The sequence below is a fragment of the Arachis ipaensis genome, chromosome B10 (genome assembly GCF_059453495.1).
Source record: "Arachis ipaensis isolate K30076 ecotype BB chromosome B10, ASM5945349v1, whole genome shotgun sequence".
Taxonomy (NCBI): domain Eukaryota; kingdom Viridiplantae; phylum Streptophyta; class Magnoliopsida; order Fabales; family Fabaceae; genus Arachis; species Arachis ipaensis.
The window spans coordinates 3,339,412-3,400,359 of NC_142435.1; the positions used below are offsets into that span (position 1 = coordinate 3,339,412).

At 36.2% G+C, this 60,948-nt stretch overlaps 4 protein-coding genes and 1 non-coding gene across 9 annotated transcripts; 4 read left to right on the forward strand and 1 right to left on the reverse strand.

Moving 5' to 3' along the window:
• The first annotated feature begins 23,797 nt into the window (after positions 1 to 23,797).
• On the forward strand, positions 23,798 to 23,871 carry TRNAI-AAU (transfer RNA isoleucine (anticodon AAU)). The gene has a single exon. It is a non-coding gene; the product is annotated as a tRNA-Ile (tRNA).
• Positions 23,872 to 25,657: 1,786 nt separating this feature from the next.
• On the reverse strand, positions 25,658 to 27,346 carry LOC148578968 (protein GRAVITROPIC IN THE LIGHT 1-like). Its single transcript, XM_088494976.1, has one exon. The coding sequence runs from the start codon at positions 27,232 to 27,234 to the stop codon at positions 25,852 to 25,854; it is 1,383 nt and encodes a 460-aa protein (XP_088351102.1). The 5' UTR covers positions 27,235 to 27,346; the 3' UTR covers positions 25,658 to 25,851.
• A 12,126-nt stretch (positions 27,347 to 39,472) lies between these two features.
• On the forward strand, positions 39,473 to 44,388 carry LOC107623839 (glycosyltransferase BC10). 2 transcript variants are annotated; one of them, XM_016326226.3, is made up of 11 exons: positions 39,473 to 39,611; positions 39,697 to 40,023; positions 40,147 to 40,263; positions 41,193 to 41,293; positions 41,466 to 41,537; positions 41,665 to 41,746; positions 42,366 to 42,446; positions 42,660 to 42,701; positions 43,353 to 43,412; positions 43,556 to 43,702; positions 43,941 to 44,388. In XM_016326226.3, exons 2-11 carry the CDS (start codon positions 39,709 to 39,711, stop codon positions 44,118 to 44,120), a joined length of 1,197 nt encoding a protein of 398 aa, XP_016181712.1. In that variant the 5' UTR covers positions 39,473 to 39,611; positions 39,697 to 39,708; the 3' UTR covers positions 44,121 to 44,388. The 2 variants fall into 2 exon arrangements, with proteins under 2 accessions (XP_016181712.1, XP_088359510.1); XM_088503384.1 differs by having other exon boundaries at positions 39,483 to 39,611; positions 39,703 to 40,023.
• Positions 44,389 to 45,038: 650 nt separating this feature from the next.
• LOC107623599 (uncharacterized) lies at positions 45,039 to 48,895 on the forward strand. 3 transcript variants are annotated; one of them, XM_088503382.1, is made up of 5 exons: positions 45,039 to 45,734; positions 46,789 to 47,846; positions 47,971 to 48,135; positions 48,210 to 48,389; positions 48,568 to 48,895. In XM_088503382.1, the coding sequence occupies exons 1-5, from the start codon at positions 45,284 to 45,286 to the stop codon at positions 48,580 to 48,582; spliced, it is 1,869 nt and encodes a 622-aa protein (XP_088359508.1). In that variant the 5' UTR covers positions 45,039 to 45,283; the 3' UTR covers positions 48,583 to 48,895. The 3 variants fall into 3 exon arrangements, with proteins under 3 accessions (XP_088359508.1, XP_020968580.1, XP_016181414.1); XM_021112921.2 differs by having other exon boundaries at positions 45,051 to 45,734; positions 48,216 to 48,389; XM_016325928.3 differs by having other exon boundaries at positions 45,051 to 45,734; positions 48,028 to 48,135.
• A 527-nt stretch (positions 48,896 to 49,422) lies between these two features.
• Positions 49,423 to 60,647, forward strand: IRX1 (cellulose synthase family protein). Of its 2 annotated transcripts, XM_088503381.1 has the most exons (13): positions 49,469 to 49,866; positions 49,977 to 50,108; positions 50,197 to 50,347; positions 50,708 to 50,980; positions 51,098 to 51,443; positions 51,519 to 51,656; positions 51,790 to 51,915; positions 52,016 to 52,228; positions 52,342 to 52,582; positions 52,680 to 52,879; positions 52,961 to 53,314; positions 53,473 to 53,679; positions 60,062 to 60,647. In XM_088503381.1, the coding sequence occupies exons 1-13, from the start codon at positions 49,689 to 49,691 to the stop codon at positions 60,110 to 60,112; spliced, it is 2,610 nt and encodes an 869-aa protein (XP_088359507.1). In that variant the 5' UTR covers positions 49,469 to 49,688; the 3' UTR covers positions 60,113 to 60,647. The 2 variants fall into 2 exon arrangements, with proteins under 2 accessions (XP_016180605.1, XP_088359507.1); XM_016325119.3 differs by lacking the exon at positions 60,062 to 60,647 and having other exon boundaries at positions 49,423 to 49,866; positions 53,473 to 54,196.
• The last annotated feature ends 301 nt before the right edge of the window (positions 60,648 to 60,948 follow it).

The window sequence follows — 60,948 nt, forward strand, 5'->3', positions numbered from 1 at the left end:
ACCACTTCCTTTACCAACACCACCACCACCAACCGTTAGCCTCACTTTTCTCTTTCTCCAGAGCCATAAACAACAACGACAGTGATGATCCTTTGTTTCTTGCAACCTTTACTTCTTGTAACTGTTCCTCTGCTCTACGCCTTGCGTTCTTCTCCTCTGCTAGCTTCGATGTGAGACGACACACCTCTTTGCGGCTTATTTCAATCTCCAATTCCATGAAATCAGCTCATGCCCCGATTCGGAAGTCGTTGACCTTCACAAACTGGGCAATGGAGGAGTTGCCGGTGCGCGAAAGAAGAAGATGAGGCTGATTGTTGGTGATGGTGGCGGTGATGATGGTGTTGGTGAAAGAGATGGTAAAATTGATGAAAAGAATAAAGAGAGGGTTGAAATTTGAGAGAGGGATATTAAGATTAGAATTAGAAAAAGGGTAATTTGAGATTTTTAGATTATTTTTTAATGGTTGGACAATTTTATTATATAAAATCCATCTTTTATGAGTACAATTATAATTTTATTTTTTTTTGTGAATAGATTTGTCAACGTATAAAACTTTCATGACTAAAAATAATAGTTTACTTGACATATATTACTTTTTATTGATGTTTAAATGATTATGTGATATTTAATATTTTTATAAAACGTAATACTAATTTAGTGACTATTTATATAAAGTTGTCTTTACTTATGATTTCTATACGAAATAGGGATGTCAATGGGGTGGGGGATGCCTCCCTGCTCCCCGTCCCCGTCCCCGTCCCCGCCCCATTCCCCATGTTCCCCGTGTTTCCCGCGGATCCCCATTCCCCATCTGCTTATATTGAACATTTATATGAAAATTACCATAAAAAATAAAAAAAAAAACATAGAAAAAACCACAAAATGAAAATTACAACACAAAAGGGTGACGATGCGGAAGAGGGCGAACGGAAGATGGCACACGGGGCAATGCGGTGACGATGGTGGTCGGAGGCCGTGACAATGGTGGTCGGAGGTGGGTGGCTGGGACGAGGAAGAGAACGCAGAGGAAGGACGCAGAGAGAAAGGGTTTCGCAAGGAGCACTAGAGCAGGGTGAGGGAGCTGGAATGCGGCGTTCTATGCCTCTATGTGGGAACTGGGATTATGGGAAGAGAAGTTAGGGTTTTCACTATTCAATATATATATATATATGCAAAGTGAAATGACTAAAAAACCAAAATAAAAACTAAATTCTTAAAGATATTTAAGTAATTTAATATATTCGGGGATTGTGGGGAATACGGGGACGGGGACGGGGATCCTTGCTCGGGTCCCCGCATTTGCTTCGGGGGAATTTTGTCCCCCATCTCCATTCCCGCAGAAAAAATTTCCCGCCAGCGGGACCTCATTCGGGGCGGTCTCCGTGGGGATCCCCGCTGCCTGGGGATTTTTGACACCCCTAATACGAAGATAACTCAAATATAATAATTTAATCGTTCTCACTTATAATTTTTACACGAAGACAATTCATTAAATATATAATTGATTCCGTACTAAAAAAAAAGTCAATAATTTTCTTTCAATAAAAGTCTGCAATAAAATGCAGAACTCTAATTAGAACACGAATGAGCATCAAATGGCAAGTTGGGGTTAGGAACGGAACAAAGTGAAGATTCAGTCTGCTTTTTTTTTGTGGACTTTGAGTTTGATTTTCGCAGATGTGTCAACTTGCTAGAGCTTGCACACATAAAAACCCTCAACTAAGGCCAAGCATGAGATTAATTGTGGTACCATTAATGACACTTTTCATCAGCAACTGAGGATTGGGATGTTGGCTCTTTTTATGAAAACCAAACTTTGGTGCATCTAATGGCTGGAAGGTAGCCTTAGCTTAATGGGGTTACTCATAGTATTTATATACATGTTTGATGTTTCTCTTCACTCTCAAGCTACATAGAATTCTCAATTTTCTTAACACTAACAATCTAGCATTATTCAAGACATTAATCTAATCTCCACTTGAATCTGTAAATAAAAACAATATTATATATAAATATATCTTTAGATTTATATAATCTTTTATTTGCCTTCAAAGATGCATTACAATGAGGTTCTTATAATGTTCAATTCTTATGATTCTACATTTAGTGTTTTACTGTTGTATATTTTCACTTTATATGTACTTTTAGATTGCGTACGACACATGATCTATTAGGCTTAACATTTTTTTTTTCAATTTAGAAATCAGACATAAAGAGAAAATTATGCAGCGAAGTACGAAAAAAAGACCCATCAAATCATTATTAAGTAAAAAATATCTCCTTAGGAGCATTAAAATAAACATTATTTATTAAGCTTAGCGAAATTTTAAACATGTTTGTATTTTGTGTCCAAATTAAACAAAAATGATGTCCTTTAATGATTGTGAGCAAAGTAATAAATTCATAGTTTATATCTTGACTTGTAAGACTGTTGTAGTATCCTAATTCTCAAAATCGTAAAATGAAACATATATATGATTCGTAAATTAAGAAAATATAAACATATGAAGGTTTAAAAATATAAAAATAAATTCAAATTTTTACATATCTATCAATTATCAATTTTTTTGTTTTAATTATTTGTGTAGTATATTAATATACATCAATAACTAGTAGAATATATTCTTTTTGTTCCAAAGAAAGATAATTTTATAATATGTAAATAAAATTACAAGTGTCTATAGATAGGACTATCATTAGAAACAAAAAAAAAGGGGTCTCCCACACTCAAGACAAATGAGTAAAGTAGCAACGAAAATAAACTAAAGAAGAAGAGGAAATTGCAGAAAGAATAGAGAGAAATAAAAACTACTATTCAAAATATAACAAAACAAATTCAACGCTAATTCTAACTTTTTGTTTAATTTCAAAATTCAAACACTAGAATTTTTCTATTCCTATTTCTATATTTTTCTTCTATTTGTGTGATTCAAATATTTTATTCTCTTCTTCTTAACAATAAATTAATGAGTAAATGCCCAAAATGGTCCTTGAATTTCAAATCGTTATTCAATTTAGTTATCGACTTTTTAAAATGACCAATTAAGTCCCTGAAATTCAAAAAAGTGCATCTCTGTTAGACCTTTGCAGAATTATCATCTAAACGTTGATGATGTGGCATTCCAGTTGTATACTGATGTGTACCAAACTTGAATTTGATTTAAATTGGTACCTGAAATTGCTTAATAATATCCAAATTAGTCCATTTACAATTATAAAACCCTAATTCCTAAATTATTGTCTTCTCTTCTTCGATCTCTTTGATGTCTTCTTCTCTTCTTCGTCCTCTCCGCCATCTTCTAGTTTATATTTATCCTGAACTACAACATCAGTACACTTACCTAAAAACTATTTTAATTACAAGTTAATGCGGTTGGATTAATTTTAAGTTCAACACAGATTTAAATTATATGTATCCTTGCAGGTTCGTCCATTAAGCTAAAATATATTTTCCACTTTTAAAAAGGTAACCATTGTCATCATCTTCAAGGTCTTAACATCATTATCTAAGTTTGTCATTTTTCAATTGAACTCATGCAAAATTTTTTGTGAAATGGGTGTTGCACAAACTGGTTCTTCACCTCCATCAACCTAACAGAAAAAATTATAATGGATTCCATACTGCAAAGTAAAAAACGCAGGTGAATCCAAACTTAAAGTGAAACTATCTTAACATTTTCTTTAGAGCCATAATCTTACCTCATAGTTTGGACAACCATAAAATAGTCTACCAGGATTCTCTGTCGTCATTGAGTACTTCATCACTATCCGAAGTCTGCAATTACAGAAAATGGCGTTCTTACCTCCCCTGTTGCACATTCTTTTGCTGCCATAAGGTCTCTCTACAGAGTTATTCCTACTTGAGCTACTTTGACTTCTCTCCCACCACCCATCATCACTCATGCAAATGAGAAAACAAGATGAACTGGAAGATAGTGGAGAGGTCGAAGAAGAGAAGAAGATAGCGGAGAGGTCAAAGAAGAGAAGAAGACAGCAGGGAGATCAAAGAAGAGAAGACAATAATTTGGGATTAGGGTTTTATAATTGAAATTAGACTAATTTGGATATTATTAAGCAATTTCAGATACCAATTTGAATCAAATTCAAGTTTGGTACACATCAGCATACAGCTGGAATACCACATCGTCAACGTTTAGATGGCACTTCTGCAATGGACTAACGGAGATGCACTTTTCCGAATTTCAGGGATTTAATTGGTCATTTTAAAAGGTCGAAAATTAAATTGAATAGCGATTTGAAATTCATGGACCATTTTGGGCATTTACTCATAAATTAATAATACCTTTGCTCCACTAATCTAGTTTATTTATATACCAAATCAACTAATAAATCAGAATAAAAAAGAGAGTAAAATAGATAGAGCACCAATGTTAAAAGGGTTGAGGGGAAGAAATGGGAGAAGCAGAAGAACAAAGATAATGATCAATATTGATAAAAAAAAAAAGAGGAGAGAGACCGAGTGACAGAGGTGATGGTGGTGGAAGAAGAAAGAAGAGAGATTTAGCCGAGAATCAAAGGCAACACAACGACTTCAACAACAGAGACTATGGAGACGGTGAAAATGAAACAAGACTAGGATTTTGAGCACTTTTATCAGAAGCGCAATTCAACGATTTTGAGTGTTTTCCTGGTGATTCTGCATGAATGCCATTCCTCTTACTCGACGAATTGAGGGAGTAAAATCGCAAACTCGTGCAATTTCATAAGTGGGCTCGCGACTCTAACTACCTTGATTGTGAGCCTATAAAATAATTTGCACATATATTTGATTAGGTACTAAAAGCAAACAACAAGGTTTTATCAGTGTCTAATATGATAAAAGAGTGTCAACTTATCATTCTATCAAATTCGAAGGGCTACTGTAGTATCAGGAGCTCAATATCAGAGACAACAATAGTACAATTAGTACAATTAAAACCTCAGTAACCAAATCGATAACGACCATTATAAGATTTAGTGATATACGTAGAATTTTTAACTTAAACTATTTTTAATTATTTAAAGGTTAACTAATAAATAGTCTTGTTACTACAACAATACAGTTAGTAAATAAATAAAGAGTGGAAGAGCTACCATAGTATCAGGAACTCAATATCAGAGACTATAACAGTACAATTAGTATAATTAAAAATCTCAGTAACCAAATCGATACACGTCGTGAATCTCAGTAACCGTTATAGGATTTAATCACATACGCTAGATTTTTACCTTAAACTATTTTTAATTATTCAAGAATTAACTAATAAATGATCCTATTATTTTCTTACAAATAAATAAATAAAATAACTGTCTTTTAGAAAAAAATGAAATTAAAAAAATGATATGAAATTGAAAAATTTAACATGTTCTTAATCAAATGTATAAAAATATGTTGTTGTAAAACGTTTTTGTTTATTAATTAGTTGACTTAATTTAATTTTGTCTGGCTTTATTTTGGGAAGAATTCTATCATGCATCTTTTATAGAGTATAAAATTTTCATTCCATATTTAGTTACAATCGCTCATTCATCTTTTTTTATTATACCTTCTTGTTCATCTTTGATAATTTTGTGAGAATCAGTCGATGTTTTTCCACGATGTTATATCAAAATTTTTCTTATTTTAAAATATCAAAAGGAATTGGATTATTGGATATTACAGAAACTTAAATTTTTTTTTGAAATTTAGGATAGTATGTATCAGTTGATACTTTTAAATTTCAAGAAACACTTTTTATTCACCAGTCTCTACAGCTGTATTGTTTATATTAATCATCATGCAACTTCACATTGTGCTTTATCTTATAGTAATTGTGAGTTTTTCTTCTTTTTTTCATTGTGCAATGAAAATGCATTTTGCTATTCTAAGATAAGAAAATAAAACCCAAATTCAAAAAGAAACAATGAATAAAAGGCCAAAAAGATGTGGTTACATCGAACAAGAAAAGAAAAATTGAAGAATCTAAAGACACTGGTTAAATCTTGAAGATACGTCATTAGTGTTTGAGAAAAGATAAAGTAACATTTTTACCTTGCACTACATGTAGAAAAATGTATTGTATGCAGTGCATCCATCAATGGTATGGTAGTTTATTATATCTAAGCATGTATTATTATGAAAGGTCTATGCACATTTGTTTATGTCATTTATAATGCCTTTTCATAATATAACTATGATAAATCTCAGGGTCCTTGCATTTTCATGTTGAAGTTGTCCAATATTTTCTCATATATAATTTTTTTGGAAAAAAATTGTCAATATATCCTCCATTCGATTGTAATATGCAGAACTTGTTATGTTTCTTTGAACAATTTAGATAAATAACACTTATAACTAATTCTCATTTTTTTTCTTATAGGTATCCTAATATGATAATTATAGATATTTCATTGAGGTGTTTCTTATGCTGTAACAACTGTAATTATAATGTTTGCTTGCCTTCAAAGAGAATCTTAAAATTTTTTTTATAAACTCTTTTATTAACACATTGATTTTGTATCTACTATCAGACATCTACAAGGAGCATCACATATAAATTGACAAAAGATATTTACATGATCAAATTAGTCCTTTCATTTATAAGACAAATTTGTGAAGAACAAATTCAAGAATAAGAGATTAAAGCTAAAATACAAGGAATTTTAGTATTTTTATCTTAAGCTGACTTTTTTTTTCATGCATTTTTTAACAAAATTACTAACAAGAAGCTCTGATACTATGTTAGAAAAATTATATTTTGAGCTTAAGATACCACAATCTCCTTGTAGTAATGATGAGCGTATTTATTGGGACATATCCTCCTCTAGCTTTATATACTATAATAATTCATAACATTCTTATGTTATGTTTTTTATTTTATGTATTTTTGTTTTTAAAGCAATGATCATTGTGTTACTTTAATTGTTGATCTTCATAGAAGTTGTCCCAAGTGTTCATTTGAAATCTGCCTTTATTGTTGCAAAGAAATTCGCAAAGGAAGCATTTCAGTCCGATCTGAAATGAAATTTCAATATGTGATCAGGGGCTTTGATTATATGCATGGTGGTGACTATTTAACAGTGTCTAGTGATTTAGAGTCTCCAAAGGATCATCACATTAAGGTATCTACCAAATAGAATGCCAACAGTGATGAAAGTGTTAGATGTCCTCCTAAAGAATTCAGAGGTTGCGGCCACTCATCGATGGTGTTGAAGCGTGTTCTTCCACATGATTGGATATCTGAATTGGAAGCCAAAGCTAATAAAATCTTAAATTTGTTTTGCAAAATTGAACATGAAGAACCTGGAGGAGGAAGGAAGCAATTTCATACAGCAATTATATGCTGAGAGCAGCTTCTAGAGATGGCACCGAAGACAACAACATATAATGTCCAAAGTCTAGTGAGATATCAAAGGAAGGTTTAGGTCTCTTCCGGAAGCATTGGACTAATGGTAAACCAGTTATAGTTTGCGATGTTAAGTAAAGGAGAAGTCTGAGTTGGGAGCCAATGGTTATCTTGAGGGTACTATCTGAAAGCTCAGGTTACAAGATCAACTCAGATATGTCAGTGAAGGCTATTGATTGCTTGGCTATTTGTGAGGTTTGGTCTACTATTCCTTTTGGTGCTTTCATAATTAGTTTTACCAACATTTTGCTACTATTGTCATCATATGAATTAGTTAAATTTGGTGGTCGAGAGCTCTGATACCAGTATGAAAGAGCCCAACAGTGGAAATAACACAAATATCCAACACAAGAATAATATGGAAGCACTCAAAAAATTTTATGGCAGCAACTATTAATAAAATTGTGAAAGAAGGTGGAAGAATGGTTTAATAATTATGAGCAAACAAATATATCAAGTAGAGCAACCACAAGAACATACCGATATTTTAACATGAAAAACCCCCCCTCAATGTGAGAGGTAAAAACTATGAGTCATCAAAATCAATGAAATAGCTCTACTATAATCAAATATGAGGTACAAGAGAGTCTCAAACAAAGCATAAATTGTGCATACAATTAGCCAAAACACCAAAGTACCAAAGCTTACAAATGAGTAACAAGAAGAAAAATACCAAAAAATTAGAGCTTCTGTGCGAAGCATATTTCTCCATATGTGGACCTCCAATCCATATCTCCACCATCCAAAATGAAGAATAAGATGAGATGAATCTGCAGTTTCAGGCCGATCTAACGATGAACAAATGAAAAACTGCTGTTTGAAATTCGCTGCTCTGCATAAAAATGAAAATTCTGTTTTTCCTCTTCTCTCTCACTTTGTGGTTGCTCTCTCTCACTCTCAATAAGTCCCAAAAATCTGATTAGGGTAGTGACACATGGGTACAAGGAGACACCCAAAAAATTGGACTTGAGCCTCACAAAGGAGAGAAAAAATCCAACAAATCTCTCCCTTCTCGACTAGGTGGAGGCTCTCGCCTCCCGGCGATCAAACAATATCTTTCAAGCTTATATATTGATAATGTTTTTGTCATCATATTAGCACCATTATCATCAATATGAACTTTCTCAAGTTCTAACAACTTGAAATTTAACACATCCCATATCCAATGATACATAACATCGACATGTTCAGATCTTGCATGAAAATTAGAATTCTTAACAAGATGAATAGCACTTTGACTATCACATAAAAACACATAACGATCTTGCTTAAAACTAAGATTTCTAAGAAATTTATTCATCCACAACAACTCTTTACATGCTTCAATTGCTACAGCCTACAGTAAATTCTGTCTCTGTGGTACAAAGTACAATACACTTTTGTAGCCTTAACTATCATGAAATAGCTTTCCCTGCAAACTTGACCAAATAACCTGAAGTAGACTTTCAAGAATCAACACATTGTTATCAGTAATTACTATTAATTGTAATTAATTGTTAATTAGGTGCCGGCATATGAGCACCACTTTCAGGTCCCGGCATATGAGCACCAGGTTCAGATGCCGACATATGCCCAGCAGTTTCAGAATCCGGCATATGCCCAGCAGTTTCAGGATCCGGCATATGTCCAGCAGTGGCCGACATATCAGCAGCAGGCACCATATATACCGGAACCACAGCCTCCTCAGGCACCTGAGCCCTACATACCACAGCTGGTAATTCCAGCCGAGGGTCACTTTAGTCCGTTGGGTGGATCTAACACCATCAGCTTTTCTCAGGTCTTGAGAGATACAGATTATCTATTTTCGACGCCACCACAGGAAAGGCCTGCTGCATCTCAGCAGTATGGTGGTCGTCGTGCCACTTCAGGTCATGCCAGTGACTTCGACTTTGATCAGTCGATGGGTCATGTAGATCCGCCCGGTCCTTTCGCACCACCACGTGGCCAGTTGTTTGATTTGAATGAGTATCCGCAGCAGGAAGAGAGAGACTTGGTATACGACTTGCAGCACTGGTATGATCTTGTTGGAGCGAGTGCTTCGGGGATGAATGACTCCGGTTTGTATGACATTGGTGGTGCGAGCATGACAGATGTCGATGGTCCTCGCGTTGGCAGTGGGCTGGATGCCGGTGTGTCTCAGGGTCATCCGTATAACTTACGGACACAGATTGCGCCTCCGGACAAATACACCCCATCCTTGTATTCGAATAAGACGCCGAGGAAGTAGTCTATTGTAGTTGATCTTGTATTCAGTGTTGTATTTAGATTTGTATTCAGGGTCGTATTTTATATTTAGATGATTCTGTTCAGTATTATTATTATGACATATTTAGCTTTGTTCTCGTATAACTCTATTTGGATCTAAATGTTTGTTCTCTAAAAAATTAAATAACAAAGTTAAAAACTTTATTTATTATAAATTGTTAACTAGGTTAAAGTAAATGACGAGGTTACAAAAAAGTAACATATAATTGTGAAGTAGGTCATAACAAAGTTACATTGAAAAGTTTAACCACTAATAACCTCCAGCGAAGCTTGGACCTGCGCGCTGAGGACATCGGCTGCGGCTATGTCCCTCGCGTCCACATATAGTGCACCGGCGACGACCACGCATATCCCGCGAATCCATCTCATTCAAGTAGCGGGTTGACTTCGGTCTTCCTTTTGTCGCGCGCCTCAATGTTTAGTTGGCGATCACCTTTGCTCCTTCGTATCTATCCCACGTAGATGGGTCACCCATCGGAACAAACTCGCCTCTGTACACCTTGCAAATTTTAGACATCTTGTACACATCGTGCACGTACACTTGCCAGTCAAGACGCTGGTTGGCGCAACATGCAAGCACGTGGCGATATGGAAGTCACTCGACCTAGAAATGGCCACAGTCGCAGTGTCATTGCGCAAGGTTAACAGTGTAAATGGTACCATCTTGCATTTCGTGAACCTAAAACATATCGTTGCGCCTGTCAAATCGGTTGACCACAATATTTCCTGTACGTCGGAAGCTTTCTTCAACTCTCTTCGTTGCAAATTCTGAATACGTGAATCCGTTGTGGAGATGCTCATGAGCCTCGATACTCTTCCGAGTGAACAATTCATTCAGCCGATAGAAAGTTGACCGGACAAGGGCAGTCATAGGAAGGTTGCGTGCACCCTTCAAGACAGAATTTATGCACTCTACCAAGTTTGTCATCATATGTCCCCAACGATAACCACCATCGAATGCCAACACCCATCTCTCAACACCGATCTCATCGCACCATTGAGTGTATGCCTCACCCCGCTCTTTAAGCTTTTAGTAGTTTTTGTTGTACTCCTGCTCCGTCCTAGAATATCCTGTTGAACAAACCATTTAATCATAAGCAGATGCCACAAATTTACTATGAATAGAACCATAACAGCGAGTTGAAATACATGTGTTCACCACGAGTTTATGCAAATATGGAGCCTTGAACCTCCTTAAGAAGTTAGACCCGATGTGCCTGATGCAGTACATGTGCCACGCCCTTGGTGGTGACCATGCACCGTTACTGCGAGCTATTGCAGCGTCGATGGAGGTATGGTGGTCAGAAATAATACCCACACCATCAATGGTAACAACATATCTCCGCAAATTGGTGAGAAAAAACTCCCATGCGTCTGCTGTCTCGCCCTCGGCAATCGCAAATGCAATAGGCACAATGTTTTGATTCCTATCTTGTGCAACCGCTACTAGAAGTGCACCTTTATATTTTCCGTACAGATGCGTGCCATCAACCTGCACCAGTGGCTTGCAGTGTCTGAATGCTACAATATACGGATAGAAGCTCCAAAAAATGCGGTGCATAACCCTTACACCTTGAACATCCTCACTCTCACGTTAAACGGGGAGCATTTTAATTTGAATACAAGACTTTGGCATCTTCACTGTCATTGCTTTCAACCATACTGGCAGAGTCTGGTAAGAAACTTCCCAATCACCGAAAACTTTTGTGATAGCTTTCTGCTTTGCCAACCAAGCCTTGCGGTAACTCACAGTGTAGTTGAACTTGCCTTGAACTTCTGCAATAATAGACTTCACCTTTATTGAGGGGTCTGCTTCGACCAACGGCCTGATGGCATCTGCAATTGTGCCTGAGTCCAACTTGGCATGATCTTATGAAATCGTGCCCATGGTGCATGTATGCTTGCCATTGTATCTCCTGATCTCCCAACAAGCTTTTTTTCGAATCAAGCTAGCTCGGATAAGCTAGTCGCACCCTGCACCATATCCCTTGCACTCCTCTAGAGATGGTGTAGCTTTTGATTGCAGATATCACTGACTCTCTCGAACCAAATTCTATTCCGACACTAAACTCGCCATCTTCTGCCGCAACGTTGCCTTCACCTACGACATGCGCACCACCATCAGTCAAACAAGGCAAATAAAAGAAGCACTATAGGAAACTTGAGTTAATAATCATAACATACCCGTATTCACATACTCAGGAAATTCCGGCATGCATGGCTTCGAGATCTAGAGTCCGCATAAAAGATGGAACACCAAACGGGTGTTGGCTTACAATCGCATTTGCTTCATTTTCCACCGCCGGATTGCCTGCCAAGTCTCCGTCATCGTTTTCGTCATCGACTTTATAGTTAGCTTCGAATTCCTCTTCGCTGTCATTATTATCTTCTTCCCAATCTATATCCCCGAGCTCATCAACATTGACCTCGTCACCGACCGAACCCATCCCTGACTGCTGTTCAAACTCAACGTACAGCTCTATAATCGGCACGTGAGATCGGGTTTGTTGATAAATATACAACATCTGCCGTATACTGGCATCGTCAGTGATGGGCATTATTTAAAACTGTATTAGCCCACCAAATACTTGCACAGAACTTCTGTATAAAAGATTTGCTCACCCTTTTCAAAATGTGACTTTGAATGTTATTACAAAGACCATTTTGCAACTCGACAAAACTCATGGTACATGAAATAGCAAATGACAACGTACATTCACAAACAAAAGTCACTCCTTCATGTGTGTTTGGTATAACCTCTCCGTTATAATATACTCGCAAATTCGCAACACCTTCCATAACTTCAGCCTCAACTAACTCTTTTTTTTTGACACAGTTATCTGCTAGAAAAGCACACCACTGAGAATTTTATGCAAGAAAGAGTAAGAAGACAAGTGAAGATGAAGACGAATAAAACTGGACTTTGTATTTATAGGCAAAGCTGTGGATTTAAATATTATTTTGTGTACAAAACGTAACCTGCGTTTTGGGGCTTCCAAGAAAAAGTTTCTGACACTAACAAAATGCAACCTGCATTTGTGGGCTTCAAAAAAATTTTGAATTTTCTGGGTTAAAAAATGCAACATGCGTTTAGCCTAAAACAAAATAAAAAAATTGGAAATGCCAAAACGTAACCTACGTTTAGTGTGTTTCAAAATTAAAAAAATAATAAACAAGTACAAAACGCAACTTGCGTTTTATAACTGACCCATAGCAGTGCAATTTTTTTTATTCCCTCCATTTCATGGTGTTACAAATTAACACTTTTCATAACAAAGAAAAACAGCCTAAAACAAATTCGTTACAACTGGCAGGTCATGGAGGTGCTGCTTATCAGTTTTGGCAAGAAAACTAAGTAAAACTATTTTGAATCAGAAAGATAGAAAGCAATAAACTATAAAAAAAAAAGGGAATTAAGTTTTGTAATTTGTTATTGATCATAAAAGAAGAAATCATAATCATAGCTTTCTCTCTACAATGAGTTACACTATACATCAAGTGGCCTCTCTCTATTATATACTCTTCACAAAAACCTATGGTCCTATTATACAGTGTTAAAACTTACAATATAGGCACGGATAAAAAGAAAGAAAGAAAGCACATGTAGGAACAGAGAATGAGACTTAAATAATTAAGTCTAAGTCGGTTAACATCAACGGAAATTTTTCAAGCACAAGGACCCTAGTTTGTTCAAAGGAATTATATTAGTATATTTATGCATTAGTCTAAAATCTTAAACATTTTAAATATAAAACATTAATTTATAGTCTTATAATAACTAATAACACAAAATATTAAGGTTTATAATACTTAAATTCCACATAAGAATAGCCATCATCCATTACTAATAACACAAAATATTAATTGTGTATGATGACCGGGGCCGAGTTCGAGTGACCCGAGCCATGACTTGGAACCGACCCAAAATAATGACCGAGTCTATTTTTAAGACCCTTACCCGACCCTAAACCCGGTGAAATCACAACAAATTAGCCCCTAAAGTGTTCGGGACCAGGCCGGGCCATGCACACCCCTACTATTAATAACTTCCATAGCTTGTGTTTTTTGACTTCTGAAAATTTTGTTGTTCCTTTCCATTCATATATGCCAAATGACAGAAAAAACTAATTAGCCACCTACTATGCTTCTCTTTTTTTATTGCCATTCCTCTCAAACTCTCAAAATATTGCTTAATTATTTTTGAAATACCCCACAATTTACCATAGTCAAACAACTACACACATTTGTAACACCCTCACCGGCAAGAACGGGACCTGATAGAAATAATGGAAAGTGAAGGTGATGCAGAATAGCTATGGTGGTTAATCCAATCAGCACCGAGGGCGGCGTTCGTAATTCCAGCAATAGTGACCATTGTTACAGGAAAATAGAGAATTCAAACTCAATGGAATCGAAAACATAAATGAATTCAATGGAACTGGAAACAGAGACCACTTACGATGAAAGAACGAAGCAGCAGCAATAGGAGAGGCAGCCCCTTCTCTCCAATCCGTGATTCCAGCGAACAGAGGCACGGCGGTCGTTCCCCAGTGACAATCGACGACAGCGGCTGAAGCTTCTTCGACGGTGACTAAAACCAACACGCAGAGACAATAAGGTTTTTGGAATCTCAAATGAAGGTAAACCAAACTAAAAAATCCTTACCGATGGTGAATCTCAGTGGCGGCAGCGGAGTTTCTCGGCAGCAAAGGCGCAGCGGTGGCTGAGCACGGGTCTCCTCTCTCTCCTCTGCTCCCGAGCTCTCTCTCTCTCTCTCTTTCCCTCTTTGCCAACGGCAACGGCGCGGACTGAAGGTGACAGCGCAAACGGCGGCAACGGAACTGGAAGCTCCTGTGACGCAACGACGGCGAGCCCAGTCACGGCGTCATCCCTTCCTCTTCTCCCCGTCGTTCCCCTTCTCCTCCTCTTGTGCGTGACGACGACACGGCTGCGACGGCAAGGACGGCACTGAGCGCCGCGCGGCAGCGAGCGGGACACGGTCCTGAGCAGCGCAGCAGTAGTGCGGCGGTGGCTCCTCTCCGACGCTCTCTTCCTTCCTCTCTGATTTTCCCCTTCCCCATTTCCCTTTTTCTTTCCTTTGTTTCTTTATTTATTTATTTCTTTCTTTCTTTTTCTAAAGGATGGAGCTGAGTTGGAGTTAGGGAGTGGTGGTGGTTAGGTTAGATTAGGATGGGGTTATAGTTTAATTTGATTAAAATTAGGGTTTTATTTGGGAATTTAGTGTTAGGATAAAATTCATATGAGTAATATAACAATTTTATAAAATTAAGAGTAATAGGATAATTGAAAACCTATTTTAATCCAACACTAATATTTATTAAAAATAATATTTAATTATCAATTTACAAATTATTCTCAAATAAATAATTCTAATTCGATAACTATAGATAATATACTCAATTTTCTTTATTCATAAAAAATTAAAGTATTAATTTCTAGAATTACAATTATTTAAATAAAATCATATAAATTCTTATTATTTTATGATTCCTAAACTTTATAATTTAAATATAAAAATTACCCAATAATTATAAAATTAGATAAAATTTCTAATTTAATTATCAAAAATTGATTTAGTTAGCTTTAATAAAATAATTTCAGAAATTAAAATCTTTAATAAATAAATAAATTAAAATTAGCTCATAATAAGATTTTTCGAAAATTCTGAGTCTTACACCCTACCCACCTTATAAAAATTTTCGTCCTTGAAAATTAGCGTATTACAGAAAACGTTACATGGTTTAACACTTTGTGTAAAAAGCAAAGAATTTTAGTATTCATATTTATATAGTTTTAAATACTTTGATTACCACATAACATAAAGATATAAGGGTAGGAGTGCAATTGCAAGACAGAAATTACAAGGCAAGCTTGATGCAAATGATGACATAGTTCAAACATGTAGTGGTAAAGCAAGGCGGTAAAAGGTTATAAACCAGGCTGGAGTTAAAACGACGTGCTTAACATTCGCACACTAATCTCGCACCAACTCAGATATTCAACTATTCAAATTTCAACATAACTTATTTTCACCATTCTCAATCGTACTTCATCGATCAATTCAACCGAGGGTTTCTCAACCTCATCAAACACTTTGCAAATCTTAGTAGTAACAAACTTAACATCAATAAAATTCTTTCACATGAAACAAGGTTCCACAACTTCCTGCTATGTCGTATGTTTACAAATTTCACCTTTTGTGTTCATCAAACGTGTCCTAAAGGACCAATGTGTCGTTTACTAAGTCTAACGGTCGCACAAGACATCAAAACTAATCTCGAGTATACTCAGAAGGATAATAGACCATAGAAAAGAAAGAACACTGACAAGGACCGTGTTTGCGAGAATTTGAAAGAATTGTGGAAATCACAAGTAGACAAGGATGAACAAGCAATAAAGAGTGCTGGAAAGAGAATCAACTGATAACTTCAAGGGTAACTCTTGAATCGAAGGAATTTGATAAGACCAATAAGATGAAAAACAATACAGTATTTTGAAACGAATTCAAGCTAAGTCAAGCAAATATGAGGTTTACAAAGAAGATTATCCAAAACTAAAGGCAAAGCTCTCAGAACTCGAGTATGATTTAAAAATATTTTTGAATACATTGTCCTTAAAGAATAGAAATCTTAAGGGAAGATCATTTCACGTTCTGTAAGATAAGTAACAAACATCTTTCAACAGAATAATAAAAGCATGAATGTAACATTATTTCAACATAAATTCAAGTCGAAATAGATTATATAAAGTTTGAAAAAGGAAGGGTTAATTTGGCTAAGAGCAAAATTCTATTTTTTCTCGTTTTTATGTTAAGCATGCATGAAAACTACGATCTTGTTGGAAAAAAAAACATGAAATAAAGTTTTGCTTATAAAAGAAAAAGGAGATGCATTACAATAAAATAGATTTAAATCACATACAAAAAATTTCAAAGTAAGGGAGTGTAAGCTAAGTTAAAAGCGATTTTATTAAAACTTCAAAAGATGGTTGTGTCACTCCAAAACAAATTCAAGTTACAGCAAAGAGAGGCACTGCCCAAGTAAAGGAATGCGGAGTCAAAAACAACTTTGCATAAAAATAAATCAAACCTTGTTTAAAAAGGCTTAAAACAATCCAAGAATATACTAGAAGTCACACCTTATAAGGATATTCAATAATATTAAAATGCATTAAGTACGTTCAAAGAGATACAAATCGCAGAAAGAGAAGAATAAGTGACAAGGGTAAGATTCACATGAATTCGGAAGGAGGTGTAGGATTACAACTAAGCAACAATGTATGGACATGAGAAAATATTTTAGAAAGAGTCATTTCGCATCTTAACAGGAAATATTGAATCTAGGAACTCCAAAGAAAACAAGAAAAGGGTAATGGTAAATTGGATCAAAACAAACTGAAACCAAATTAGAGAAGCGCAAAGTTTACAAAAATATGAAGGAATGGTTCTAGTCACCAACAAACTAGGATGGTTAAAAATCGTGAAGTATGTCAAAAGAAAGAATTGAAATACACATAGGAAAGAATTTTGATTTCAAAGAATTTCAATAGAAATACTAAAAGAGAACAGGGCAATTATTTACAAAATTCAAGAGAATTGGTAAAACCATAAATATTGTGTCATATTAAAACAATTTCAAGTCGAACTAGATTATGCAAGATTTGTGAAATAAAAATTAGTTAGGCTAAGGATAAAATATTTTCTCGAAAATCTTAAAAGATATTTTACATAATCAAATAAGAATTTGCATAAAAATAAATGCGAGGTTGGTAGGAAATCAAGTTGTAATCCTAAGAAGGAATTTGAATCTAAGAATTTTGAAAGGAACAATCAAAAGGAAGAACTGTGCACTCTTTTGAACTGAATCTAAGCTGAGTTGAAAAGAATACTAAAAATCAATGGTAACGTCCACAAGGAATGGATAAACTCAAAAAGGAATGAATTCACTTTTTCAAAAGAAATATAAAAGGTATTGCATCAAAACAACTCAAATTAAAATTAGATAAGCAAAATTTATAAAATAGAACTTAATCAAGCTATGAGTAGAAATATTTTTTCAAAAATCTTGAAAAAATACTTAGATGCAAAATCTCATAAGAATATGTATAAAAATTGTGATAAAATTGAAAGTAAATCAAGTTCTAGTCAATAAAGAAAATCCAAAATAGAAATTATTTTCACATGTCTATAGAAAAATAGATGGAGTATTGCAGATAAACAGATTTAAACCATATAAAATTCTTTAATCCATATAGGAAAGTATATGCTAAATTAAGAGTGATCTCATCAAATATTCGAAGGGTGGTTGTGAAACAGAATTAAGTAGGGAAAGAGTCAATTCAAAACTTTTTCAATCTAAAACAAGAACCCTAGAAATAGACTGTAAGGGATGATGCATCTCACCAACACAACTCAGTTTACGTCAAGAAGATACACAGATCACGAAGAAGAAGTCAAGGTTAGGAACTATGATGTCGAAAATTTAAGAGATAATCAAGAATATGATCAAATCAAAGTATACATTAAGTATGATGCAAAAGAATCAAGTTACATAATTAACTTAATTCGAACCATAACTTTCAAGGTTTAAATCGCTCAAGACTTAGGAATCATACATTATGCCAAAACAAGTTTAAGATCAGATCAATGAGAACAAGATTTCATGAAGAGGAGCATAGTCAATAATAAAAATGGATATGCTTTGAAAGTCTTAAGCAATTTCTCAGGAATACAATCAAACAAGATTATGGATAAATAATAAAATATGGCCAGAGAATGGTCAAATCATGGTTCAAGAAAGAAATTCGAGTCAAGGAATTTCAATGAGGATAGTAAAAAAAACGATTCGCCAACCTAAGCGACGTAAACAAGAATCATAAGTCGAAACCAAGCACGAAAAGTGGACTCTAACATCTGCAAACCACGTGACTCGCATTACCCATTACTTATCAATTCCAATTTGCCTATAATAACCTATCAACTTCCCCGTACACATAAGCCATCAACATTAAGTTGGCCAGACTTAACATCAACAGATATGCAACGGTAAGCAAACAGTGTTAATTAATAGGCAGTCATGTGCTTAAAATTCTAATTCTCGCTATCTGAACGAGACCTATAACATGACAGACGCTCAGAGTATGCAATTGAAGCATAGTTGGTCCATTCCTCAGGCTCTACAGGAAGGACCGCTCTGATACCATAATGTAACACCCTCACCGGCAAGAACGGGACCTGACAGAAATAATGGAAAGTGAAGGTGATGCAGAATAGCTATGGTGGTTAATCCAATCAGCACAGAGGGCGGCGTTCGTAATTCCAGCAACAGTGACCATGGTTACAGCAAAATAGAGAATTCAAACTCAATGGAATCGAAAACAGAAAGGAATTCAATGGAACTGGAAACAGAGACCGCTTACGATGAAAGAACGAAGCAACAGCAATAGGAGAGGCAGCCCCCTTCTCTCCAGTCCGTGATTCCGGCGACAAGAGGCACGGCGGTCGTTCCCTAGTGACAATCGACGACGGCGGCTGAAGCTTCTTCGACGGTGACTAAAACCAACACGCAGAGACAATAAGGATTTTGGAATCTCAAATGAAGGTAAACCAAACTCAAAAATCGTTACCGATGGTGAATCTCAATGGCGGAAGTGGAGTTTCTCGACAGCAGAGGCGCAGCGGTGGCTGAGCACGGGTCTCCTCTCTCTCTCCTCTGCTCCCGAGCTCTCTCTCTCTCTCTTTCCCTCTTCGCGAACGGCGGCAACGGAACTGGAAGCTCCTGGGACGCAATGGCGGCGAGCCCAGTCACGGCGTCATCCATTCCTCTTCTCCCCGTCGCTCCCCTTCTCCTCCTCTTGTGCGTGACGACGACACGGCTGCGACGACAAGGACGGCACTGAGCGCCGTGCGGCAGCGAGCGGGACACGGTCCTGAGCAGCGCGGTAGTAGTACGGCGGTGGCTCCTCTTCGACGCTCTCTTCCTTCCTCTCTGATTTTTCCCTTCCCCGTTTCCCTTTTTCTTTCTTTCTTTCTTTCTTTCTTTCTTTCTTTTTCTGAAGGGATGGAGCCGAGTTTGAGTTAGGGAGTGGCGGTGGTTAGGTTAGATTAGGAGGGGAGTTATAGTTTAATTTGATAAAAATTAAGGTTTTATTTAGGAATTTAGTGTTAGGATAAAATTCATATGATTAATATAACAATTTTATAAAATTAAGAGTAATAGGATAATTGAAAACCTGTTTTAATCCAACACTAATATTTATTAAAAATACTATTTAATTATCAATTTATAAATTATTCTCAAATAAATAATTCTAATTCGATAACTATAGATAATATAATCAATTTTCTTTATTCATAAAAAATTAAAATATTAATTTCTAGAATCACAATTATTTAAATCAAATCATATAAATTCTTATTATTTTACGATTCCTAAACTTTATAATTTAAATATGAAAATTACCCAATAATTATAAAATTAGATAAAATTTTTAATTTAATTATCAAAAATTGATTTAGTTAGCTTTAATAAAATAATTTTCGAAATTAAAATTTTTAATAAATAAATAAATTAAAATTAACTTATAATAAGATTTTTCGAAAATTCTGAGTCTTACAATCACCTCATTTGTCAAGAAATTAGTGAAAGTTCTTTTATTAATTTTTAATTACTAAAAGTTAATTTTTGCTTTAAATAAACATGAAAGAGACCTATTATTGTTTTGGTCATAATTTTCTTTCATGTTCATATAGAAATTGAATAAATTATGATTCTGTAATAACTAGTTGCCCACACTATGCAAATTGCCAAACTTGGGTGGGCCTGAATGTACCAAAGTCAAATTTCACGCTCGATCCACAACACAACACCCCACTCTCCTCACTTTCCCTTCCCCTCAAACCCTAAGTTCCCAAATCGACCGAATCCACCATTTCCGAAGCCAAACATGGCTTCTCGAAACCAGAACAGGCTTCCTCGCAGCCCCTCTGACGTAAGACCATCTCCAGTGGGGAACTCATCTCAGTTCCTGTTTATGGCCCACCTGTCATAAAAAGTAACTCCACATCAGCTTTTGCGTCATAAACAATAAATAGGAACTCAAAGCATCTCTCTCTTCCCCATTAGGAGGAACTAACTTTAGTCCCTATTGTGGTCCTACTTAATTAATTAATTAAAATACTTAAAATTAATATAATTATTTTTTTTCAATAATATTATTTCAATTTATAAATTTAAAAATAATTCATTATTAAAAGATATTAATATTAAATAAATTCATATATAATAATAATACACAATATATAATTCGAGATTATACTAATTTATAGTTTTGTGTTTACAACTGCTAATTTTAATAATATCATTAGCATTTTAAATTTTAAAAATAAAAATAACCAACTCAACTAAAAATTATTTTATAAAGTATAAAAATTAAATTTATTTTTTAATGTAAATAAATTTAATTAATTATAATTTAATATAATAATATAAATAATATTCAATATTAATTATAATATAAATAATTAATTAAATAAAAACTTAATTATTTAATCTAATTAATTATTTAATTAATTATTATTTAAATAATTAATATAAATTATTAATTAAATAAAAATATAATTATTTAATATAATTTTTATTATAATTATTATTAATTTAATTATTATTTAATTATTTCAGATTTTATATTATTATTTTTTTATAATAACTTGCCAAATGGCAAGTTGTTATTGGTTAATTTGAGTCCCTGCTTAGAGGGACTCCCTTACCTTGATCCTTGTGCGGGAACTCATTCCTTCTCTTCTCCAATGGTTAGAGTTCCTATATGTCAGAAAAAAGTCAAAGAGGAACTCACCATTGGAGGTGCTCTAAGTCCCCATTTCCCCCTTTCATCTAATCTCAAAATCGATTTCATTGTTTTCATTCACTGACAGTGATAATAATTTTCGTTTTAGAAGAAGGTGGGTTCAGAAGAATTATTCTCGAATAAGCGTCGAAGGATCGGAGCTGACAAGATGGAGAGACAAGGAGCCACTGGAAGCAGGATAAGGACGCGATCTTCATCCGTTAACACCCGCACGGATGCCGCAAGTGATGCTAGAAGCGCCGAGCCCTTTGAGTGTGTCACCATTGAGTACACGAAGGGGGATGTAGAGGGGTTGGGATGTAGAGGGGTTGTTCCCCTTCTTCATCTCCTCATTCAAAAACGCTTCTACCTCCTCCTTTGTGAATTCAATGGTGCCACTCATCCTGTTCTCTTTACAAATACTGTGCTATATTCTAGAAAAGATAGTCATTGATAAACTGGTCAAATATGTCAGGCAAAAGTATTTCTCTCTTGGGTTATTCCTCACTTGATTTAATAATGCTAGTCAGTTATTTGATTCCTGGTGATTATTTCCTTGTTATTTATTTATCATTTTTTCTTTGAAACTGTTGAGTTTTGCAGGCAAATTTAAATCAGGAGTTATAAGATCAAAGGAGTACTGTTTGAGTCTGCAGAAGTACATTGATCTTCTTCGGTCAGATCTTGAAGCAGCTAAGGAGGCACAGAAAAAAACTTGAAACAGAGGAAGCGACTCTTAAATAAGTTTTTTCAGTCTGATCTTTCTTTCTTTCATTAGCAGTTCTGCTGTTTTCTGTGCTGGCATCGTTCTTCAATCTTCATGATGGCACTGGAATTCAACTTGTACTCTGATTCCTAACATGTCATAAAATCTTATTGTGAAAATAGGAAATACTTTTGATTTGGAGCATTATGCTGTTACGTGCTTTTCAATTATTGGCATTAGCTTCCAGTTGTTGTTTTCGTATAGCATCCTAAAGTTTGTTCACTCTTTTCATATTTGGTTTTTCAGGCTTTACAGTGAGAAAGAAGAATTAGCAAATGAACTAAAATGCCTTCGTGAGGAGTTAAAACAAATCAGAGATGACCGTGATTGTCAACAGAAGCAAGTAAAGGATTTAACAGCAGAAGTAGCAAAGTACAAAGAAAAATTACATGAGATCAGAAAAATTGGTGATTCGGTCTTATGATTGTACAAAGACATTAGCTAAAGGATTTAACAGCAGAAGTAGCAAAGGACAGAGAAAAATTACCTGTGATCAGAAAGATTGTACAAAGACATTAGCTTAAAGTACAAAGAATTTACTGGGGATTGAATTTTTGCCAGAAACAAAAGAATACCAAAAATTTTTAATTGACATTGAAATGTTGCTTCAAAAATATAGAAATATCTTTTTTAATATTGTATTTTTTGCTTCTTATTCTTTTTTTTTCCTCTGTTGCTCTTATTTCTTTTAAAAGTATTGTTTCTCAATTAAACTTGAATGCATACTTATATATGTGCAAAATTTTGAGAATGAGGGAGGAAAAAAATACTGTAGTAACTTAAGTATAGGAAGAAAATGACATTGACAATGATGATGGAGGAGGAGGAAATAGAAGGAGGAGAATAAATTCAAATTAAAAAGAAAGGAGGAGGAAGAGGAGGAGTTGGTGGTGGTGGTGACGATGACTACGACGTTTACAAAAGAGAAATATGTGGAGAAAGGAGGAGAATAAGAAGAGACACTAGCAGCGATGATGATGATGAAGAGGAGGTAATGATGGTGGTGGTGACAACGACAAGGAAAAAAAAGGAGATTAAAAAGAGGCAACGATGTATAAGAAGAAACACGTTAGCAAAAAATAAATTATAGTAATTTGGTTGGACTTAATTAAATAAATGATTTGGATATAGAACTTTTAGTTATTTTATTCTCTATAATCAATGACTATGTGGCTAATTATAAATTATATTAAATTTAAATAATAAAAAATATAATAGTATAAATATTTTTGATAATTTAAGGGGCTAAAATATTAGTATATCATTATTACATATTAATCTGAAACAAATTTATGTATGCCTTTTAAAGTATAAAATAAATAAATTTTTACTCCAAATTGATAACAAGATTTAAAAAAAAATTGCCAAGAATCAATAGCTCAAATGGCATAGTCTTCCCATACTCAACTAAGAAGTTGCGGGTTCGAGTCTCTATATCTTTGGTTAAAAAGAAAAAGATTTTAAAAAAAACTGTTTACATCAAACATAATAATAATATTGATCATTAATAATCACTGGCCTATTAGCTCAGTTGGTTAGAGCGTCGTGCTAATAACGCGAAGGTCGCAGGTTCGAAACCTGCATGGGCCATATTATTCTTTTGATATTTCTGCTTCCCTTATTCCTTTTAACATTTTATTCTTTTGATATTTCTGCTTCCCTTACCGAAGTATACTAAGATAGTAAATATATTCCTTTTGACATGACACCTTTTCCATAGGGAAAAAAACATGTCGAGTCCATTAATCATGTCTTCCCATATGTTTATTTAGCAGGTTGTCAGTTGCATAGGTGAATAAGCGAACTAAGTTGCCTGGTAATTTGGATAATATCATAATAATTTTCAAAGAACAATAACAAGGAAGAGAAACTTTGATCATTGCATGTTGTGCATCTTTAGTCAGTGTCATTCATTGAAGAGTGTGATAACTCTGCTTCTACTTGCTCACAGTCACAATAGTTGTTATCAATCATTCGAAACGAAAGCTATGGCAGCACATTGAACAAAATGCTAAAATGAGTGTTCTCTGCTTTCCATGATAAGTAGCCCACAGAATCAGAGAGATACTTACTAGGGGTTTGAGAAATCACCAAAATAAAACTCACATGTAGGACTGTTATTCAGTTATTTACTATGTCATCATAAAATTGCAAAGATATATAATTAAATAAATTCAAGGTTTCATGGAGTTTTAAATACATTATCATTACAAAGTACAAACCTTTCTTTGTCTCTATACTCTGTCCATGTGCATGCCATCATTTGTTTGGAGAGAGTACGATCAATTATTTCTCATAAGCGGCAATGTTTTCCAAACTAACAGTCAACTTCTTATTGCAAGCCACTTTATTATAAACAACTTGAATCTCTATCTACCTCTTTTATAACCCAAATAGAAACTGCAAGCTAACAGATTGTTGGTGTTTACTTAGTAAGGATGTTGTCACATGGAGTTGAACTTTACTAGAGAGTAAGCATTAAGCAAAGATGTTAATTGACTATGGTAATAATGGTAATTCGGAAAGAATTATGAATTGTTAGATACACTTTACCTGTTCTAGGAAAGGTTTTAAGCATAAACCTTCTTGTTAATTAATTAACTACAATATTCCTATGTTCAAACATAGAAAAGTTGTTGTAGTTTATTATTTCCTGTGAATTACATGAGATGAGAAAAATTGTTGATTGGGTCTTGTGATTGTAGAAAGACATTAGCTAAAGGTTATAGCAGTACTTGTCCTAATAATGCATGTTAGATAGCAATCCCGTGAACTATGGTCAGAAACATCAGAACCTCCAAGTTATAACCCATCACCTGAAAAAAGAATGACATTTCCAAACATTGGTACTTGTCTTTGTCTACAAAACCAACAACCTAACTAGTAACTACCCTCACTCATATGTGAGACCACTGTTTTATCTTATCTTTGGTTTAATATAATCCTAATGCACTAACTAACATTGCTGTACTAATTATTGATAGTAAAACAATCATCAAAATATTCTCTCAAACTGTAACATTCTTATAAATCGATGTACCTTCCCTTCCCAACCACCTAGCCACCATCATGATCATGTCCCCTCTATTTGGCGCCAACCGCTTAATCATTATTTTGGCATAAGCTATAGTTTTAGCACTACTAGGATTTACTCAATTCAAACTTTCTTTGGCATATATCAAAGGAAAAATTTAAAGTGTACTGGAGAACTCTGGTGTTCCAGTTGTTTTAACCGTTGATTTTAATTAATATATATTATATATATTTTTTATAATTCAGATCAACGGTTAAAACAACTGGAACACCGGTATTCCCAATACACCTGAAACTCTTCCTATATCAAAATCAGAATGGTAATCTAAAGAGACTTGAGTGCTACTAGAACAAAAGTTTGCGAAACATTACTCATTACTCATTACAATATACACTTGATATTGCTAATAATTTAAGCTACAAAGTAATTGCACCATACCATAAACAAATTTAAGAAAGTAAAAGAAAAAGAAAGGAAATTTGAGGCAGAGTGTGTGAAGAACCCTACTTTGACTTTTGAGACCAAATATATGCATTCTAACTCACTGGAGAAAGGTAAACCTGGCTCTGTATAACACTTTTTCCAATCATAAAACCTGGAACCACCGTGAAACCCACCCGAAGCTCGCCGGAATCGGAATCAGTAACTTCCTCTGAGGAGGTTGAAACTACTTTTTCTGCTTCACATTCCATGTAGGCCTCAGAGAATCTAGTGTTCTTCTTCACCTGAAAAATTCTGACATCTTCATCTAAAGAAAGTGCCAAACAGTCCAAACACCACACACGCTTTGCCATCTCCGCAAAAGCAACGAAGAAAGCTGAATCTGGGACACCTCCATTGTTGAGTTTGAGTAGCTTCCTATGGTTAAGGTTTCCAAAGAAGGAACACTCCATTTTTTCATGAACCACTTGAAGGTACTTGGATTTCAAGAATCTGGCAAACGATGAGTTTGGATCGTGTGCTGATAAGTAGTGTTTTGTGTTCAGAGATTTGTGCCTCTTGAAGTTTTCCAAGTAAAGGTTTCTGTTATGGTGTTTCTGAAGTGGTTCACTTGGAACATTGAAGCCTTCAAACATTGTCATGTTTACAAAGGATTCAAATGCATAGCATCGATGGCTTTGTTTGATAAAAACTGCATCTGGTTGGATACATTTGGCTGCTAGTTCTAAATCCCAATTTGATGATTCCATTTCTTTGATCATCAACTTGGTGAAGCTCTTCATTGAGCTTAGAGTATGTTGAAGAAAATGGATGAAGTGTGTTGTGTTAAGTGCTGAAAGATGAAGACTCTCGAACTTTGATAATGAACCACTTGAGTGTAGCTTCTTCTCAAGTGATTTGTTGAATGCAGTGTACTCATGAAGCTGTTTCTTCAGTGATGAGATTTCAGAATCTTTGGTATCAACCAAAGATTGGAGATTTTGAATGGTGATTCCAAAGGTCTTCATTAGGCTTTGTTGTTCTTGAACCTCTGCAAGCATGAGAGTCACTTGTGGTGATGAAATGTTAAGTTCTTTCTTCAAGAACCTTTTCTTCAACTCAGAGATGGAAATGAGTTCATCAACAACAGCTTGATCAGCTTTCTGAATTGCTTCATTGTTGTAAGGTTGCTGAGCCATTTGCAGCTCTGCATATGAAGCTTTAATGGTGGTGACACCAGCAAAGAGCCTTGCAATAAGAGCCTCCATAACCGCTCTTCTTCTTGTTCTTGCTTTGGATTCTTCATTTTTGTTCTTAGCTTGATGATGATGTGCTTTGGTTTCATGAGTAGTGAGGAAGAAAAGGGCATTGTTTGAAGCAAATTTGAGACTAGTGACCTTCTGGATTGTCTTGGACAGTTTATTATTGCTTCTACCTTTGGTTACTGATTTCGTTCCAATGGTTTCCATCTCATGAAAATAATGCTTAGTTTGAAGCATGAGAATTAGAACAAGAGATATCTATCTATCTATCTCTGTCTAACACAGTCAAATCAGACTCTATGGACTTGTCACTTGGGAGAGAAAAATTGGATTTTGGTTTGAAAATGGTCACAAATCTTTTTGACTAAACGTTGTAGCTAGTCATGTTTTTTGTGTGTGTCTAAACATGAAATAAAAAACAAAGCAAACTCTATCCTATGTCCGAACCGATGATTTGCTGGAGATCAACACAAGACTCAGACCAAATAACATGATTAGAGTTACTTTTGGCATTATATCTAGCCATCCAATTCGCAGCTCTATTTGCTTCCCGGGACACCCACTCAACGTGAACAAACTAAGGACAAGATAAAATCTCCTAAATCTTGTGAACCAAATATATTACTTCAGATGAATACTCACTTGTAAGATCATGCATGATGGGCAGAATGTCAAGACAATCTGTTTTACATATAATATCATTCAAGCCGCAATCCAAGCTAAAATCAGCCCCTTCCAAACAGCAAGTAATTCACATATGATGATAGACTAAGGGGGGAATGCTTCTAGAGCAACCCGAGGTCCAATCTCTCTTAGAATCTCTAATAATACACCCAAATCCTACTAAATTTGAATCCAGATACAAGCTTGCATCACAATTAACTTTAAAACTGTTGCCTGCTGGTGGTTCCCAACACAAACAATTTTGGAGAGACCTAAAGGCACTGTTTCGATTCCTATAAACCTGTAAGTCCTTGGCGGTAATTCTGGCTAAGGCAACAACCTTATGGTTTGTCCAAAGGTTGTCAGTATTGAATATGTCATTGCACTTATGTCTCCATACCCACCAAAACCCTGCACCAAAAAACGCCTCATTGTCAGCCAAGACCTTCCGAAACCACTCTTCAGGAGCAGTACCAGCCGTCGAGTCCAGGATACTAGGATCAAACATATGCCAAATTGCCTTTGATCGTTCACAGTCTCTAAGGCAATGTTCCATAGTTTCTTGCGCCTTGTTACTACATCTCTTACACATATCTGAAGAAGCTAAATGTCGCTTGAATCGAAAGGTCTCAGTTGGTAGAGCATCATGTAAGCCAAGCCACACAGTAAATTTGAACTTCTCTAGAATCTTTGTATTCCACAACCAGTTCCAGTTATTATTGGCATTCCAATTTAAGGTTTTCTCTAATAACCATCTATAATCCTCATTTGCACTATACTTTTTTGTTGCTGCAGGCCACCACTCCCACTGTAGCTTCAACTCAGTCAAACTAGGATATCTCAGACCACGAATAAACTGCTTAATCTCATGTGAAATAGGCGTGGTAAGACTATCAACCTCATAAGTCACCCCTTTCCACAAGTCAGCCACTATAAAATCTGATTCAGAAATATGCACATAAGAAATAAGGTTGCAAAGCATACTAAAAGGAGTTCATTTGTCATACCAAACTGATCTGTAAACATCTCCAATATTCCACTGAAACCCTTCCTTAAGATGTTCACAGGCACTAACAATATTCTTCCAGATAATCGATAAAAAATTTCTACTGTTTCCACTCAAACCAGGTAACTAGTGATGTTTAATATATATAAATATATTGCAAGAACTCTCAATTATTTTGGAGTTAAAAATTAAGAGAAAATATGTAACAGTATCTGATTTTTTATGATAAAAATAAAAAGAATGTTATATATATACATGTGCATCCACGCATACACATATAACAATTAATACATATTAAATAAAATAAATTTGAGTTATTTTTTTAATATTATTTTATATATTAAATGGTTCTTTAATTAGTGAGATTTATCAAAATGAGTGGCTAAAATGATATTAAAAAATAGATTTTAATAAAGACATTAAAAATATCTTTTTTTAAAGACGTTTACATGTGTTATATTATTATTGGACATTTTTATTAAACTGGTTAATAATTTATTTTTTAATAAATCAGAACAAAATCGGTTTATTATAGCAATAATAATAAACCCAATTATTGGCATTATAATTATTAGACCCGATTTGATCTGATCGAATTACATAATCTAAACCGAACATCTTTAAACTTTTTTATAAAAAAACAAATATATCCCTGATTTTTTATTTTATAGACATTTAAATCCCTAAAAATTTAAAAATACAATTAAATCTCTAAAAGAAATGGGTTTATTGTTATTGTTATAAAAAAATCGATTTTATTTTAATTTGTTAAGAAATTTAAAATAACCTATTTATTAATACATCTAATAATAATACGAAACATAAGCATCTTTACAAAAAGATGTTTTAAGTATCTTTACGAGAGCACCCTTAAAAAATATGGGTTGATACCTAATGTGAGAGAGTAGTCATCGTGGCAAAAAAAAAAAAATCGCATACTACTTTTTTCGCAATTGAGAAATAAGAAATGCAAAAAAGGATAAAAATGTTGGTTTTTGTAATCTGCAAAAAACTTAGGTCCATCTTAAAGAATGTAACCATTTTTAAAACCATATACAAATTTTTCAGCCACATATCTTATTTTTTGTATATTTTGTTTTGTTTTAATACTAAAGTGATTAATAAAAATGAAATAATGTCTTTTTATAGCGATAAAGAATACAAATATAATCTCTTTTAAAATAAATAGTAAAGTACTTGATTACTTGGAGAAAGTAGTCATGTGGTAGGGTTATTTATAGCAGAAGGAGTTTTTCAATTTACATGTAAAGCCATTAATTTTGTCCTTTCTTTTTTAATTCTTTATTTAATTTTCCCCCTCTCCCTTTTAATAATAATATACTTGTAGACTTACAAATTAGAATTATGTAGTGCTATACAGAAACATTATATATATGATCCGTGGGCCCTTTTATCATACGTGATTAATGGTTATGGTATTGTTTTGGACAAAAATGTGGAATATGAAATTTGCATAACATGAGCCTCAGATACATTAAATTATACAACCTAGCTATTTGAGTTTTTGTTGCTTCATTATCAAGTTCCATGCGATCTATTATTTTTCTCTTGGGACCCATTTCCACATTCCATACACGCTTTCTGCAATAATATGTTCCACATATCGCAACAATTAATTAGATCTGCCGAATACATACATATAGACATAGTTTTTTATTATTATTAGTCGATTAGTTAATATAACATTGCTATATCTTCTTAAGCACACAACCTTATTAGATACTATATTAAAGTAAAAAACTATAATTTGTATTAGTATTAGATTCAATCTTTGGCATGCACTTTCATGCGTAAGTATTAAGTACTGTCAATAACTCAGAATTATGCCGTTAATTAACTGTGCAGTGAAGTCTATATCGCAAGCTTAATTTCCACTGTTATAGGATTTATATATCGTTTATCTATTTAACTACTACGTCAGATAATAATAAAAAAGGTTTCCATATAAAATATTTAATTTGTTGGCCTTGTCAATCTATCAACAGTTCAACACCAAGTCTTATGATTGATGTATATATACATTCCATGATTAGCAATATCTTGAATTATAGAATTCTTATAATAATATAATATTATTATAATATAGAAAAAATTTTAAGTGTATCAAAAAATACCGGTATTTCAGTTATTTTAATAGTTGATTTTAATTAATATATATTATATATTTTTTTTATAATTCAGATCAACGGTTAAAACAATTGGAATACCAGTATTTCCAGTACACTTGAAATTCTTCCTATAATATGAACACTTGAAAATTCCATTATCTTTGATTGTACCATGATTATTATTATTGTATCGTATTGATTGGGAAAATTTAAATTTTTTTTATTTTTTATAGTGCTTGAATTTAGAGAGTTGCACATAAATCGAATAATATCCGCAAATTTATATTATTTATCCACATTCGATTTGTATTTTGCGAATATTATCTGATCCGCACTCTAATAAGATCGGATAGTAAATACTGCATTTATATCTGCGTATCCAATCCATAGATCTGCGGATCTACACATTTAATAAATAAATAAATAATTAAATAATATAAATACTGAAGTTAAAAAATACAATCCCTATTTTCCAACTTAGTAACTCTAGAGACACGGTGCTACTCTCATCTCTCATACTCAGTCCTAGACTCCTCTACCCCTCAGCCTTCTCATATTCTCCCAGGCGCACTTCTGACCTTATTCATTTCTACAACACCGTCTCCGTTATTGGCGTCTTGTTCGTCAGCGTGTCTCCTCCATCGTCTCCTCAGACCACGCTACTTCCTCTCGACCTCTCCTCCATCATCGCGTACTTGCGTCACCATGTCTTCCATCGCCAAATTCGGCGCGTTCGTCGTCTCCTCAAAGTGGGACCACGTCTTTGTCGTCTTTATCGACGCGTCGTCGTGTCCTCCATTGGCATGTTCGTCGTCTCCTCCATCGACGTTTTCGTCTCCTCCATCATCTCTATCGTTTTCATAATGTAATTTTACTTTAACAATTTTGCGAAAATTAGTTATTTTTTACTTGTTATGATTTTTGAGAATTGAAATGCTGTTATTATGGTTGAAGCTTTTCCAAAAAAAAAAATTGATATCAATAGTTTAAAGTTTTAGTTCTTAGTCCGTATGTTTTGTTTAATAATAGTTTAGGAATTCGGAGTAACTAGATTTAAAATGATGAAAAAATGGGTTTATTGACATTTTTTATAGAAACAAGGGTATTTAAATAATTTCTGATGTGTAGATATATCCGATATCCGATCCCATCCAATTCGTATAATTGTGGATCGAATCCAATCTAAAAAGGATCCCGCTAGGGAGACAATGGACTATTTGTACAATGTGTACAATGGGTTATTGAATTACAAAATGAACATCCTCCATACTGTCTAGAATAACCATCCGAGTAATAGGGATAATAAACATCTTTCAAAAGATTAAATTAATTTTGGGGTTCACTAAGGATCAAACTCTTGACCTTTCGGATCTAGCATTCTAACACTATATCATGATACCACTCATCCCAAAAGCTTTAGCTGATGGAAAAATGTAACATTAATGATTATATCTCTAATACTCCATAAACCTCTATTGTACACATTGTACAAGTATTCCATTGGCTCCTCATACTTTCCCATCTAAAAAATGTGAATATAGTATCCGATCCAATAAATACAGTGCAAATCCGATCGAATTTTCGACCATATCTGATCCGTATACAGTCCTACTTGAATCTGACCGACCACCTTAGCAATCAATAAAATAAGAGAAAGTATTAAATACCATCAATGGTTTGATTGGGTCAAATCCTAGAATGAGAGGTATGATTTTAGTGTTCTCAATAATAATATAGAAACCAACTTGGGTTGGTCAAATGGTCAGCTCACTCGTCCGTTTAAGTAAGTGTCGGGGTTCGAATCCTGCCTTGTGCATGCAGTAATTCATTGGCCAGCGGCAGACTTTTAAATGGAGCTCACTCAGCTATGATGGGCTCTTCTTTCTCTCTTGTTTGTTGGGCCTTTTTCAGTTATTAGCGCATCTACTACTTCAATATTTTTTTCTAATTTTTCAATTAAACTGTTGTTGTTTTGAGTTTACCGGCTTAATTCCTTGTTAAGTGTATCAAGGAATGTCATTATTAATGAGTATATTTGGTATTTTTTTTCTATAGATAAATTCGTCTAACATTTTTGGGTTAACCACCAAAAACACCCCTGAATTATTCAAACGCTGACAGAAATGTACTCGAATTTTACTATCGACAAAAATACCTTTAAATAATTTAAAAACATAACAACAATACCCAACGATAAATATATATTTTCAAAAAATGCCTTAAAGATTGAATTTTGATGTGATTTTTTACAAGAATAATTAAAAAAATGAGATATTATTATTTTTAAAATTTGATAATTTTTTTCTAAGTGTATAATTTTTTGTGATTTTTTAAAAGTATTATTAGTTGTTAACAAAAAAATTACAAAATATATATATATACAACGAAAAATCACCAAATTTTAAGGATACTAATATCTCATTTTCTTAATCATGCTTGCAAAAAATTGTATCAAAATTCAATCTCTAATATATTTTTTGAGAAATACATATTTAATGTTAGATACAATTTTTTGCAAACATGATTAAGTATATATTATTCTTAAAATTTGGTGATTTTTTGTTAAGTATATATTATTTTGTAATTTTTTAGAAGTATTATTGGTTGTTAACAAAAATAATTATAAAAAAATTATATACTTAACAAAAAATCACTAATTTTTATGTATAATAATATATTATTTTTATAATCATACTTGTAAAAAATTGCATCAAAATTCAATCTCTAAAGTATTTTTTGAAAATATATATTTATTGTTGGGTATTATTGTTGTATTTTTAAATTATTTAAAGATATTTTTATCGATAGTAAAATTTGAGTATATTTTTGTCCGCGTTCGAATAATTTAAGGGCGTTTTTGGTGGTTAGCCCAACATTTTTAACTTTCATATACAAAAAACGGTAGTTTACTCTAAAAAATTATATTTTTTTTTTGGTGACTGAAATAAATTAAACAAAGAAACAAAACAAGGAACTGCTTAAATAGAGGGACAGTCCCGTTTAAGACTACTCTTAAACTCCTCCCAAGGTGAAAGAAGCTCCACATGCGAAAGTTGTAACTTCATCGCCATCTTTGCCATAGTATCTGCCACCGTGTTTGCATCTCTCATAATCAAACGAAAGTCAACACGCCAATTCCAATGCATGATATCTCTTATTTTGAGCACCAGTGGATCAATAAACCCAAAACCATCTTGAGTAACAAGATTAAATGCTTCCACACAATCCGTCTCACAAATAACATCTCGTTGACCCACATCCCAAGCTAAGAGATATCCTCTCCAAATAGCAAATAATTCTCCTTGAAGAATACTATTACTCTCAATCATTCCCAAACACCCCCTTTGCCAGCTCCCATTACAATCTCTAATAACACAAGCAAAACCAACACTATCACCCGAACCAAAATAACTAGCATCACAATTAATCTTAAAAGTACCAATGGATGGGGGATTCCAAAAACCATTTAGAGTAGAGGGAAGGGACATACGTTGTAATTCAAAAATATTTCTAAGCTCCTTTTCTGAAGTTAATGCCAGACAAATGACTTTTTCCGGAGGCCAAGTTTCATGGGGATTAAAGATGTCGTTATTCCTTGCTCACCATATCCACCAAAGTCCCGAAAAGAACTTGAACGGGCGCTCTCTGCTATGATACAAGAACCAGTTCTTCAAATCCAAAGGATGACAAGGAATATCCAACCTTTGCCAGACAAGCTGAGCTTTTGGACAATCCCGAATACAATGTATAACCGATTCCTGGCTAGAAAGACATCTTGGACACCTATCCGATGACGACATCCCTCTTCTAAAGCGAAAACTTGCAGTAGGAAGAGCCTCCTTAAGACACAACCAAGCCAAAAACTTATGCTTTTCCGGAACAAGCTGACGCCAAAGCCAAAGCCAATTCTCCCTCTCCTCCCAACCAAACAGCTGCTTACACAACCACAAGTAACCATTGCGTGAGTCATAGACTTTGGCGGCAGACCCACTCCAATACCAACCCACTTCCGGACCTGCTTGTTCATCTGGATTGTAAGAGAGAATATTATCTTTCAGATTTTGAGATAAAGGAGAATAAAGAGTATCCAAATGCCACCTACCAACCGACCAAATATCCTGTATCCGGAGATTCGAATCAGAAATGTGGACATAATCCATCTCATTAGATAACCGTCCTTCTCTCCTCCAGCTAGAAAACCAAAAGTTCTGGTTCAAATCTCCAATACACCAAGCAAACCCATCCTTCAACACTTTCCAAGCCTTGCAAAGACACCTCCAAATGGGAGAGTCCTTGTTCTTAGGATAACTAAAACAGTCATATAGAGATGATCGGTATTTGGCATCCAATAATTGGACCCATAGCTTGTTTGGCTGCTGGAAAAAAGTCCAAACTAGCTTCCCAAGAAGAGCAATATTTACACAATAAGGATCTCTAATCCCCAAACCTCCATATTTTTTTGGAGTAACCAGTACCTTCCAACTAACAAGATTCAATCCTCTTCCATCAACTTGTCCTTTCCAAAGAAAATTCCTCATCATAGACTCCAATTTACTAATGATTCCTTTGGAAAAAATAGAGACCTGCATCTGGTACGTGGGAATAGCAGCGGCAACAGAATTAACCAAGCAGAGTCTACCAGCCCGATTGAGTAAACTCCCTTTCCAGCTTGCTAGCCTACTCCGAATCTTATCCAGGATACCATTGAAAGCTGAACGAGTCACTCTAGAATGGCTAAGGGTAACTCCAAGATACTTGCCCAAATCCTGGACAAATCTGATAGAGGATACCCCAGTGAAAATCTCTTTCCTTGTTGCAGAGACATTCTTGGAGCAAAGCGCTTTAGACTTCTCCACATTAATCTTCATCCCAGATGCTTTGCAAAAAGTCTCTAAAACCAACATCACATTTTGCACTTGTCTCTTTGTAGCTTTACAGAATAGAAGCAAGTCATCCGCAAACATTAAATGGGATATTCTTGGTCCCCCTCTAGAAATAGCAACCGGCTCCCACAAGCCCAAATCAACCTGATGACTAATAAAGCATGCCAGTCGCTCCATACACAACACAAAAAGATAGGGTGACATAGGGTCTCCTTGTCTAAGACCTCGGCTAGGAGTAAAGCCATTCAGACGACTCCCATTCCAAAGAATAGATAAGGAAGAAGCAGTGACACAATTCATAATCAAATTAAGTGTAGGAATAGGAAAACCAAAGCTCTTAAGGGTATGAGCTAAAAACCTCCAGTCAACTCTGTCATAAGCTTTCTCCAGATCAATCTTAAAGGCCAGTGTGCCTTTCTTTGATTTAGTCTTCTTCATAAAGTGGAGGACTTCTTGAGCAATAATGATGTTGTCAGGAGTTCCTCGTCCCGGAATAAATCCTCCTTGAAGCGGGCCAACAATCTCCGCAAGATGAGGACGAAGCCTATTAACAAGGACCTTCGTGATGATCTTGTAAACTACATTGCAGAGACTAATCGGCCTGAAATCTTTCATAGATACCGGTGATTCAACCTTTGGAATGAGAACCAGTAAAGTCTCCAACATTCTCGGATCAAGAGTAACACCGGAGAATGCCTGCTTAACCATCTTCCAAACATCAAGACCAATGATCTCCCAATATTCTTTGAAGAAGAAAGCTTGAAACCCATCCGGACCTGGAGCTTTAAAAGAGTTCATGTGAAAAACAGCTGTTTTGACTTCCTCCATAGTAACTGGTGCCGTAAGATTATTGCAAGCTTCCTCATTCAGAGAAGGAAGAGGCACATCACCAAGGCAACCCAAATCAACATCATCCAAATGACAGAATAAGCTTTTATAGAAAGACTCTGCTTCTTGACTCAGAACTTCTGGATCAGTTTCCCACACTCCATCCTTGAGAAAAAGGCCATGAATCTTATTATGCTTCCTTCGCGCAAGAGTTTGAATATGAAAGAATCTTGTATTCCTATCCCCGAACCTTACCCACTGCTCTCTGGACTTTTGGAACCATAGGAGCTCTTCTTGCACTAGAGTATTATTATAATCATCAAGCAACTGTTGCTCTTTCTGACGCAAATAAATACTATCCACCACTTCCAAACGCTTTTGTAAATAATTAATCTGCTGCTCTAATTCACATTTCTTAACAAAAATGTTACCAAATACCTTCGAGTTAAACTCTAGTGAATTCTTCTGTACTTCTGAAAGCTTGCCATGAATTCCTCTATTACCAGACCACCATGACTGGTTCACAATATCTTTATACCCAGGATGAGTAGCCCAAGCAGCAACAAATCGGAAAGGTCGATTCCCTTTAGGCTGAGGACGACCTTTACAACGCACCAGAATAGGGCAATGATCGGACTGAAGCCTATTTAAAACTTCTGCATAAGCCTTTGGAAAGATAGATAACCAACTACTATTTATACAGACTCGATCAAGCTTTTTTGCCACGTCAACATAATTTTTCACCCTCCTGTACCAAGAAAACTGCCTCCCGATAGTCTTCAGATCAAACAAACCACTATCCCCTAATGAAGTAGCAAACATGTCTGCTCTTTGATGAGAAAATTGACAGCCCTTAGATTCATGAGAAAATTTGACTTCATTAAAATCACCAAGAACAATCCAAGGTCCTTGAAAAACCATGGATTGTGCAACAAGATAATCCCAAAGGAGAACCCTTTTATTAAATTGAGGACTGCCATAAATACCACTACACCTCCAAATTAAATTATCAAAGTGAACCTCAACAGTAACACCCTGATCAAAAGCATCAATGAACTTACAACAAACACCCTTCATAGAGGATAGAAACCAAATACCTCCCTTATGCCCCTGTGCCTCTACTATACCAACAGAGTGATACCCCAACCTTTCCCAAAATAATTTTAAATGCTGAAAAGGGGAGTGAGTTTCAACCACAATAAAGAAAACATGTCTAAATTTTCTAACAAGTTCCTTACAATGCACCCGGGCTAACTTATTAGAAGCACCCCTAATATTCCAAACAATCATATTTAAACTATCCATAAATAATAGGGACAGAATAAATAAGAACATAAACTCTAAACAGAATCACCAACCTCAATAGGTGGTTTGTCCTGCGGTACTGGCACACTCTGATCCTCAATAATTGCCACCTTTGGACCCCCTGACACTGCACTTGCCATGCTTCCATCTACTAAGGTTTCCTCCGTTGTGCCACCATTTTTATCAACTGGCGAGTTCTGCAAGGAGGAAGGCCGAGGACGCTTCCGTAGAGAAATTCCACGACGTGCAGGAGTTCTGCGCGATGGAGATGGCGCAATTTCATGTTTTTCTTGCTTCCCCATCCTAATGCCAGTTGATTTGCCTCCATCACCATGCAAATTGGGCCTTGGAACCCTTCTCGAACCAAACTTGTGCTGCTTTCCATCTTGGTCCTTCAAACCTGATGACTGGCCCATTGTAAATTTTTTCTTACGCAGCACTTGTTGCCAGCCCTCTCCATCATCCATGCATGCCTCATTAACAAGACCATCAGGCACGTGAGGAGCCAATGATTCCGTAACCACATCCTTCCCTTTAACAACTCCTAATTTCTCACCCAAATCACGAGCTTCTGATTCAGCCTCTTTTTGAATCTCATGATTGTTGTGTGGCACTAGTGTTGGGGCTTCATTATTTTTTCCATCACTAAAGGAATTTATGTTTCCTTCCAAGGACTCCTTCTCCATGCACAACGATTTATCATGCCCATACCGTGCACAAGTAGCACAAATCAACTGTAAACTCTCGTACTCCACTTCATAAGTCACACCCTCCACTATAATATGTTTGATTACAGGCAACTCAAGATTAATTTGAACACAAGCTCGGGCATATTTTCCTCTTTCTGCGAGCTTAGTAGCCAAATCTACTTTCACCGGAATCCCAATTGCAGAAGCAATTCGCAGCATTGCTTGTTCCTGGTAGCACCAAATTGGAAGTCCCGAGACTCGAATCCATACCAGCGTTGATCCAAAGGATTTTTCGCATGGCCTAAAATCCACATCCCATGGCTTTACTGCAACATAGTGACCGTCTATCAACCACGGCCACCAAGAATGACTTTCTCACGATCCCCAGCAATATCAAATTTAACCAAAAAATATCCAAATCCCACATCCAACAAATCAAACCCTCCTTTGATGCGCCATACTATCCGGAGCTTATGCATGAGAGCCGTGTAGCCATAATACTTATCCAACACCTTGATCACGATGGCTTCCTTATAAGGTTCAGCTAGACAGCTCTTTGCCTCCTTGGTAAAACTGACACTTGGTGGACGAGAATCACCCTGCTTACCTGTCACCGTCGCGATACCATCCCCAGATAAAGACCCTACTAATGCAAAGGCCTTAGACTTTTCTGCACCAATGACTTTATCTCTAAAGGAGACCTTGGATGGCTTTCCTAACCCCTCTCGAGAAGAACCCTCCTTAACACCGGATACACACCCACCCACGCTCTCCCCCTTATCTCTTCTGATGGCATGGCCATCTTCCTCACCGTGTTTCACTCTCAACCGCTCGCCCCCACTTTCTCATTCTCTCATTCTCTTTGAGTACGGAGTAATGGTTTAATAAATTTTTCTAAAAAATTATATTTGGATTTAGTTAATGGATCCATAAGTAATAAAAAATTAAAAACATGGGACGGTCTGGGGGTTAGGTTAAGTGAAGGAATGATGTGGGTCCACGTGTATTTTGGCGAGGCGGTGCCGCGCCCTCCGTTGAAAAGCTTCACTGGCCACGTTGGCGTTGCCGACGTTTCAACGCAGGCAGCTATGGCTATGCGCCAGCCCCTATGGTATCATCATCATTCATCCCTCCAAACGTGAATGCTTGTTTTCGTTCTCCAATTTACATGGTAATCAAATCAAATGCTCTGTTAGCTTTAGGTGGTGATGGTGGCGGTGTCAACTGCAAGTGCGAGAGGCGTGCCTCCCAAGAGGCGCCACGTCATCACCAGCACCACCGGCAGTAGATTCTTCAGCTGGAAGCTCCTCATCCTGCTCTGCGTTTCACTCTCCTGCGTCCTCGTTTTGGCCTCTCTATTTTCTCTTCACTCCTCTTACCTCTCCAACGCTGATAGCTCCAACCATTTCAAGGTAACGCGATCAACGGTTTCTAGAACCTTCCACGGCCCCCCTAAGATCGCCTTCTTGTTCCTCGTTCGCCAAAACATCCCCCTTGATTTCCTCTGGCATGTCTTCTTCAAGGTTCGTTTCCCTCTTCTTTTTCTTTCTTTTTTTCTAATATTTATTTTGAAACTGATCGTTATTGGAAATTATGAGAAAAATATGATTGAGCTTCTTGTTTTTTTATGGATTTGGTTGGTGCAGAACGGTAACGTTGCCAAGTTCTCGATTTACGTTCATTCGGCGCCAGGGTTCGTGTTGGATGAGTCAACTACGAGGTCCAGCTTCTTCTATGGTACACAAATCTCCAATGTCATTCAGGTTCCCCGTCCTTCTCCTCTTTTCCCTATTTTGGCTTTTCCAATTGGTGGTTTTCAAATATAAACGTTGCTTTCTTTTCGGGTTGTTGATGCTTGATGTGGATGTATGTATATATTACCCCTTTCCTATGATGCACAAAATGGAAAGAAAATAAGAAGTAAAATGTTAATTCCCGGGGAACTTCTAAGGTCTGTTTTGTTTAACTGCTCACAAATTTTGAGTTATGAATTTGTTATACGCCCTATGAAGTTTTGTCTCCATGTCCCTTGAAAATATACCTTCTGCTAGACTCCGTGGGTGGAGCTGCTAAATTTGTCACCCCGTAATTGAAGGGACACCAAATTGATCCAAGGAAAAATTATTTCCAACGGTTTTTTTTAATTTGTCAACCACTATGTTACTCGCATCGTATATAACATAATTTACCTTTTAAGAAAATATTTCAAATGGGTTATTTAAACTTGTCAACCAATATGTGTTGGTAAGTTACATCTTATAACATTATTTTTTTTCATTTTTTAAAAAATCATATTACATAATGCATGGCATGGTTTCATCAAAAGCAAATTATGCAAGATATAGTAAAAAAATCAATTAAGTATCCTCTGTTCATACTCATTGTTTTTTTTAATTGGGCCTGGATATATGTTTTTATCCTAATGCGATCTCTGCGGATATGATTTAGTATAAAGATAGAGTTTTGCTAATACAAAAGGGAAATGATTTTATAGAGAAAGTGATCTTCTATGTATTTAATGCCATTGGAAACTCAGGATTTTATCTTTCCTATAAAAATCCTTCCATTTTTGTATTCTTCACAAATGCCCTTTGTAAAACCGATAAAGATATAAATTGTCAGCTGTTGTCTGGTATACCAATGTGTTGTCTAGTCCAAATTTTTTAAGAGGTCGCTTAATTCGTTATTTTAGGTTTCATGGGGAGAATCAAGTATGATTCAGGCTGAAAGGTTGTTACTGGCGGCAGCACTAGATGACCCTGCAAATCAAAGATTTGTTCTTCTCTCAGACAGGTTGGCATTTACAAGTCTTGTAATAACATAAGTTTCCATGAGGACTTTTATCTTTATATGTTTCTTCTTTATCCTGTTTGTACTTGTATCCTTTTTGAAGTGAAGAGGCAGGTTGGGATGTGGTATTTTACTTGCCATAGTAAGAATCTAAGTTTCTGTTTTCCACGTGCAGCTGTGTTCCTCTGTACAACTTCTCGTATGTGTATAATTATGTCATGGTTTCTCAAAGGAGCTTTGTGGACAGGTAGAGAAGAAGGCTTTGGTTCTTGAGGTGCTTAGCACTATATCTTTTTTGGCTGCTCAATTATAATAAGTTCATGTAAAATGGAAATGTCCAAAAGGTGCAATGAATTAGTTTGTTCATATTGTAGCTTTCTTGATGTGAAGGATGGCCGCTACAACCCGAAAATGTCACCTAAAATACCAAGGGAAAAATGGCGTAAAGGGTCACAGGTGATTTCTCTTATCTTTGATTTTTGTTTAATCTTGATGTTGTTCTTTCCAGTCATGAAGGACTAAATCTGGTGGTATTTTCATCTGTAATTATGTTTCTTTTTGTTGCTGAGATGTTTTTATTAAAATGTTTGTTCTTCAATCTGTCAGAACCTACCACCTAGGTGTAGCTATCAGCTATCTCTTGTAGGTGATGGAGGAGCATCAATCTGAATAGCTGAAGGATTGATGAGATATATTAATCCATTTCAATTTACTCTTCATTTATGTGGTTTTTATGCTGCGTATCCTGTATGTGACAATATTTGGTTCAATCAATTCTGTAGATTAATGGGTTAAAAAGAGGCAAGGAAATGTCTTGCTTTCCTTTAGAACTAGTTGGAGAAAATATTGATCGTCATAAATCATTGTTTGCTACATCCAGCTGACTTTGGTAACACATACCATGCTATTGGTGTAGTTATTAATTTGGAAATTCAAGCATACCTTATTGATTCATTGATTGCTTTGGGTAGATATTAAATTGAATGCTAAATATCACATGATATTAGTAGGTGACATGATAAACTGTTTATTCCTTTAAAATATGTTTAAAGTTGAATTCATTTTGAATTTCCAGTGGTTCACTGTAGTACGTAGTCATGCAGAAGTAATCGTTGATGATGATGTTATCTTCCCTGTCTTCAATAAGCATTGTAAGGTATGTAATCAATCACAACTATTTTCAACCATATTTTATGTTGATTCAAACTTTCTTGTGTTGATTTATTAAGTTTCCTTTAAAGTTAATATGATATTATTTCAAAGTTGTCTTATAGAACCCAGCACAATACTGTTGCAAGACTGGGATTACTGTAAATGTTTAATGTGTTAATACTAAGGAATAACCTGTCTGATTTTCTTTCCATCTCAGAGACGTCCACCAGTTGATAACAGAAAGGGAAAGCTGAATCTTGTAAGTGGTTTAATTTTAGTTTTCTTTGTATCATTATTGGAATGTATCATGTTATCTTACTGTTATGTGACACAATATTCTTTACTTCTTTTAAACTGGAAATTTAGTTCAATACTCTACTATAAAGGCATACTTCTATTCTGATTATATCACATAACTGCAGGCCGAAGTTGTTATTTTAAATTTCATCCCATTGTCTTACTTCCCCCCTTCTATTTGGTATTTGATCACAGAATATAGTCAGATGAGTTACTTTCACAACCCTGGAACAGCTGTAGAATATCTATGATATGGTTCCTGTATACTTTTTTCTCAAACACTCAAATAACCTAATATTTGTAAAAGCCCCATATACAAACCATTTAATTCATGTGTGAGAATTAGTACATGATTGGCATTTTTTGTGGGATTTTATGTTTTCACTTATTTGTCGTATGTGTTAAAAGATCCTTGTAAAAATCAGTGACCTCTGTGGACTTGATCAAACTATGGAGCATGCTGTGATTCTAGTCTTTTTCATACTGATAACGTCGTCGTGATTTGAGTACTCAAATTATAGGGTGTTGTTTTTTGTTCTTTTTCCCCCTGCTTCTTTTCCCTATCAATATAAATGATTGTTAAGTGTTAACTATGGTTTTGGCATAAGTGCAGAAAATTCAGAAGCAGCACAACTGTATTCCAGATGAACACTATGTTCAGACATTGCTTGCAGTAAGATACTAAGATTCTTCCATCACTATTTACCTTTGCTATTTGTGGTTAAGGTTTTCTATTTTTCCGCATTAAAGTTTAGTACCTCTTCAAGTATTAATTTGCACTGATATTCTTTCTTCTTTCCTATGTTTTCTTTGTAGATGCACGGCCTTGAAGGTCAACTTGAACGTAGAACGTTGACCTATACCCTGTGGAACCAGTCTACAACAAAGATGGAGAACAAAGGCTGGCATCCTATTACTTACAGCTATGCAAATGCTAGCCCTCAAAGGATAAAGGAAATGAAGGTTATCTTCTGATACCTTATATTATACCTGTGCATAGATTTAGCTGCATAATTGGTGGATAATTGAGAACTACTTGTGCAGAGATTTCTATTCCTTTTTGTCATAAATTCTATCAGTTATCATAGGTCTGCAAATTTATGCTCAATTACCATGGTTGCATTTTTGTTTCTGGCTACCATTTCCTTAACCCTGTGCCTTGTTCTTTCTTTTTTTTTTTTTTGTTCCTTCTCTCTAACAGGGCATCAATCATGTATATTATGAGACGGAGTTTAGGACAGAATGGTGTCGTGTGAATTCAACATCTGTTCCGTGCTTTTTATTTGCTAGGAAATTCTCTAAGGGAGCTGCCATGCGCTTATTGAGTGACGAAGTTGTTGGCCACTTCCAAGTTTCTGCAATGTTGGACACTCCCCCATGACATGTTCTTATACAAATTACTGACCTACTTTCACATATACTTGGGACCTCAAATGGGATTGGTATACACAGAATAGCATACTCCGCAGTCCACACACAGATTTTGAAGACCCTAGTAACAGCATATTCCTAGGTAGCTGTGGCTGAATCAGTTAATTTGGATGTAACAATCTAATAGGACCATATTTTATCTGGGTTTAGCTAATAGGTTTTACGTATCTATCACGTGTAGTACAGTTACAGTATAAAGAGAAGCATTTTTCTTTTTATATTTTCGGTATTGGAGAAGCGACATTCTAAAAAGCTCACGTCACTTCAATAGTGTATTAGTAGTTCATAAATTTATCTTCAAAGCAGAAATCAATTGAAGAAAAAGTCATTGATTCAAGAGAAAGTTGAATAGGTGAACAATAATTACTTATTTACTTATTTGTTCATTAAGCAATATATCAAGTAAACACAAAAATAAGTGAATGAGTAGACGAAGAATGAACAATCTACTGAGAAACACAGGGCAGAAGGTGATATCTGTATTCAAAAGTTGCTCTTGATATCTTATTAATTATATTATTATTATTATTAACTGAGTAATTGCTATAGTTACATTTTAGGACTACGAGAAGTGGCTATGTGGTTATGGGACACGGGAAAGGATATTGGCTCAACATAGGGAATGTAATTTGGAAGACACAATTTGACCCATTTAATTTGTGGTCAACTGTCATCTATGCTTGAAGGAGATAAAACTAGGAAATGAAGTAAACAGAGAATTGTTAGGAAAGTAGAGGATTTTGATAGCAGAAAATATTGAAAAAAAAATATTAAAATAGAAAATATTGAAGAAAATATTAAAATAAAAAATTGATAAAAAAATTTCAACATCCAGTAATAAAGGAACAAATTTCGAGAGAGAGGAACTATTAAACAAAGCACAAACAATTCACTGGGAAAGGGTACTTACTACTTAGGGAGGAAGCTAAAACAAATTCAAAGTCAATAGTCTTCGCCTTCCTTTGTTCTTTTCCACTGTTCCCTCTAATCCTATATGCCATTATCACTTCCTTTCCTTTTCTGCATTTTTGTTTGACCAAGCTTTGACTTTTTGATCACCAAGTGTTTGTTCTGTGTGCTCTTCCAAAGGATCAAAGAAGAAACAAAGCAACAATGGATCAGGGGAAGAAATCGGCTTCATTGACCACTACACGTTTGTCACCACTTGCAAAACCCTTCACTCTCAACCGCTCCACCAACCACCAACCTGGTTCAGCTTCTTCATCCGTGCTTCACTGTAACGATGATCCTTTTAGCTCTTTGCTTGATTCTTTCAGGAAAAGCAACATGGGTTCTAAAGTAGCAACTGTGCCTTCAAAAACAACAGCTTTACCTGTTGAGATTTCCACTCAGGAGCAGGAAAAATCACTTTTTGAACAGTACCCTTCTCAGGAATTTGGAAAAGATGATGACTTTGATGGGATTCACTGGTCACACTTTGGAATTCTGGAAGAGTTTCCAATGCCTAGCTACTCATCAAGCTTGACTGGTTTAGGATATGGTACTGGTATCAGTGGTAATGAAGTTGATAGTTCAGTTGATGATGGGATCATGCTTCAGAAAGGTAATTTTCTTTTTCTTCTTGAATGGTTTGGGGCCTTCCCTAAACTTCTGCAATTTTGATAGATTCTGATGATTATCTTTCACTTGTATAGTACGTTGGTTATGCTTTTCTTATCTTATTGATCTTCCATCCCTTACTTCTGAGGGAAGTACCTTTAGTTAGTTGTGTGCTATAATTTCTATCACATTAAGCCTTTTACTGCATATAGTGAGGATAGTTTCTTTCATACTCAGTCTATTGCAGACTTGAGCCTTGTGCTTCTATGGTTACTAATATGGAGTATATGTATAAGATTTAACTGTTAAGTAGCATGTGGTTAACAAAGGGAATTTCTGAGTCGTTATTGTTGGTGAAAATGGTAATTTGCAGTCTTGCACAATTTCTAAGCAATGCTAAGAGTTGAGATTTCAATTTAGTTCACCTACAAATGTTACGAATTACATGCACTGAAAAGCAACTCACTAGTTATGCTGTTGCCTTCATAATTAAAATTTCAAAATCACTCATATTTTACTTGTATGCAAAGAATAACCATAAATTTTGTGGGGTTGAACAAAGTAATGAAGGTTTCTCCCAGGCCTTTGTAAATACTGCATATTAGAATTTTTAGTACTTGAAGACAAGAAACTTGTGCATCTCTGCTTTTTAAAAATTTTGGTGCTTAAAAGACAAGCAATTTATTTGTTTGAGTGTATTTTTATGTTCTTTAGACTGCTTAAAGATAAGCTACGTTCTGAGTTGTTTGTGTCTATAAGGTGGTAGATTGATATTTCTTTACTATATAGTGAAGAAACATTTGATTTTTCATATCTGAGAGAAATGTTTCGACTTACTGCTACATTCTTATGTTTGTTGTTCTAAACTTCTAATTATGCTCACATGACCGAAAATATCATATTATTGGATTTTCAAATGAACCAGCAAAATCAGTTCAAGTAGTGGTAATCAAAAGCATGCTTAGCATTCAATTCTAGTATGCTGTTCTTGAATTTTGGTTATAATTTTGTTGACAAGTTGCACTTTGGTGCTTCATAATTTTTTTTTGTTTGTTTAGGTAAGCATGCTCTTGATGGGTCAAACACTTGTATAGCAGTGTCTGATGGTCTTCTTAAAAAAAGCAATACAATTGGGGAAAAAGATATTCTATCAAATTCAAAAAGCACCATAGATCAAGCTAGCTCTAATCTTAATTACCCTAAGTTAGCGCCACTCAAGTTATCAACTGATACATACTCTGCTAAAAACATTCTGCAAGATCAATCTTCCAATAACTTAGGAGTTGACAGTGAACCTGAGGTGGATTCTCCTTGTTGGCAGGGAACAACAGCTTTTAGTGCAACGCCATTAGAAACTTCAGAGCCTATACAATCTCATCATGTTGAGAAAGGAACAGAAAAACATAATAGTTTAAATCCTCTGGCTCCTCAGTTCTTTCCTGGTGTTGGATACATCAAAGATGATTTTCTGTCTTCCAAATCTAGTGCATGCCCTATAGCTAATAATTTAGATTATATGGAAACTGTGTTGGTGGAATCCCCGTTGGAATTAAATAAGGGAACTGAGCTTCGGCATTATACTAACGTCAGTGGAAGAGAGAACACATTTAATGTCCTTAATGATCCAAAAAATAATTATATGAATCTTGTGCAAAATTCTCACTCTATAATGACTCAATCTTCTTCCATAGTAGATTGCTCAACACTGAAAGGAAAACTTGTAACTGCTGTAGATGTTGATGGCTTTGTGAATGGAACTAATGGGGTTTTCCATGGAAATGGTCATCCTCCAATTCCAACTTCATCCTCATCTGGAGTTGATTTTGATACTGATCTTCTTAAAACACTCAAAGGTCTTTTGAAGTTATTTATCGAGTCTCCCAGACCCGATGTTCATATAATGGTCAATGCTATGCATGTTCTTTCAGAATTGCTTGTCCAAACTTCTGTAGACCTAGCAAATTCATATAGTGAACCTGATCCTGATATTGTTGTACAAATAATCAATAATCTGAACATGCTTAGCACAAAAAGATTTGAACAAGGGATTTCAACCCATGATTCAACATTGGCAGACAGTCCATATCATCTTGATAGGTCATCAAAATATTCTAAGGTATGTATTTAATCTGTCTTAGGCGATTTATGCATGGTAGCACCCTAGCTGGAATCTTCTCCTTGCCCCCAGTTTTATGCTGATTTTCATCACTGCTCTTCAAACTAATATGTCTATGTTGAAGGGACTTGAATTGACAAGTGTAGAGACCCTACCCACGCTGAATCAACCTTATGTGCAGAATGATCACCTGGGAAAGAAAATCAGTGTTTCTAAAGTGTTTGCTGAGAGTGGACGGATTTCTTTTGCATCTAGCAATCATCAAGGCACTGAAAATGAATTTGCTGAGGTACTTGGTGTGATGGTACCAGAATGTAACTAGAACTTTTCTGAAATTTGGAATAAATGTTTGAGTGATTGCAGCTTCAGGTCATTCGAAGAAGTCTTGGGAAGAGTTTGGATTATGAGAAACAAATGCATCCAGAGGCTATGTTGTTTTGGAATTTGTGGCTTGATTCTGAAGCAGAACGGTGTTATAGGAAATTCAAAACATTCCGTTGCCTTATGGAATCTGGCATGGATTTGAATTCAGCGAACATTGCGGTATTCCCTTCCACCTAAAATGTTACAGCAATCTTCTCTTCTTCACTAACTTAATACTTAATGTTCTTTACATGGCCTAATATATAGGACTTGAAATTGGCATTGCTGCTCTTAGAAGCCTCCTTCAAACTAACCTGCTCTAATATGTATATACTAACATAGGTGGAAATGTTTTCAGGAACTGTTGAGGTGATACTGCTTTGTAGATTTGAGAGGCACAGAACTGAGGCTGTAATTAGATTGGTGAAATCAAATAAAGAGGGAAAAAACGGAATCTATAATTTGGTAACAAAGTTGACATGTTATTATATGTCGAGTTGTAAGTTTTAACATGCCACTTAATGCTCTGTGGCATCACGGTAATACTATTAAAGTGTCTTATTACATTCAAACAATTGTAATTTTTGTCAATAATATGATCTTTATTTGTATTTAGATATATAATCAGGACAAGATGCTATTTCATGATGGCTTTACATCTTTACATGGTTTAATAATTCGTGTCATCTTAACTTTGTCTCTTCTGAACATTGAACTTCCAAGTTACTTTTTGGCAACCACTTTTGTCAAAGATATCATGACCTTGATGCTTCTGTTGTAATATTTTGCCTTTTTTTTTTAAGAAATATATTTTAGTCATGTATTCTAACCTCAATTCATTATTCCATTTAAATGGAATGGAATTTTTTTAAATATTAAAAATTTATTAAAGAACTCTGAGTTAGGACACAACATGGTGAGTATCTATAATTAGCAATAAGCCAATAACCACCGAAAATATGAACCGATGTTAGAACAACTTAGTAGAGACGTGCCACATACGAATCAAGGTTATAATAAATGCTAAACATTGTTAGCTTAATCTGGAATAACAAGATGAACGGTCAAGTATCATTATCAATTTTAATCATGTGCTATATTAGTAAAAATGAAGAATATAATTGAAATAATAATATTTGTATATGGTTGCTGCAATGAGCTTGTAGCTGAAGGGTAGTTAGTTAAAGATGTACCTAGCACAACCGAAGGAGTTGTTGTTCCTTATAGTTCCAGCAATAAATTCAAAACTATATTACTTCAGTGAGAGAATGTGCCTTTGTTTGTGAGTTAAACAATGATATGAACCCTTCAACATATGAAAATGAACCCACCACCATCATCACTACCCTTTTCCACCATACACATTCAAAGGGTTGGTTTATGCTTCTGCCATACGATTATAAAAACATTGCAACATAGCACTCTCATTTGAACCTTGAGGGGTATGACCAAGACCATAACCAAGAAAACAAGAACAGAATGATGGAATCTAGTGTTCAGTTGTGCAATTCTTGTGGGGAACAAATTGGAGTTGATGCTAATGGAGAGGTGTTTGTGGCTTGTCATGAGTGCTATTTTCCAATCTGCAAAGCTTGTTTTGATTATGAAATGAATGAGGGTCGCAAAGCTTGTCTGAGATGTGCTACTCCCTATGAAGGTAACACTTTGAAATCTCTACTTTTTTTAAAATCATTTCACAAAGTGAATGAATTAGCATGCATGCGCCTTCTTTTTCCTGAGCTTTGTTTCCTTTTGTACATCTTATAGAAAGATCCAAAAATGATGATGACACCAAGGTTAATGGAAATCGGTCAACATCAATGGCTTCTGAGCTCAGTATTTCTCAGGATGTTGGAATCCATGCTAGGCATGTCAGTACTGTGTCCACAGTGGATAGTGGTATGAGAGACTTAAGCTAACATTTTCAAGTAGATTTTTCTTTAGAAATGCTCATTGATCATTCATTCATAACATGGTTTTCTTGTAGAGTTAAATGATGAATATGGGAATCCAATCTGGAAAAATAGAGTGGAGAGCTGGAAGGAGAAGGATAAGAAGAAAAACAAGAAGAAAAAGGCTGAATCTAAGGCCGAAAATGTGGCGCCAATTCCCCCGGAACAGCAGATGGAAGAAATACAGTAAGTTCACTCAGAAATGAGAAAGTTTTCTTGAAATGAACAATAAACAATTCATTCCCCTTGGGTTAGTATATTCCTGAGATGCATGGAATTGGACACAGAAATAAGTTAGACTACATAGAAGTAAAACAAAAAATATGGCTTGAAAATTGACTTCTTCAATTGATTAAGCTCTGAATCCTTTGTTAGCATTCTTGCATTTTCCTTGTCCTACTTTATAGCAGTAGTTATAGGCAGAATACAAATTATCAAACCTTAAGCATCCTAAATATAAAAGGAATGACATGGACAAAAATTTAGTATGGTTCTTTAAGATTATATTGATGTGCATACATGGCCATGTGTTGGTATGTTCTGCAGGTCCTCAGAGGCTGCTGCTGCTGAGCCACTCTCAATTACTATTCCAATATCGAAAACAAAAATGGGACCATACAGATTTGTGATAATCATGCGTCTGATAATCTTAGGTCTCTTCTTCCATTACCGAGTCACAAATCCTGTTGACAGTGCTTTTGCTTTGTGGTTGACATCTATCATCTGTGAGATCTGGTTTGCATTTTCATGGGTGTTAGATCAGTTCCCTAAATGGTATCCCATCAACAGGCACACTTTTATTGACAGGCTTTCTGCCAGGTAAATATACAAAACAAAGTTCTAAGATATTCGGACATGTTCCTTGTACTTCAAGTTTTCTGTTGAACATCTAAGTTAATTGTGAAAACTCACATGTGATCTATGTTGGAATGTCAGGTTTGAAAGAGAGGGTGAACCATCTCAGCTTGCTGCTGTGGATTTCTTTGTCAGTACAGTGGATCCATTGAAGGAACCGCCCCTGATCACGGCTAACACAGTGCTTTCTATTCTTGCTGTGGACTACCCTGTGGATAAAGTATCCTGTTATGTGTCTGATGATGGTGCTGCAATGCTTACATTTGAATCCCTTGTGGAGACAGCTGATTTTGCAAGAAAGTGGGTTCCGTTTTGCAAGCAGTACTCGATTGAGCCGCGAGCGCCTGAGTTCTACTTCTCTCAGAAGATTGACTACCTCAAAGACAAAATTCAACCTTCTTTTGTGAAGGAACGTAGAGCTATGAAGGTATTCATTACATTACATTGTTCTTTTTCCAAATCCAAATGGAGTATCTTCTCATGAATCATGATTATCTTCCAGAGAGACTATGAGGAGTATAAAGTAAGAATCAATGCTTTGGTAGCCAAGGCACAGAAAACACCAGAAGAAGGATGGACTATGCAAGATGGAACCCCTTGGCCTGGGAATAACTCGCGCGATCACCCTGGCATGATTCAGGTATATCCATTCACCATTTGTTGAATCAAATCTATTGGCAGAGTCAAATGCCTAACTTCAAGGACTAAACTATTTCTGCCAGTTTAAAGTGTCCTGTATTCAAATGAATTTTTCTGTTATTTGCTATTTGCAGGTTTTCCTTGGACACACTGGTGCACATGACATAGAAGGGAATGAACTTCCTAGGCTGGTGTATGTTTCCAGAGAGAAAAGGCCAGGTTACCAACATCACAAAAAGGCTGGTGCTGAAAATGCATTGGTAAGAATGCTTAAAAATTTATCTGGATTTATGTTTCATATCCTTATTAAGATCCTTGAGATTTTATTAGGCCTGTTGATTCTTGTTTGGATTTATATAGGTGAGGGTCTCAGCAGTTCTCACAAATGCTCCCTTCATTCTCAATCTTGATTGTGATCATTATGTTAACAATAGCAAGGCTGTCCGGGAAGCAATGTGTTTTCTTATGGATCCAGAAGTTGGTAGGGATGTCTGTTATGTGCAGTTCCCCCAGAGATTCGACGGTATTGATCGCAGTGATCGATATGCAAATCGCAACACAGTTTTCTTCGACGTGAGTTTAAATAAAAACAAACTGTTTCAACAGAAATTTTGTATTGTGTGTGGTAGAATTATATAACAATGAAACAAGTATTCACAGCACTTTTTAACCTTGATCCATTTCAGGTTAACATGAAAGGACTTGATGGAATTCAAGGACCTATGTATGTGGGAACTGGATGTGTTTTCAATAGACAAGCTCTTTACGGTTATAGTCCACCTTCCATGCCCAACTTACCAAGATCTTCTTCATCATGCTGCTGCTGCTGCCCCTCAAAGAAGGCCAAAAAAGATGTCTCTGAGCTTTATAAAGATGCAAAGAGGGAAGAACTTGATGCTGCTATTTTTAATCTTAGGGAGATTGAAAGTAAGAACAGTTCTGTTTTTCCAACCATGTTTCACTGAAAATACAGAACAAACTCTTATTGAGTGATATATCACTGGTTTCTTTTTCTTTGCTGTAGATTATGATGAATATGAGAGGTCAATGCTGATTTCACAGATGAGCTTTGAGAAAACATTTGGCTTGTCCACTGTTTTCATTGAGTCCACATTGATGGAGAATGGAGGTGTTCCTGATTCTGCAGATCCCTCAATGCTGATCAAGGAGGCCATTCATGTAATTGGCTGTGGATATGAAGAGAAGACTGAATGGGGAAAAGAGGTGAGGCTTAAACGTTTCATTCATGTGTTGTTGACTTGTTTACTAACTAAAATGTGTTGTTCTTGTTGTGTATTCATTCAGATTGGTTGGATTTATGGATCAGTGACAGAGGATATCTTAACTGGATTCAAGATGCACTGTAGAGGATGGAGATCAATTTACTGCATGCCATTAAGGCCAGCATTCAAAGGGTCAGCACCAATCAACTTGTCTGATAGGTTGCACCAAGTTCTTAGGTGGGCCCTTGGATCAGTTGAAATCTTCTTCAGCAGACACTGCCCTTTGTGGTATGGATTTGCAGGTGGACGCCTCAGATGGCTTCAGAGACTAGCTTACATAAACACCATTGTCTATCCTTTCACATCACTTCCTCTAGTTGCTTATTGTTCCTTGCCAGCAATTTGCCTTCTCTCTGGAAAGTTCATCATTCCAACGGTAGTTTCTTCATCTTTTATTCTTCTTAACACATCATAACAAGTTACAACTAATAATGTCTTGCACCAAAGAAAACAATTCATAGCTGCATAAGCTTAGAACTTAGGCCATTACACTAATTAGCCTTAAACCATTTTGTTTTTGACAATTGAATGCAGCTATCAAACCTAGCAAGTGTACTCTTTCTTGGACTATTTCTGTCCATCATAACCACCAGCATCTTGGAGCTTCGATGGAGTGGCGTGACCATCGAAGCAATATGGCGAAACGAGCAGTTCTGGGTCATAGGAGGCGTCTCGGCCCACCTCTTCGCCGTCTTCCAAGGTTTCCTGAAGATGTTAGCAGGCATTGACACAAACTTCACAGTCACAGCAAAAGCTGCAGATGACACAGAGTTTGGTGAACTCTACATCATAAAATGGACCACACTCTTGATCCCTCCAACAACTCTGATCATAGTTAACATGGTTGGTGTTGTTGCTGGTTTCTCTGATGCACTCAATGGAGGTTATGAGTCTTGGGGGCCTTTATTTGGCAAAGTTTTCTTTGCATTTTGGGTTATTTTTCATCTGTATCCATTCCTCAAAGGTCTCATGGGTCGCCAGAACAGAACACCAACCATTGTTATACTTTGGTCAGTGTTGTTGGCATCAGTCTTCTCTCTTGTTTGGGTTAAGATCAATCCCTTTATCAGCAGAACTGACAGCTCAACCATCTCAGGGACTTGCATTTCTATTGATTGTTAAAATCTCACAATTATCAAACAGTTTTGATCATATGGTATTTGTGAAAGATTTCATTTGCTACAGTGTGCAAAGTCATAAAATGTGTAACTATTTTTCACCAGGGTTAAAAACTCTCTTGATATATATTTTTTTGGGTTTTTTTTTATAGATTGACTAAATTGCTGTATAAGAACTAAGAAATATTAGTGAATTTTTAAAATATTTTTTACTTATAAAAATTGAATAGTCGATATAAATATTAATAAAACTAATATTGTTTGTTGTTCTTATGACATAAAAATTATGAAAATTGAATAAATAGTTTATTATAAATTATTTTTGAAATTAAATTAAAATAGTAATATATAAATATTCTCACTTGTTATATCTATTTTAGATAAAATATTATATCAATTTATTTATTATCTGTTATAAAATAGAATATATACTTCTTTAAATAATTCAAACTAATGGTTAATAATAAGTGAGTTTATGTGAATTATGATGTTTAATTTAAAATAAATATACCTAAATTTAACATAATCTTAATAATATAATATCTTAATGTTTTGTTGGGGGCACGACGAAATCTATTAACTTTGAATCTCTGAAGGAAGTCGTGGCAAAGAACCTACCTAATGTCGTACAGGTTAGAGAAATGGGAGCGTACAAAACCCTACTGACTTTTGATAGTGCTATGCATGCTGAAGAAACGTACACCTTGAACATGAATTGCCTCCTACGTTTATTCCACAGTGTATGGCGGTGGGAGGAGTCGGAACATAATAAAACTCGTAGGGTGGTTTGAATGTTTTGGGGTTCCATTACATGCATGGTCTGCGAAAACTTTCACCACGATAGGAGGCTAGTGGGGGGAAGTAGTTGGGTGTGCTCGAGAGACAGAACTGTGCAATTCTTTCACGGTAGGCCAAATTCAGATTGATACGTGCATAATGGACGTTATTCAGGAATGGATCCATACAACGGTGGGTTCTGGGGGCTTTGATGTGTTGGTAAAAGAAGTTGGACATGAGGCATGCAACCTGCAGTGCGCGGAGAATCTGGGTAATGAAGTTATAATAACCGGTGAAAATAGTAACTCTGCCACCACAAAGACAAGCTTAGGAGTGGAAATAGAACAGGGATTTCAAGCAGGGCCGGCGCACGAAGTCGCTCAAGTCGAAGACATGCTCATACAAGTTAACCCGGAGGAGGAAGGAGACAAGGGTAGAGTGGTAATTCCAATGACAATTTTGAATGAATGGGTTAATGGTAATAATTATCAAAATTCCTTGAATTTCGAAAAAGATCAATTAGTCAAGGGCGATAATCAAGGGATGGCTGATTTAGGGGGAGGGACGGTTATAAGTGCTGCGGGAGATTCAGAGAAGACGCTGTCTTATGTTTATAATGGGCCAAAGGGAGGAGCCAAAAAGGGGAAACAAAAAAAGGCTTGCCACAATTCAGCTTAGGCCTGCCAAAACAAGAACTTAGAACAGGACAACCACTTCCTATTGGGCCCAACCTCAAGTGAGGATAGTGATGGAGACAGTGGGCCTGTGTTGGCGGTTCCGGGTCGGGCTTTTTGCGGGTTGCTGAACACCAGGGCGGAAGAGGTGCGCAGCTATCACAACAGAGGGGTTCTCCTCGAGGAAGAGGACGGCGCGCTTGTTGGGACTGACCGGGGGGAAGATCGGCGATCTGCAGACGTAGGAATCGGACGGCGCCAGGGCAGAGAGACACCCACATGAACTCGCAACAGCCAGCAGGGTGGGACTGTAATCTCTGCCTCTGCGATTGCTGGTGGGGAGGCGAGACTTGGGGGGAGTTCCTATGCTGGGGGGAACGACACGACGGAAATGACGCGGATGGGGAATGGCGAGCCTGTCGTCTTCAACGGCATGGATGTAGAGGGAGACGAGACGAGGGCTGGTCAGAACTCTGAAGGGTTGAACGCGGATCCAATCCCTGGCGAAGCAACCTCCACCGGTCCTTATGTGAATCTGGCTGGAGACCTGGTTCGTTCTCAACGTGGTATGAGGACGGAATCCGGACAGGGTAAGGGGAGCCGTGGAGGGAATGAGTCTGGGTCTGAGGATGGTGGGAATGTGGCGGAGGACAGTGACACGCAAGGTTTGAAGCTGGATGAGCAGATGCTTGAGAACCGAAGAATGTGGGATTTGGCAAAGGAGTCGGGCGTTATGTTGGTCAACGAGGAAGATGACATTATGGTAATACTCCAATCGCAGAACGAAGAAATCGAACAAAAAAGAAAGTTGGCAAAGCACAAGGAAAAACTGAGACGGTGCAGGCCCAAACAAATAAACAGGTGTGTAAAAAGAATTTTAAATGATATTTAGCTCTTGGAATTTTAGGGGGTTACGGAGTGATGGCAAGATAAGAATGGTGAAGGATTTAAAGATAAAACATAGATTAGATATGCTGGGGTTGATTGAGACTAAAAAACAGGTTGTGACTAGATTTGATGTTACAAGACTTTGGGGGCAAGGTGGTGCAGGTTGGGACTTTGTAGGCTCTGATGGTACAGCGGGTGGACTATTGTTAATATGGGCTGAATCTGTGTTTAAAAAGAATAACTGTTATAAGGGGGAGAGATGGTTGTGTGTTGAAGGGGTCCTGGTAAAGAATAATTACAATTGTGCTATCTTCTTGGCCTATGGTGCACATAATAGAGTTGCGAAACTTCAGGTGTGGGAAGAGCTGAGTTACATAGCTGGGTTATGTCAGCTTCCTAGCTGTTACATGGGAGATTTTAATGAAATAATGCAGGTGGGAAAAAGGCAAGGTACTGATGTTCTACCTAGGTCGGCAGAAGAATTCAGGAGTTGGGTACAAGATATGCATTTAGTGGATTTGCCACTCACAGATCGCAAGTTCACTTGGTTTTGGGGATGCTCATGCAATCATATAGATAGAGCTCTGGTTAGCTTGGAGTGGTTGGAAGAGTTCCCCGAGACTCGGATATGCGGTGGACCAAGGAGTTTATCATATCACTGTCCTGTCATCTTAGAATATATGAGGCAGAGGGTAGGGCCAAGGCCGTTCCGAAGCCTTGACTCATGATTTACACATGAAGGCTTCCTTAGCTTCGTGAAGGAAGAGTGGCGAGGATTGGAAGAGATGCAGTTCACAGACAAGTTGAAGGCTCTGACGATCCTGCTAGGGAAGTGGCATAAGACTAAATTTGGGGATATGGACAAGAAGATTACGAGGTTTGAGGAAGAAATTAATAAGATTGATGATTTGGTAAGCAATGGGGTGTATGATGGAACGATGGAAGCTAGAAGGAAAGTGCTGGTTACCTGCTGTGAGAGGTGGTATGTTAGGAAAGAAGTCCAATGGAAACAGATGTCCCGGTCTCGGCAAGCAAAGGAGATGGACAAAAATACAAGATACTTTCACAACATAGCTTCAGCAAGATGGCGGAATAATAGGATCGATACATTGTTAATCAACGGTAGGCTGGTCAGGAACCAAGCTAGAATAAAAATTGCTATTAAGGAATACTACAAAGAGTTATATCACCAGGAGAAGTCTCCTATGATGAGCTTCAGAGATGGTACGGTCTGGTAAGTAGGATCGAGCAGGAAGATTCTGTAAATCTGGAGGCACTGCCGATAGCTGAGGAGATCAGAGAAGTTGTGTGGGATTGTGAGTCCTCTAAGGCACCAGGGTGTGACGGGTACAACATGAATTTTGTCAAGAGGTGTTGGGGTGAGATTGGGCCTGAATTCACGGCTGCAGTGATGGGGTTCTTTCAGACGTCAAGGCTGCCGACAGACACTAACATCACTTGGGTGGCATTGGCACCTAAGTTCATTGGAGCTAAGGAGATTAAAGATCTACGACCTATCAGCATGGTTGAATGCGTTTACAAGTTCATCTCTAAGATTTTGGTTAAGAGGATGAGATCTGTGATGCCAGCTTTGGTAGGGAAAACCCAGAGTGCATTTGTAAGGGGCAGGAAAATACATGATGGGGTGCCCATCGCATGTGAAACGGTAAACTGGCTCAAACTGAGAAAAAAGGAGGCAGCAATAATCAAGTTAGATTTCCAAAAGGCATATGATAGAGTCAGGTGGAGCTTTGTGGACATAGTGCTGCAAAAGATGGGGTTTGGCAACAGATGGAGATCGTGGGTGATGGAGTGTGTCTCCACAGCATCTATGTCGGTTCTGATTAATGGGTCGTCATCTAAGCCATTCAAGATGGAAAGAGGTCTGAGACAAGGTGATCTGCTTTCTCCGTTCTTATTCGTACTAGTTGTGGATGTCTTACATCGATTGGTGGGAGAGGCAGTCAGGAATGGGCGTATATCATCCCTGGTGATTGGCAGAGATAGTATAGCACTGTCACATCTTCAGTTTGCTTATGACACAATTCTATTCTGCCCACCAGAGGCGGACACTATCAAGAATTACAGGCGACTATTGAGATGCTTTGAATTAATGTCAGGTCTCAGTATCAACTTTGACAAATCGAGCTTGATTCTGATAAATTGTAAAGAAAAGTGGACCCAAAATATGTGCCAGTTGTTGGGGTGTAAAGGCGAGTCTCTTCCAGTCAAATATCTGGGTATTCCCTTAGGTGCGAATCCGAGGCTGGTGAAGACCTAGAAGCCTGTCATAGACAAAGTGGAGGGGAAGCTAAGTCTGTGGAAGGCTAAAGCTCTTAATAAAGCTGGAAGATTGGTGCTGATTAAATCAGTATTAAACAGTCTGCCTGTGTATTATTTGAGCTTGTTCAAGATGGCGAAAGCAGTCAATGATAAATTGATTTCACTGCAAAGAAGGTTCTTGTGGAGTAAAGATGATGGCAATAATGGGATGGCATTAGTAAAATGGGACGTGGTGCAGGCCCCGAAAAAACTAGGCGGGTTGGGAGTTGGGGATGCTATGGCTCGCAACACAGCTATGCTGTTTAAATGGTGGTGGCGATTTGCTAAGGAAGATTGCCCATTGTGAAAGAAGGTGGTTTGTTCTTGTTATAATCTGAATCCCCATGAGCTGCTGTCAACCCAAGTACTACCTACTAGGGGAGGACCGTGGAAGGATATATGCCAGCTACAAATAAGGAATGACCATATAAGGGATAAGATGGTTACAAGGCTGTCTATGGAGATTGGTGATGGACGGCATACGCGGTTTTGGGAGGATATTTGGCTACTTTGTGGGCCTCTAAAAGAGCGGTTTTCCAGGCTGTTCTCTGTTTCAAACCAATGTGGGTCTGTTATAGGGGATTGTGGGTTTTAGGATAGGCTAGATTGGATTTGGAACTTCCAGTGGAGGAGAGAGCTCTTTCAATGGGAGTTGGGAATACTGGGTCAACTACATGAGGCATTGAGACCTGTGCAACTAGTAGTTAACAGAGAGGATATGGTAGTATGGAAATATGATAAACAAGAAATTTATTCAACTAACTCATTTGTTCAGGTTTTGCAGGAGGCGACACTCCCGGAGGAGGTGACAAGCTACAGCTTCACAAAGACCATCTGGAAAAGGTTGGTTCCACCTAGAGTAGAGCTATTTGCTTGGTTTGTCCTGGTAGGTAGGGTGAATACAAAAGAACGGTTAAGCCGGCTAGGGGTCATTAACCAGGAAGATAATGTCTGTGTTCTATGTAATAAATGTGTGGAACATGTGCACCATTTATTTCTATGCTGTGAATTTGCTTGGCAGGTGTGGAGTGTTTGGTTATCGATGATTGGTCAACAATGGTCTATCTCAAGGACAATGAGAGAACATTTAGGCCATTACTAATTAGCCTTAAACCATTTTGTTTTTGACAATGCAGCTATCAAACCTAGCAAGTGTACTCTTTCTTGGAATATTTCTGTCCATCATAACCACCAGCATCTTGGAGCTTCGATGGAGTGGCGTGACCATCAAAGCAATATGGCGAAACGAGCAGTTCTGGGTCATAAGAGGCGTCTCGGCCCACCTCTTCGCCGTCTTCCAAGGTTTCCTGAAGATGTTACCAAGCATTGACACAAACTTCACAGTCACAGCAAAAGCTGCAGATGACACAGAGTTTGGTGAACTCTACATCATAAAATGGACCACACTCTTGATCCCTCCAACAACTCTGATCATAGTTAACATGGTTGGTGTTGTTACTGGTTTCTCTGATGCACTCAATGGAGGCTATGAGTCTTGGGGGCCTTTATTTGGCAAAGTTTTCTTTGCATTTTGGGTTATTTTTCATCTGTATTCATTCTTCAAAGGTCTCATGGGTCGCCAGAACAGAACACCAACCATTGTTATACTTTGGTCAGTGTTGTTGGCATCAATCTTCTCTCTTGTTTGGGTTAAGATCAATCCCTTTATCAGCAAAACTGACAGCTCAACCATCTCAAGGACTTGCATTTCCATTGATTGTTAAAATCTCACAATTATCAAACAGTTTTGATCATATGGTATTTGTGAAAGATTTCATTTGCTACAGTGTGCAAAGTCATAAGATGTGTAACTATTTTTCATCGAGATTAAAAACTCTCTTGATATATATTTTTTTGGGTTATTTTTTTTTATAGATTGACTAAATTGCTGTATAAGAACTAAGAAATGTTAGTGAATTTTTTTTTAATATTTTTTACTTATAGAAATTGAATAGACGATATAAATATTAATAAAAATAATATTGTTTGTTGTTCTTATGACATAAAAATGATGAAGATTGAATAAATAGTTTATCATAAATTATTTTTGAAATTAAATTGAAATAGTAATATATAAATATTCTCACTTGTTATATCTATTTTAGATAAAATATTATATCAATTTATTTATTATCTGTTATAAAATAGAATATATATTCCTTTAAATAATTCAAACTAATGGTTAATAATAAGGGAGTTTATGTAAATTATGATGTTTAATTTAAAATGAA

Excerpts from the sequence above, each read along its gene's own strand:
- LOC148578968 (XM_088494976.1), bottom strand. The coding sequence starts at position 27,234 with ATGCTTCAAACTAAGCATTATTTTCATGAGATGGAAACCATTGGAACG.
- LOC107623839 (XM_088503384.1), top strand. Across the intron at positions 40,264-41,192 it reads AAATCTCCAATGTCATTCAG|GTTTCATGGGGAGAATCAAG; the intron begins GTTCCCCGTCCT and ends TCGTTATTTTAG. Across the intron at positions 41,747-42,365 it reads AATGGCGTAAAGGGTCACAG|TGGTTCACTGTAGTACGTAG; the intron begins GTGATTTCTCTT and ends TTGAATTTCCAG.
- LOC107623599 (XM_088503382.1), top strand. The coding sequence starts at position 45,284 with ATGGATCAGGGGAAGAAATCGGCTTCATTGACCACTACACGTTTGTCA. Across the intron at positions 45,735-46,788 it reads TGGGATCATGCTTCAGAAAG|GTAAGCATGCTCTTGATGGG; the intron begins GTAATTTTCTTT and ends TTGTTTGTTTAG. Across the intron at positions 48,136-48,209 it reads CTGAAAATGAATTTGCTGAG|CTTCAGGTCATTCGAAGAAG; the intron begins GTACTTGGTGTG and ends GAGTGATTGCAG.
- IRX1 (XM_016325119.3), top strand. The coding sequence starts at position 49,689 with ATGATGGAATCTAGTGTTCAGTTGTGCAATTCTTGTGGGGAACAAATT. Across the intron at positions 51,657-51,789 it reads ATCACCCTGGCATGATTCAG|GTTTTCCTTGGACACACTGG; the intron begins GTATATCCATTC and ends TGCTATTTGCAG. Across the intron at positions 51,916-52,015 it reads CTGGTGCTGAAAATGCATTG|GTGAGGGTCTCAGCAGTTCT; the intron begins GTAAGAATGCTT and ends GGATTTATATAG.